At 37.7% G+C, this 72,089-nt stretch overlaps 4 protein-coding genes across 6 annotated transcripts; all 4 read right to left on the reverse strand.

Annotated features, from left to right (window-relative positions):
- Positions 1–319: 319 nt before the first annotated feature.
- Positions 320–15,996, reverse strand: LOC126366455 (uncharacterized). Its single transcript, XM_050009563.1, has 4 exons — positions 15,975–15,996; positions 15,180–15,257; positions 9,557–9,616; positions 320–492 (listed from the first exon to the last, which is right to left on the reverse strand). Exons 1-4 carry the CDS (start codon positions 15,994–15,996, stop codon positions 329–331), a joined length of 324 nt encoding a protein of 107 aa, XP_049865520.1. The 3' UTR covers positions 320–328.
- Positions 15,997–22,716: 6,720 nt separating this feature from the next.
- LOC126366075 (NADH-cytochrome b5 reductase 2) lies at positions 22,717–31,238 on the reverse strand. Of its 3 annotated transcripts, none has more exons than XM_050008995.1 (6): positions 30,971–31,238; positions 29,571–29,784; positions 28,091–28,209; positions 27,099–27,303; positions 26,385–26,579; positions 22,717–25,558 (listed from the first exon to the last, which is right to left on the reverse strand). In XM_050008995.1, the coding sequence occupies exons 1-6, from the start codon at positions 30,995–30,997 to the stop codon at positions 25,386–25,388; spliced, it is 933 nt and encodes a 310-aa protein (XP_049864952.1). In that variant the 5' UTR covers positions 30,998–31,238; the 3' UTR covers positions 22,717–25,385. The 3 variants fall into 3 exon arrangements, with proteins under 3 accessions (XP_049864952.1, XP_049864953.1, XP_049864951.1); XM_050008996.1 differs by lacking the exon at positions 30,971–31,238 and adding an exon at positions 30,743–30,786; XM_050008994.1 differs by lacking the exon at positions 30,971–31,238 and adding an exon at positions 30,418–30,661.
- A 798-nt stretch (positions 31,239–32,036) lies between these two features.
- LOC126366058 (proton-coupled amino acid transporter-like protein pathetic) lies at positions 32,037–55,376 on the reverse strand. Its single transcript, XM_050008961.1, has 9 exons — positions 55,110–55,376; positions 44,873–45,007; positions 43,965–44,115; positions 42,323–42,444; positions 38,986–39,070; positions 37,512–37,756; positions 34,755–34,967; positions 33,533–33,702; positions 32,037–32,512 (listed from the first exon to the last, which is right to left on the reverse strand). The coding sequence occupies exons 1-9, from the start codon at positions 55,145–55,147 to the stop codon at positions 32,277–32,279; spliced, it is 1,395 nt and encodes a 464-aa protein (XP_049864918.1). The 5' UTR covers positions 55,148–55,376; the 3' UTR covers positions 32,037–32,276.
- An 8,883-nt stretch (positions 55,377–64,259) lies between these two features.
- LOC126366065 (proton-coupled amino acid transporter-like protein pathetic) lies at positions 64,260–71,914 on the reverse strand. Its single transcript, XM_050008978.1, has 9 exons — positions 71,554–71,914; positions 70,290–70,440; positions 69,357–69,478; positions 68,959–69,043; positions 68,379–68,470; positions 67,273–67,425; positions 66,203–66,415; positions 65,790–65,959; positions 64,260–64,535 (listed from the first exon to the last, which is right to left on the reverse strand). Exons 1-9 carry the CDS (start codon positions 71,640–71,642, stop codon positions 64,285–64,287), a joined length of 1,326 nt encoding a protein of 441 aa, XP_049864935.1. The 5' UTR covers positions 71,643–71,914; the 3' UTR covers positions 64,260–64,284.
- Positions 71,915–72,089: the final 175 nt, after the last annotated feature.

Below are 72,089 nucleotides of genomic sequence, written 5' to 3' on the forward strand. Positions count from 1 at the left end.
TATCAAGCAACAGTTATTTTATATAGGTATTTCTCTGACATTACTTTATATTTTTGAATAATTATGAGCAATAAGAAAATAGGTAATTGACTACTTGTCAATTTTTGGAAAAGAACCTAGCTATTTTAAATATTACAAACACAGGACCAATTCACTATCTTAGGACTATTTCAAGTTAATTATAAGCTAGAAGTGTGATGGCCTTACACTCGGGTTTTGACCGTCTGTTAATTATCTCATAGGAAATTTTTGATTTATTCTACAATTATCAGTACAAATCCACAAAAAACGTATTCCACGCTACTTTCTAGTTCCTACATCTAAACATTTAGAGTAAAGCAAACTGTAACAGAGTGACGAACACTGTAGACACCACGTTTAGGAATTGCATCATAAAAAGTCCGTCTACATGCCACATCCCGTACACTGAGAAGCGCGGAGGGGCAAAATCTATTCTGTTTAACATCCTCTTTGCCTTGTTCCTCAGGGGCCCTGAAAATAAAGGAAGGAATAGTCATTGTGACAGTCTTCTACACACATACCTAATAAAAAAAAAACATTTAGTTCGGGTACGGCCTCCGTGGTCCAGTGGCTGAGCGTTGGGCTCACGATCCGGAGGTCCTGGGTTCGATTCCCGGTGGAGACACATTACAAAAATTACTTTGTGGTCCCTAGTTTGGTTAGGACATTACAGGCTGATCATCTGGTGTTCGAAAGTAAGACGATCCGTGCTTCGGAAGGCACGTTAAGCCGTTGGTCCCGGTTACTACTTACTGATGTAAGTACGTAGTCGTTACATGAGTCATGTCAGGGGCCTTTGGCGGCTCAATAGTAACCCTGACACCACGGTTGATGAGGTTGGTAATTCACCTCACAACCCACACGATAGAAGAAGAAGATTTCGGGTGGGTACCCGTATTGCAAGATACAATTATGTCACTTTAAAATTAAAAGTTATGATAATGAAAAATTTTAAAATAATAATGAAATAAAGTTAAAAATTATTAAAATCAAAAAATCAAAATTATTATTAATTATTATCTAATTGTACTTAAAATTAAAATCATATTTATTAAAATGAAACTTATTAAAATGAAAAATTAAACAATATTGAGTTAAAAATAAATGTAAAATAATAAAATCCATTTAGAACCCCCTTTCCGGCACTGGCACAGAGAGGTGTCTCTCACAGCAATGAAAATGGCAGTCCAGTCTGGATGCAATCATCATCAGGACGCTGTTGTAGCTGGCCCGCATCCTGTGCTCCAGGGTCGTGGCGCGCGCGCGCGCTTCGCCGCGTCAAAACAAGCAGTTCTTCTAATATCACGTCTATTTCCCGTTGGGGTAGGCAGAGATCGATACGATTCTGAGACACCAATTTCGCTTCCACACTGATCAAAGACATGCGTGCTCGCCGGTTTATAGTACTCTTCACCTGACCTGTCTTCGAAATATCTTGGATCTGATCGCGGTATGTACGCCCATGCCTTTCTCTTCTAACCCAACCACTTACACCGGTATCATAAATCTTCATGACATTCTTTTATTACTTCTAAATGTACTAAATTCATAATTATCACAGGGCTCAGCAAGGATTGCACTATAGCGTGGTGCGATAAATACATGCCACCGATTTCGACAAATAAACGCAGTGAATACTGTCTTATAAATACGTTTGTTAATAAAATAATAGAATCGAAACAGCATCAAAGTTCAGGTGGAGAAAACTACCGCTTTCAAAATTCTGCCACCGCTAATAGTGACTAGATTATATGACAGCGCGAACACTCTATATAAAATTCTCGTTCTTACCGGGTGCCGCCTTACCCCGTGCGTGCGAGAGAGACAGATAGCCCGCGCGCGCTCCCTTACAACAGGTAAAATGGGTCTAAGGGAGCGCGCGGGGGGTGAGGTAAATCAGGATCGCTCCAAGCTGGTATTGGTGCGGGGCGGAGTGTCCCCTTCTAAAACTTGTTTATTCTACAACTATGTATTGACTGTATTCATAGTATTAAATTACCGTCAAGTGTAATAGACAAGACCGTGACAGTGTTACGTTTAATTTCTTTGATTTCTCTGTAGTATTTTTCAAAACGGATGCAGAAGAATAATGTTAGGCCACCAGTAGCTAGAAGGAATGTGGGGACTATTATACCTTCATGCGTAGACAGAATCTGAAACAGAAGTACATAGCATATGAATAGTAAATAACAATGGCCCCGATTCCTGCAGACACATCCTAATTTTATTTTAAGTTATACCTGTCATTTTCGTATCCGTAGAAAAGGAAAGGGATGGAAGATTGATAACTTTTAATTTTAAATTGAATGTATAACCCGGGCGAATAAAATAGGCATCTCGCTCATATGCAACCCGTTTGACGTGAGCTGTTAACTTAATTCTGCCGGGTTATTCCTCAATATAAAATTTTGGAAGGGTTTTTAAAATTCTGCCTAAAATTGAAGTGTGTTTCATAAATTTTATGCCTGTCGATTATCCGTCCCTTTCTTTTTCAGCAGATAAGAAAATGACAGGTATAACTTAAAATAAAATTAGATGGTGTGTACGTGAATCAACACGAATATATCTACGAAGGTAGTAATAATGGAAAATAGACCTTACATTGACTTTCATTCCATTGATTATATGTTGCATGCCGGACACTATAAACGTGAAATAATTCACGAAAAAGACAGCAATCTGAAAATTGTTTTTCGAAATGTAAAACCTGCTTAATTTAGATAGGTGTTAAAAATTAATAATGCCTATAATATATTATAGTCATAACATATCTTTGGTGATCCTTCCGCTACACTTTGTGTATTTTCTCGTTTTTCCTTTCTACACTCTCCTGAAGCTCATCCAACTTCCTACTGTTCTCCAGGAGAAACCTAGTCTGCTCTTGTGGTTAGAGCGTTAGTCTCACGATCTGGAGGTCCAGGTTTGATTTTCGATAGGGACATTGTCGAAATCACTTTGCGAGACTTGGTTAGGTTAAGGATATTGCAGACTTAAATCACCTGATTGTCCGAAGAAGTAAGATGATTTGGTGCTTCGGAAGGCAAATTAAACCGTTGATCCCGGCTATTAGTCATAAAAAACACCTCCACCATCCCGCAGTGGAGCAGCGTGGTTGAATATGCTCCATACCCCTTCCGGTTGATTGAGATGTTGGGACGTATTTAGGTTATTTAAGTGTTTTTATAGTCATAATCGGTAATGGGCTAAGAAGGAAATTATGACGTGACATAAGAACCTTGTTAGGGCAAATAGTTGCTAATATTAGGGCTCTGACCCACCCCACCTACCAAACAAAAACCAGCTGCAAGTGCTATAAAACCACAAAACAAAACAACTTACCGGATAATTGAAGTAGTCTTGATACTTTTGAAAACAATCGAATAACTCTATTAAGTACAGGTCTATGTCATCCGTTTCGAAATTATGCGATTGGGCCACCATGTATCTGTACGTTTCCTTAATCGACCTGTTCGCATCAAGCTTATTCGTAGGTTTTCCTTCGATGAAGTTGATCAGAATAGAATCAATAAAACGGGCTCTTATCAGGAAGTAAATCACTAAGTTGGAACAATAGCTAAACTCAAAGATCGATACACTAATGCACCAAACCAAACCTACATAGGCAAACATAAGTAACAGTCCTCCGATGCACGCACACAGAAACATAATTACGACAATTCCAATTGACAACCAAATTGTGACTGTGTTTATGACATACATCTTACGGTTTATGTATTTATTATTTGCTATTCGCATGAGTCTATCGATTTTTTGCATTTTCACATAGAGCCCTACGTTGACCTTGGATTTGATGAAGCGGGCATCTATAACGTGAGAAGAATAGGCAAATGCATTGAAAATTGCTAATGTAAAGACGAGACGGTATGATTTAGGATCTGAATAATTCTCAATCATGTAACAATAAACACTAATAAAGCAGGTGCATATGGAAATGATCAAATGTACGATGGTGTATATCTTTTGACAGACGTTGGGAGGACTAACGAAGCGATCTCGTGCCTCGACACGACTTGCTCCTAACACACTCTGAACAGTGAAGATACCAGACCACACGTTTACAAAGTCTTCTTCTAATATGTCTTGTGAGAGATATTCTGACGTATTTTCTCTTGTTGTCACCTTCTTTTTGAATTTCATTTTGTAAAATATCTCGCACCGCTGTTCCCCGTCGTTTCAATTCGGTGTCTCAAAACTATCAGACTCAATAGCCCAAAACGTTTTTGAGCATTTCACTATTAACAGTGTGAGATTCACTTTTGAACATGTTGATATGATAGCATTGTTGAGAGTTGTCGATTTCATACACGGCAATAACTTTATTTTATTCCTGATTAACTTTCTGAACACACTTTGTTCGTTTAAGAGTCTTGGTGATAGCAGATCCAGAAGGTTTGAGGTTACTTATTATATGATACGGTCTAACGATTAATATAATAAAGCTAGCTGAAAGAGTACGATAGTGTAGGAGGCGACGATACTCAACATCTTCAGTGGTAGACTAGAGTCTATTGTAAAAATGTCGTAGATATTCATATCACGTTTGACATCTAGAAGAAGAATTATCCGCTTCGCATTTCTTCTTGATTTTCCTGAAACGAAAACAAGTTTTATTGATTTTCTTTGCTACGCTTATACGCCTTAACCGATCATCATGAAATTTTGCATACGTTCACATTGGCAGGGGTACAGAAAAGAATACGCGGCGGTTGCCGAAGTCCACGAGGCCGAAGCCGTAGCCAACAAGTAGGTAATACAGTCATGAGCGATATCATGTACCTACCTACTTTAGAACCCTGTCGCACTAACATAATATTCGACACATCTAGTGACGAGGTTTTCATATAAGGCGATGGTATTGGAAACCAACCTTTAAGGTCCGTGCCCACTAAACCACAGGCAATAGAATATTCTTAATATGAATTTATACGGCGTAACGCCCCCCTCGACCGTTTCGTCACCGTCCGTAGCATGCCATGCACGGATCGGCCATGATTCCCGTAAAAACGGGTATAGAACGGGGTTGTTTCGTTGCAGTAGGCATAGTAGCGTCCTTGCGCGGTCCTAGCATGATACAGTGTAGTAGGCACAGGTCTTAAACGAATATATACCTACGTTATGATCTATCTCTGTAGACAAGTTCTTTGGTGCACCGTTAGTCAATCGAGAAAAGAACTTAAGCTTCAACAAATTAACCCTTTACAGGAAAGCAATTATTTCAACATTTAAACTATAAGTATTGTAATATTATTAAAGCTATTAAGTCATTACAATGATAAAATAAATTGTTATGTCATTATTATATTGTTTACGATTACATAAAATAATGTAAAGTTATTAAAAATCGATTTATATTTCTTTGTACAATCAGTTTTTGTGCTTCTAATGGGTACTACAAGGTAATTCCTTGTTCACTTAAGTAAAGGCTCCATTACGGCTCCCAACCCTAGCAAATCATAGCTGAGATAACATCGGTCATCGAGCTTATAATCCACGCTATAGAACACAATATCAACAATTAAGACGCATAACAACAACACAGCATTGCCACTTAATTACCTACTTACACAACGCAACGGACAAAACATAGAAAAAGGTAGAAGAAAATAGGATAAATTGTCATTTAAAGAAGGCCTTTATTCTCTACTACTTGCAAAGGAATAGTTGGTGTGATGCTCTGTCGCGGGGCCACCACCTCCAATTCAGTTGAAATCGATATAGATTACTGTACGTACCATGTACATAGTGTACGTGAAAAGATTTTATGTGTACGTGCTATAATTAGAAAGAAAACAACAAATTAAAGTGGCTTCGCTGGAGAGCATACTCCCCAGCGGAGCCACTCAGTTTGCATACTTCAAGACGTTTTCTTCCTGTAAATTGAAGTATAGATTGATGTACGTACTACGTACATAGTGTACGTGAAAAGATTTTATACGTACGTGCTATAATTAGAAAGAAAACAACTATTTAAAGTGGCTTCGCTGGAGAGTATACTCCCCAGCGAAGCCACTCAGTTTGCATACTTCGAGATGTTTTCTTCCTGTAAATTGAAGTATAGATCGATGTACGTACTACGTACATAGTGTACGTGAAAAGACTTTATGTGTACGTGCTATAATAAGAAAGAAAACAACAAATTAAAGTGGCTTCGCTGCAGAGCATACTCCCCAGCGAAGCCACTCAGTATGCGTACTTCAAGACCTTTTCTTCCTGTAAATTGAAGTATAGATTGATGTACGTACTACGTACATAGTGTACGTGAAAAGACTTTATGTGTACGTGCTATAATAAGAAAGAAAACAACAAATTAAAGTGGCTTCGCTGGAGAGTATACTCCCCAGCGAAGCCACTCAGTTTGCATACTTCGAGATGTTTTCTTCCTGTAAATTGAAGTATAGATCGATGTACGTACTACGTACATAGTGTACGTGAAAAGACTTTATGTGTACGTGCTATAATAAGAAAGAAAACAACAAATTAAAGTGGCTTCGCTCCAGAGCATACTCCCCAGCGAAGCCACTCAGTATGCGTACTTCTACGTTATGTCTTTCCCTAATTTTAAATACAAATTGATGTACGGACACTGCTTTGAGTGTACGTTAAGAAAGAATAGTAATAAGCTCATTAATTTTGTTGTAATCTCGTCATTAAATAATTCATATGTATATGACGGCATGAACAAAACGTGAAGCGCTGAAGATTTTAAGAAACAATCTCCTTGCGAGAACTTTTTGTTTATGGCAGATTTGACATAAATTGTCAGTGCCGTACCGATCCGTCACAGTAACCACAGTTAGTGATGGGCAAATATGAATTATAAATCATTCAAATAACCGGATATTCAAATTTGATTGTAGGGAAAAGCTAATCATATAATATTTTTTTGCACTGGATTTACAAATAACTTTGTCAGACATTCCGGTTGAATTGTTGCTATCAGACAAGTTTTTTTTTTCGGCCAAGTAGTTAATGCCATTTGAGACATTTTTTTTTGTATCAGCAGCAGTAGTAGAGTTTGTTGGGAACAAATTAGAAGGATTAGGTCATTATGTAACTCACTGCCGCTGCCGTAATGCAAAGTGGGATATGATGACATGACCTTCAGGGTTTCTTGCGTCAAGCAAGACATTGTCATTCCGTCCCATTATTAATATATGTTCACTCGTTATTTTTTTATAATAAGTAATTGTAAATTTTAATAATAAACATATAATCATGTTTTTATTAGCTTGAGTAACAATGATTTTATTACTTACTGATGTCAATATTTATGTTACAGTCTCTCATAACCGATCACAGATGCCCTTATTCAAAACCAGTGTTAAATATTTTTTGCAGTCAAAAGTGAAAAGTAACATAATACATGCTTACCCCGGAAATGCCTATATACTCTAGTTTGATTTAAGATTGTAATGATTCCTATAAATATCCTTCTTTTATTAATATAATTCTGTACATATGCGACGACACCCAAATAGCATACTGAATATTCAATTTTGGTACCGGATATCAAATACCAACCGAATATTCGGCGCATCTCTATTTAAACAAGAATATAGGATCCAAGGTTATAACGAAGATTATAACGAAATCATGAGGCTATTTACTATTATTTCTAAACGTACACCCAAAGCAGCGTCCGTACATCAATTTGTATTTAAAATTAGGGAAAGAAATCACCTAGAAGTACGCATACTGAGTGGCTTCGCTGGGGAGTATGCTCTGCAGCGAAGCCACTTTAATTTATTGTTTTCTTTCTTATTATAGCACGTAAACATAAAGTCTTTTCACGTACACTATGTACGTAGTACGTACATCGATCTATACTTCAATTTATAGGAAGAAAACATCTCGAAGCATGCAAACTGAGTGGCTCCGCTGGGGAGTATGCTCTCCAGCGAAGCCACTTTAATTTGTTGTAATCTTTCTAATTATAGCACGTACACATAAAATCTTTTCACGTACACTATGTACATGGTACGTACAGTAATATATATCGATTTCAACTGAATTGGAGGTGGTGGCCCCGCGACAGAGCATCACACAATAGTTGAGTAGAGTAAATATAGGTAAAAGAATAGTGGGGTCGAGTTAAGTAGATAAAGGAATAGTGGGATAGAGTAAAGATAGATAAAGCCATTTAAGTACCAATATGTATTCTGCGCCTTTATTTAAGCAATCACTAAGTTTATATTTGACATAACATAGGCTTGCGACTATAAAGTTATACTATTAGGGTATCCAGAAGTACATAAGGTACATTACAAGATAAGTAGGTACCCACATATAACCGAGCTTTCTGTTAGACCGACGTGGTAGGAGGTGAGGCGTATTGCCGTCTATAATGGTCGAACCAACTGTGTTAGTGAAAATTGCAACTCATTCGTGAAGTCCGGTACAGGGCTCGAACCTTAGCTCTCCGTTTGAGAGGCAAGCCGGTGTACCACGGGACGATAGTGACTATTGTTAATTTGCAAGTTTCTTTTTAGTTGACGACGTGAAAACTTTCGACTAGGCGTCAGCTCTGCGTGTCGGTTGGAGGAATTTGCATTCGTTTGTTTTGTAAATAATGACTAATTTAGATGAGAAGTTACACATATCTAGCTAGACAGATTGAAAATTTGAAACCTAGAATATATACATACATACAAACATAAACTCACGCCTATTTCCCATCGGGGTAAGCAGAGACTATAGAATTCCATTTGCTTCGATCCTGACACACTTCTCTTGCTTCCTCCACATTCATCAATCGCTTCATACACGCACGCCGGTTCAGAGTAGATCGTATTGAACCATTTCTAAGGACATCTCCAATTTGATCATCGTAAGTCCTTCTCGGTCTTCCTCTGCAAGCCCTACCATCCACTTTCGCTTTATATACCGCTTTTGCAATTCTATTATCCTTCATCCGCTCAACGTGTCCAAACCAACCTAACATTCCCTTCTCAATCCTAGTCACTATATCGTCTTTTACACCACATCTCTGTCTTATCACACTGTTTCTCACTATATCACAAACCATATTTCTGTCTCTATATAGAATATATCTAGTATTATATAAAGCTACAATTATATTATATATAGCTGCAAACCCACTGACTGACTCACTCACTGACAGAGTTGTTCTCCCAGAAGGAGCGTCGGGGGGTGAAAATGATGTAAGGGGGGTTGTGATCGGAACTATTCGAATTCGAATACACGTGGTACTTTTCAGGGCCGGATTTACTCCAAGTTAACCAAATCAACGCCGACGATGTCGCGGGCAACATCTAGTAATAAAATAAGTGCTAATTATTATCATGTATCAGACATTTTTGGCGAATCTGATGTGCACCTTTTGCTAACGTCAATAAGACACAAATTATTTTAGCAAAAATTGCAGATACGTCAGTTTGCAAAGTCAGCCACGATGTGACCTACCGCTGCTTGAGATATTAATTATGCTGTTGCATAATTTCCTGGTCGTATGCAACTTCCCTGTTACAGCGTTAGTCATGTAGCATAAAATTACCATGAACAGCATGAAAAACAGAACTGGCGAAAAATACAGGGTGGCTCGGAAGTCCTTTGACTGCAAAAACAAAATTAATAATTTTATGAGCTTTCCTGTGAAAGTTCTTTCTCAGTCCTTTAACTTAGGATATCGGAATAAAAGCTGTCTGTAAGTAGATACCTATCTATGCCTCTTTACGTTTTATGTAAGTTTGCACTTGGGTACTTATTCGTTGCTTTTTAGTATCTATTTACATACAATATTGATGCTCATTTCTGTAGACACCATCTAATTTTATTTTAAGTTATACTTGTCATTTTCTTACACGCCGAAAAAGAAAGGTACCTACGGGTAATAGACAGGCATAAAATTTATGGAACACGACAATTTTAGGCAGGAATTATAAAAACCGTCGCATTTTTTTATATTGGCCAATAATCCGACAGAATTAAGTTGATAGCACACGTTAAACTGGTTTCATACCAGCGAGATTCCTATTTTATTCGCCTGGGTTATTCATTCATTTTAAAATCAACAGTTGTCAATCATCCGTCCTTTTCCACTTCGGCGTATAATAAATTGACGGGTATACCATAAAATAAAATTAGGAGTTACCTACAGGAACATTGGCACTATATTTTGACTTGATTATAGGCATCTAATATTAGTTTTTGCTTAGGCTTTTCAACACGGTATGGCATAATAGAACATAGGCCATAATGAAGATCCCTCAAATTACAAATTATATCCTCCGCCGTTATTCGAAGCCTTGTAGACATATTTTGAGATAGCATTCCTGTTTCACGACTGTGGCAACACCTTGATACGCGTAGTTTCCGCCCCTACCCGCCGTTTACCCCCACCATGTTCACCAGGCAGTTAAGGGTTTAGCTATGATGTGTCTTCATTGGCGTTTTTGAATTCGCGCTGTGCACACCTGTCTTAAAGGAAACGCTGCTAGTGTTCGGTTGTTATATATAATATTACGTAGTTTCATTACATATATTCTTATTTAAATTTTTTAGTATTATATTTTGTTCTAAATGGCGGATAGTGATAGTTCGTCAAGTTATTCCGGCACTTCTGAGTAATCGGAAGAGCCGGAATCCCGTCCACGTGTCTCGGAAAGGAAGAGGAAGCGAGCCTCCAAGGATGCAGGCTCTAAGCGGCGGAAAACCGAAGAAGGTAAGGCAATTGAACGCCTTACCCAACAAGTAAGTGAATTGCAAAATTTTATTTACTATTCTCATATGTATCAAGCTGATAATGAAGTGGACCCATCTGTGCCTGTCGGACAGGTGTCTTCGAGGGAGAAAGATAATGTTTTCGGCCTAGAGCTCGTTACTAATCTGAAAGATCCGAAGGTCCCTGGTACATCCTCAGAACATTTGAGTTTGCTTCAGTCCTTGCAACATTTTCAATCTAGTGATTGGAAAAATGTTAGGTACTATGATACTTTGAAATCTTACAACTCTCAGCCTGGCTTTGTTGAATTGGAGGTTAACGACGAAATTAAATCATTCGACCGCCCGGGTAGTCTTAATTCGGCGGAAAGATTTATGGCTGCATTGACACGTGGTCTAATTATGCAAAATGAGGCAATGCAACAGGGCTTTTCTCAACTATTAGAGTGGTTTTCTGGCACCGACCTAGTCGATGCAAGTTCCTTATTAGAGAAAATTCAAGAAATATTTTCAGGCAACTATCAAAAAATTTCTCATGATTGTTTACAAATGGTTTGTGGGCGCCGTGCCGATTTAATAGAACAAAGACGCTATTTATTGTTGACAAATGTAAAGGACAAGTTTCACATGAACATCTTTTTGACAAAGAAGCTTTTACCAATTCTATTAAAAATTCTGGAGGTATTAGTAAAGTTTTTATTGCTCAAAAACCAAATTTTACTGATAAAAGAATACTGCCGGGAGCTCAGGCTACGCAAGTACCTAGCTCCAGCGGCCAACAAATGACGGCTCGCTCCTGGGCACCGTCTATGAATTATAGATTTGCGCCCCATCAGGGCATAATTAGACAGTTTTTCCCTGCTTATACTACTAACATGAGTGAGCAGTCCTTTCGTCCCGCGTTCCGGCCACGTTGGACAGGGACTCAACAGGCACAGCCCAGTCAAAAACAACAAGGTCCGCGCTTCTCTAGAACCGGACAAACATCTAACTTGCGCCCCTCCACCAAAGGAAATTCTGACTTCCACACGGGGTTTCGGGGGGGATGTTTAGAGGATTGTGTTCCAATTTGGCGTGCTATGGGAGCTTCGGAAACTCTGTTAAATATAATATCAGGTTACCGAATCCCCTTTCAAAGCAAACCACCTCTGGTGTCGGTGGCAGACTTAATCAACCGATTTCAGACTCCTCCGTCGCCGGAGATGGATTGTATAATACACAGCCTTTTGGAACAACGGGTTCTCGAGATAGCCCCCGGGACCCCAAGTTTTATATCCAATATGTTTTTAATCCCCAAACACGACGGGTCTTTTCGGCCGATTTTCAATTTAAAAAGATTAAACGAGTACCTGAAGGTGAGCAAATTTCGACTGATCTCTGTCAATCGAATTCCAGATTTTTTGCAACCAAAAGACTGGATGATAAAACTAGATTTGACGCAGGCATATTACCACGTCCCGATAGCGGAATCACATCGCTGCTTTCTACGTCTGTTATACAAAGGTCAGCTACTACAGATGACCTGTTTACCTTTCGGGCTAGCCACAGCACCAAAGGTATTTGCGTCGCTGACAAATTGGACAGCCGAGATTTTTCGAGAAAAGGGTATTCGAGTAGTGGTATTTCTAGACGACTACCTCATAGTCTCGCAGAGCAAATCTCTTCTTCTAGACCAGAGAGATTTGGTAACTCGAACGTTGCAGAGTTTAATTTGGGAAGTCAACTTCGACAAATCGATTCTTACTCCTCAGAGATCAATAGAATATTTGGGCTTGCAATGGGATCCTTGGCAGAATCGAAAGTTTCTTCCAGAGGCGAAAATTCAAAAGATAAGGGACGTTGCTACCAAACTCTTACTGCACAAGGCGGCGACTCTGAAGGAGCTCCAAAGGATTGTAGGTCTTTTGAACTTTGCTCGGCTAGTTGTACCGCTAGGTCGTCTCAATTTTCGTCACTTGCTTCGCCACGTCAATGTCCTTCTTCGCCTTCCAGAAGGTATCAGTTACCCTTTACTTCCTCAAACTCTAACAGAGTTGAAGTGGTGGACGTTACATTGCACGGAAACGACAGACCTTCATCCTCCTCAGAAGATGAATTTTCTTACAACAGACGCTTCGATGACGGGCTGGGGGGCAGAACTCAACGGTCAGCTTCTATGCGGAGATTGGACAGCAGAAGAAGGGCGTCTTCACTCGAACCACAAAGAAATGTTGACTATACTGAAATGTTTGTCAGGTTACGGTCATTCTCTGAGTCATTCATCTCTTCTGTTACAGCCGGACAACAAAGCAGTAGTGGCTCACCTGAAAAACGAAGGAGGGAACAAATCGAAACGGTTAATGGACCTGACTTATCATATTTTTCAGATTCTTTACAAACATCACATTCATGTTCTACCGTATCACATCCCCGGGAAGTACAACACGATTGCCGATCGGCTGTCTCGTCAGTCAACAATTTCCGAATGGCACCTGCTACCAGAAGTAACGCAAGTAGTAGTCGCAAAATGGGGCACTCCGGAAGTGGATCTGTTTGCTTCGAAGACAGCTCACATTGTTCCAAGGTACGTAACGTTGGATCAGCGGGACTCGTCAGCTTGGGCACACAATGCCTTTTCCCTCGAGTGGTCGTTCAACATAGCATGGGTCTTTCCTCCCCCGAATTTGATCCCCCGAGTGCTGATGCATTTAAATCGAGCTGTAGGGATTTATCTAATCGTTGCCCCAAGGTGGCCTCAGTCATTCTGGAGAGCGGACCTCAAGGCGCGGGCAATAGCACCACCTTTTACAATTCACAGACTGGAGAAGGTACTGGTGGATACCTCGACCGGCCGTCCTCCACCCAAGATCCAGGATCTAGCGCTGGAGGTATGGAAATGTGGGGGTGGTCGGAAGCTGTAACTTCGTGGTCTGATGCGCAAAAACTGCTTTTATCAAGAGGGTGGAGAGCTTCCACGATAAATACGTATCGACCTGCATGGCGAAGGTGGGTTCAATGGTGCGCTGTATCAGATGTTTGTGTTACCAACCCATCGGGGAGTGATTTAGCTAAATTCTTAGCGGATTTGCATCTAAAAGAAAAGTTGTCCCATAAAAGTATATTGTTGCATAAATCGGTTGTTTCTCAATTATGTAACGCGATTAGCGAGACACGTCTTAGTTCAAATATTCTTGTAAAGCCAAAACCTAAACAAAATTCAAAAAATGTATGGGACTCTCAAGTGTTAGAAAACTATGACAATCTCTTTGAAGTGTCTCGCAGATGTGCAATCTTGTTACTACTTTGTTCGGGTCGTAGAATCCATGATTTAACGTTATTGAGTGTAGCCTCGGATGCCTGTATTATATCCAGAGATAGCGTGGTGTTCTGGCCGAAGTTCGGGTCGAAAACTGATTCTGAATCATATATTCAATCAGGTTGGAAGCTTTTAAGCAATCAGCAATATCCTAATCTTGATCCAGTCGCTTGGGTAACTAGACTGATTGAGTTAGGAAAACAGAGACGTCTGGCATGTTCGACTGAAAGCTTATTTGTTACTGCTTGTGGAATAGAAAGGCCGGCCAGTAGAACTATTATAGCAGGTTGGGTAAAGTCTATTCTTAAAGAAGCTGGTATAGACGCGACGCCAGGTAGTGTTCGATCTGCTGTAGCCTCCCGCAGTTGGTTGGATAATGAATCTTTGGACGTCATCATGTCCAGAACAAATTGGAGGTCTGGAAACACTTTTAAAAGATTTTACAGAAAAGAGATTCAAGGTGGGACACGTGGACGGGCAGTACATCATTCCATTAGTTCATTATTTGAAGCTATTTGAAGTTTTTGTTTGAGTATTCTTTACTATATATAATTTTCTTATACGTAAACCTACAATTCTATATTGTAGTTTTGTATTCATACTTTATTATGTATATTTATTACTTATTAATATAAAAAACATTAATATAATATAATCAAAAATAATATTATTATGTCACATTGGCGTTTAGTTCACCAGGCGATAACAAACAGTGTCTCAAAATATGTCTACAAGGCTTCGAATAACGGCGGAGGATATAATAAGGGCGTTTTACCTACCATTAAAACGCAGATTATATCCGGAGCCTTATTCGAAGCCTTGCTTCAAGACCTGCCTGGTGGAAGAAAAATTTATCTTATAAAATTTAATTAAAATTATATTTTGAGCCCGCAATGAAGACACATCATAGCTAAACCCTTAACTGCCTGGTGAACATGGTGGGGGTAAACGGCGGGTAGGGGCGGAAACTACGTGTATCAAGGTGTTGCCACAGTCGTGAAACAGGAATGCTATCTCAAAATATGTCTACAAGGCTTCGAATAAGGCTCCGGATATAATCTGCGTTTTAATGGTAGGTAAAACGCCCTTACTTTTTATTTGTTACCCTAATATAGGCCTTTAAATTTAGGTAAGCCTTAATTATATCAAAAATGTTACTTACCTGTTCTTTTAAAGTTGTGACGAAGTTTTGCATCATCATAAGGATGGATCCCAACACCACAAGCATAAAAGTGAACAGCTGAAAGAAATAATACATCGAATGTTATTGTTAAAAGTGCTGGTATGTTTATACAATATCACCTAGTCTCATGTTGTTCAAATGCGAAATTATTATTCAGTAGCGGCCCTAGCAATATATTTAGGTGGTGCAAGAGCTCACAGTGCCCCTCAAAATACATTTTTTTTTAGATTACTTTACGGCCACCGAAGTATACCTATTTCAATACCACCCATTACACCACACTGCACCCACAGGGCAGGTGTGCCCACTTAAAAGTCCAGTTACTACCCTGTAGATCCGGGGTCGCCAGCCAGGGAGGTCTCATCTTGGCTGATTTTGCTCTTCGACTCCCCCCCCCCCAAAAAAAAAGAAAAACGACGTCAGCTCCCAGCTAGATAATAATATGCTCGCCCCCTATTACATGGGACTTAAACATAGCTTGCGAGGAGTGGGTGTGTACTTATACACTTCTCACCTCTTCGGAAATACAGTCGTGATTATGGAATGCAATCCCGATCTCGTGTAATGTTTCGGGATCAATCCCGATGCATAAAATGACGAGATCCCGTTCGAGATTGACGGGATTGGACGAATCTCTTTGAGTTATACTTTTTGTTTTAATTATGCTGATTTCCAAAGAAAAAATAATTATTTAAGTAGTTTGTAATATTCAAGAATAAAGGTTTTTGCTTTCTTTCAAAAATATTTTGTTTATTTAACCTCACTATCACAAACAGTTGTCATCATTTTCAGCCATTATAACTTTACATATTTTTTAGGAACTAAACGACATCCCGTAATTTTCGGGATTTCGCTTCTTTCGATTTTTCGGATTGATATTTCCAATCCCGCGGGATTTCGAATTTGCGATCTCGAGTCGGGATTGCATTCGCTAGGCGTAATGCTATGTTATGTTAGACTACTTACTGAGAACTCGAATAGGTGAATTAAATCGGCCAGGACATCCAGTATGCAATGAATTCCAAAGAGCAGGTGATCGGTGTCTCCATCGTTTGTATGTTTTATCTTCCCCACACCCACGAACCAAAACCTTTCAAACAATCTATTCGTACGTTTAACTTGATTCGCTTCTCTCTCCAACATGTTGTTTACAAATTCAATTCTAATACCGATATAATAAATTATAATTCCAAACAAAATGTTATCTGTGAAGATACTGCAGTCGGAAAACAAGGAAATCATTAATGAAGGGTAGAAATATTTTAATGTTAAAGTGCCAAACGAAAGCACTCCTATTGCAGTAGTAACTGTTATTACAGATATTATAAAGGAAATTGTTTTAGTAAACTGTTTATTCCACTGGGGAGAGTTGGTCACAAGTAGTTCCCGATCGATTTTTTGTAATTTCACATAAAGCTGGCTATTACGTTGTCCTTCGTAAAATACGTCTCGCCAAGTAATGAAGATGTTTAGCAACTGACACAGGAAGAAGCTGAGCCTGAGAAGCAAGTCAGTATTGCTTTTGGAGTCGTGTATACTTTCACAGGTAATCAAACAGTGAATCGTCAGCAAGAAAAATATTAGCCGCAGAATACAGCAGTAGATTTGGTAATATGCCGTAGGGGCCGTTACGAATTTGTATTTTATCTTCACTCTAAGCACACCTAATAAGCATTGAATGAAATGAATGAGTTGGAAAACCTTTACGAAATCCTCGTCCAGGATATCCTTGGAAAGGTTGTCTATATTTGTAAACTTCATCATTATACAAACAAAATGTCGAAAAATCTGAAAGAATTATTGAATTTGGAACTGGTTTTATAGTCATGTTTATCGGTTGATCACCATAATAGCCCCATGTGATTTGATTATTTTCCAATAACTTAAATATTTTTTTATTACTATTAATCTTTATTTAATAAGTAGCACCAATATGAGCTGTGGTAGCTCAGTCGGAAAAACACTTGACCCTCACAGTGCGATCACAGGTTCGAATCCAGGCCAACGATTTTCGAAATTGTTTTCAAATTCATGTTGGAACCATACGCATTTCTTTTTTTGTCTTATATTTACTTAAGAGCTTTATGACTATAGCGTACCTACTCAGCGCTGAAGGAACACATCGTGAGGAAACCCACATACTTATCCGAGGAATGCTTTTCGGAGGTATGTGACCTAACCAGTGTTAGGCTGCTTTTCTCTTCGCAGATGTAAAAAAGCGTACTGGTCATATCATCAAGTTCGGACTCCGTGAAATTGTGATAATACTAGGTAGATGACTAATTATTTAGCTACCAATATGTAGGGAGGTTTATTATCATTTGTTATCATCTCTCTAGTATTATCCCGTTTTTCACTGGGTCCGCTTACCTAACCTGAAGATTTGACAGGCGCAGATTTTTACAGAAGCGACTGCCTGTCTGACCTTCCAACCCGTAAAGGGAAAACCAGCCCAATACAGGTTAGGTCACATATCTCCGAAAATGCGAATATATATATGTTTCTCGGGAATGTGGGTTTCCTCACGATGTTTTCCGTCACCGCTGAGCACGTGATAATAATTTATGATCCAAACATGAATTCGATGGTTTAGGCCTGTGCTGGATTCGAACCTGCGACATCAAAGTGAGAGGCAAGCGTTCTACCAACTGGACTACCACGGCTCCATTTGCTATATTGTAGCAATAGTAATAACAGATAATTTTATATAAGTACTTAATACCTATCATGTTTAATGTTATTAAAGTCAGTAAGTTCGAAACTTATTAAAGCTTATTATTTTAGGTAAATTATGGTCGAGGGGCTCTATCAAAAATGTTCAGTAGTCATTCGGTCGACAAAGTGAACAGTAGGTAAACCAAAAAGAAAACAGTTTTTTTTATAATGAGCAGCACAGAGTATCTTTCTGAGGATATACTAGACCGAAGATTTGTAAGATGCTTTGCACCGATCCATATTCCGCAATATTTGTTGGGTTCCATACACGCGGATATACGCTCTGGGTTTATAACGCCTCTGACTATGTGCCAGAAGCTGTACACCATCTCCTGGATGTTCATGACGACTCTATGCTTCATCTACTTGGACTACTATTACATCATCACCTACTACCACAAAAATACTATACTATGCTTCTGCTTAGTTGTCGGCGGGATCATGCAATATGCATCATACATTTCCAACATCATCCACGCCAGGTTTACTGAAGGCAGTCGGAGCATACAGATATATCTGATGTTACAAAAAATTGACAGGATTTTAAGATTTAACCACTTCACGTTTTTAAATAAAAGACACTTTTACTTAAATTGTATTTTAGCTTGCGTTGTTACAGTGATTTTTATGACGGGTTTTTTAGTACACGTATTTAACTGCATAGATTACCCAGGCTTCGTAGTTATTTCAGGAATGGGTCTTATCGTAATATATATGGAGGTGCTTTTGAATGGAAGTTTGATTTACTACATTGGCTTGCGCTTAAGGTTCTTGAACCAAATTATTCGGTTGAATATAATAATGAACAAAGAGAACAATATACCTGGGGTAGACCACAGGTGGACTTTGAAGGAGGATTACAGGATTATTCCAGTCAGCGGTGAAGTGCGGAATAAAAACTCGCTTCGTCTGAGCGAGTTAATGACCGCCCTCAAAATGATTTTGAGAGCGTATCATAAGATCGTACATCGGTTTAGTTTTACAGTTAAGTACCCTCCCCCTAAATCTATACCCCACCCCTATATCTTTTAGAGAAGGTGAACGTCGTATCTTATAAGGAATTGAAAGAAATTGGCGTTTGATGGACAAGAATGGAACGAGATTGGAAGAATGCTACACCGACAAGAGCGGGGCTCTTAAATCAATCATGATGACCTTTTATCTATCTCGTTAAGTAGATATTAACCTACCTTATGTCTACTAATTTAATAAAATAAATGATTTCAGGTGTTAACCATTGTATTGACAGTATTCTTTTGGACTTTAGTTTTAATTGAAGCCTTAGTTATCGGATTAGAAACTCAAGTAAGTACCGACCTATATTGTTGATAATTTTACTGTAAGTGCTTCGCCCTCCGTGGTCCAGTGGTTGAGCGTTGCGGGTCGTGGGTTCGAACTCCGGTGAGCACATATTACAAATGTCACTCTATAGTCCTCAGTTTGGTTAGGGCGTTACAGATTGATCACCCGATTGTCATTAAGTAGTTCGGAAGGCATGTTAAACCGTTGGTCCCGGCGACTACTTACCTACTGATGTAAGTACGTATGAACTGAGTATGGGTACCTCTCCACGTTTCACTGAGCTTTCTGTTAGACCAATGTCATACGAGTAAGTGAGCCGTATCGCCGTTTATTATGGCAACTGTGTTAGTGAAAATTGCATTTTAGATATATGACTCATTGGTGCAAGTCTCCGTGGTCTAGTGGTTAGAGCGTTAGGCTCACGATCTGGAAGTCCGGGTTCGATTCCCGATGGGGACATTGTCGAAATCACTTTGTGAGACTGTCCTTTGTTTGGTAAGGACTTTTCAGGCTTGAATCACCTGATTGTCCGAAAAAGTAAGATGATTCCGTGCTTCGAAGGGCACGTTAAGCCGTTGGTCCCGGCTATTAGCCGTAAAAACACCTCCACCAATCCGCATTGTAGCAGCGTGGTGGAGTATGCTCCATACCCCCTCTGGTTGATTGAGGGGAGGCCTGTGCCCAGCAGTGGGACGTATATAGGCTGTTTATGTATGGTGCAAGTCCGGTACCGGGGTTTGAACCGGCGCTCCCGGTTTGAGAAGCAAGCCGCTGACACACAGATCTACTTATGGTGATCACCCGTATTATGTTTAAGTATATTTACCTATTTGTTGATTTATGATATAAGTATTGCCATCTTCTCTAGCAATGCAATACAGTGTATTTTGATCCTATTTTTTTTTCAGCTATATCCTCAGATTGGTCTGGTTACGTTAATCATTTGGCTCGTCTACATTTTGTGGTTGCTGATAAGTCTAGCTATTACTTCAGACTGGTTCATCAAACATGCGAACGGGACAAAATCATTGTGCGTTTACGCGCTTTCTATTTACCAAGAGGGTAGGTAATATACAGTACTTAATCAAATTATTATAATTAGCAACAGTACAAATGAACGGCCTTATTGCTTATTAGAAATATATTTAGGTAACTAGTAGGTAACACACATACATTAACTCTCTCTCATAAACGCCTATTTCCCAGCGGGGTAAGCAAAGACTATGGAGTTCTGTTTGCTTCGATCCTTACACACTTCACACACACACACACGCACACGCACCCACACACACACACACACACACACACACACACACACAAACACACACACACACACACACACGTACACACATACTTTACATTAACTAGTAAATCGCCAAAAACGAACTATTTGCTGATGTTTTATACAGTGAATGTGTGCCAGTTGAAAATTCACTTAATAGGCGCGTTCGCACGAGATTAGTGGCGGACTCGTCCAGGTAGGCTCGAGGTCGCTTCGACTCCGTGGAGTCTAGCATCCTATCCATATTAGTACGAAACACGAGACGTCCAAACTAAATGGCTTTTCAAAGAAGTTGTCATTACGACTAGCGCGTCTGCTCACCCTTTTAGGAATTTCAGGCGAAACTATATGAAATTGCGTTAATATAAGTTTTTTCCTTACTCTTCAGGTCCATTCTTCAAGGCAGCAAAAGGTTTGCTTCAGTTGATAGACCTGGAAAAGCCGGTGTTTTCTGTCTACGGAGTTTTCGTACTGAATGCAGCTTTGCCGTTGAAATTGATGGGTATCGTCACCAACAATGTCATGGTTTTACTGCAATTTACTTTATAAAAATCCTTTATAACATTATCATCAGTCCGCTAAAAGCTAAGTAACTCTTCTCTTCTTGTCATTCCTATCAATCCGGTAACCCGTATTAATTGACACGCCCAGTTTAATTAAAACGGTGTCGATTCCAGGAAAAGGCCACATAGAAGCAATTCATCTAAAAATGCAATATTGCTATACATTGGCCCCGATTCCTGCAGACACCGCCTAATTTTATTTTAGGTTATATCCGACATTTTCGTATCCGTCGAAAAGGAAAGGGACGGATGATTCACAGCTCTTAATTTTAGGAAGAATGAGTAAATTAATGTGTCGGGTTATTGACTGACGTAAAATTTTTAGACGGTTGGTTTAGATTTGTGCTTAAAATTGACGTGTGTTCCATAAATTTTATGCTTGTCGATTACCCGTCCCATTCCTTTTCGGCGGATAAGAAAAGGACAGATATAACTTAAAATAAAATTAGATGGTATTTACAGGAATTAGCACCATTGTTTTAAGTTCGCGCGGTTATTATCATAATTAAAACACATAATAACGGGTTCACTTGCAACAGTGTCGAAATACCGGGAGTCTCATATCCCTGCTTTAAACGCGGCAAGAACCCGTTATTGTGTTTTAATTATTGCAATATTGTTTTTGTAAATGAATTGCTTCGATGTGGCCCTTTAAACACTGGGTATGTAATATTTTTCGCTACAAGATAGCGAGCTGATGTTTTTTTAGTGGATACATAAACTTACGCCTATTTCCCACCGGGGTAAGCAGAGACTATAGAGATCCATTTGCTTTGATCTTGACACACTTCTCTTGCTTCATCCACATTCATCAATCGCTTCATACACGCACGCCAGTTCAGAGTAGATCGTACCTACTAAACCTTGTCTAAGGACATCCCAATTTGGTCAATGTAAGTCCTTCTAGGTCTTCTTCTATATATCTATATTTTAGTATTCATCATCCTCTCCCTATCGTTATTCCGTCTCAATAAATGGATGTGCCACTCCCAGTTATAAAAACTCTTTAATAGTAACGACACTGGCTGCTTTACTTATTTTTTTTCTTTCTTGTACTCTAGTTTTATCTCCCTAAAGTATAGGTAAGCTGTTTTTACATAAGTTTTACGTCTTTTTACGCGAACAGCACATCACTAGTCTCAAACTCGTCGTCAAACTTGTGGCGTCACACAATTAGCTATAAGTAATTATATTGAACGCATTTATATTTTCCTGCGGTTGGCGGCTTGCACATATTCTGCGCGTGCGGTGATTGGTTGTCGCTGTGCAAGCCGCCCACACGCGCCGACAACATAGCGGAGCGAAACGACGCACCAATCGGAATTCCTTCCGGCCGGCGGACATATTACATTCGGCTTCCTTACCCAGTCGTGCTCACAGGTCGTATCGCTCTCGCGCCTATATCCACTCACGGTGGCCAACTACTCGTGTATTAATGAAGTGCTATTTGTAATATTAAACATTAAATAGTGTCGTGATTGACTCCGTGTATCATTTCTGCACCGGGTACCAACGGACACTAAAAACTTATCAAATGTGTTATCATCATCTCCATATCGTTATCCTGCTTTCACAGGGTCGGTTTACCTAACACGATTATAAAACTGATTATTTGAAGATTAAGAGTGTGATATGTGTAATAAATAAACACAAAATTAAACCATTGTTTTATTTTCTAAACAGCAAATATCCCTTCATTTCTACACAGACATTTAGGGATACTACTAAAACTACGCAGAACATCAACAACAAACAATGTAAAATATAACTATTATTGCTTACAACTTAGGGTGCCCGCCCATGTCAGACTTCTTGTAGGACAGATAAGCAGACCGATTTTTCCTCCGATTCTTATGCCCGATTTTGTAATCGACTCCACGCAAGAACGTTCCATTTTCACCGATAATCGGATCGGTCTAGACGCACCGATTTTATTTCTGACCGACTTTTTGTAGGACGTGGGCATTACACTATTGCGAGCAGTACGGTCATGAGCATTAATTATGTATACACTTTGATACCATGTCACATTAACTTTTTTTAACAAATTGAACTGTAAGTCTCATCACCAGCCCATTAACGTCCCCACTGCTGGGGCACGGGCCTTCCCTATGGATGGATAGGGAGATCGGACCTTAAACCACCACGCGGGCCCAGTGCGGATTGATGGTTATTAACGACTACTAATGCAGCCGGGACCAACGGCTTAACGTACCTTCCGAAGCACGGAGGAGCTCGAGATGAACTTATTTTTTTTTGTGGTCACCCATCCTATGACCGGCCTTTGCGAAAGTTGCTTAACTTCAACAATCGCAGACCGAGCGCGTTTACCGCTGCGCCACCGAGCTCTGTAAGTCTCACTAAATGTCAAATATGTTAGTGCGACAGTCCTAAAGTGGGTACATTATATTGCTCATGACTGTACGTTCTATTTTTCTCAAAAAGTCGGTCGCCGATTGTCTGACGTGGGTGGGCAGCCTCATAAAGTACCTAAGTTATCACTTGACAGTCTGTGTATTCATTCATACTTAGGATGATTTTAGAGGTACATGTTTGGTTGTTCGTTGATTCCTGTGGCACTTTTCTTCGATTTCAATGACATCAAATAAAAGCTTTCACATGGTAGTGCAATGTCTTTCTATGTATTTAATTAATAATTAAATAAGATACAAGCCCGAGGAATCAAGGAACAATTTATTTATCTTGATCGTTGAAGATCTACTGATAGGGACTTTAATTGGCGTAGTAGATTATGGTTTTATATCAAAATCTTTGTAAAAAATATAGTGTATACACTTTTATATGTTTGTAGCGTGACATATGTATATTGTACTTATCTTGTAAGTTCATAACTAGTTTGCTTAGTTTACCAGGCTATTGGCCCCGATTCCTGCAGACACCTCCTAATTTTAAGTTATACCTGTCATTTTTTATCCGCCGAAAAGGAAAGGATTGACAACTGTTGAATTTCAAATAAATTTGTCGTGTGCAGTCAACTTAATTTTGTCGAGTTATTGGCCAATTTAAAATTTAGGAAGGGTTCTTTAAATTTCTGCCTAAAATTGACGTGTAAGTAATAAAAATAAATTATTACACGTTAAAAATAAATTTTATGTCTGTCGATTAACCGTCCCGATAATTTTCAGCGGATAACAAAATGACAGGTATAACTTAAAATAAAATTAGGTGGTTTGTAATTTGCATACTTAGCACAGGTAATATAATTAGTGCATATTAACATTTACGCGTTATTAGAAAGCGACGACTAAATATAATACCAGAATACTAAGTTTAAAATATAGTCCGCTACACGAAAGAAGTCGACGGATTTTAATTGAACTTATTGATAACTCACAATAATTCTATGCAGAATCTGCGACAGTAGCGCCGCGGCCGCGGGACTTCTCTCGTAGCGCGGACTAATGTTTTACACCTGGTATTATCTGTTTTTATTTTTTCTTCATTTTATAATAACGCGGTTGTTTATCACAAAAGTTCAAAGGGAGTTTTCAACAGATAAGTACTACGTAATACGGTAGTTTCCAACTAGTCAAATCAGTTACTTTTTACTTAACGTTAAAACACGAAATTACTGTTTGTATGTTTTTGTCACCTTTATATCTATCTTTATTTAGTAATCAAAAGAATTTCATAGTTATCTTTGACTTAGGAAACTGCCCAATTATTTTCTATAAACGTATGACAAATATAAGAATTTTCACAACAAAAATGCTTAAACTTAAAATAAAATTAGGCATAACATTTAGCTATTTCATATGCCAGACTGTATAACAACTGATAACAATCTGTCTCACTACTGATATTTTTTTCATAACATTTTTTATACTTTTATATGCACAAATGTTATATTTCAATATAGATGTTTAGATGAATAGCTTTATCGTGGCCGTTTTAGACCCCTGCTATCAGACACTTATCTGGCGGCTAGGCTATCAGACAGTTAATCACTTTTAGGGCCTGTGTTTATACTAGTTGTAATAGAAGTTGTAGGCGAAGTACAGGGGGTTAAAACAATTCATCTAAACAAGCAATATATACCTTTATATGCGCAAATGGCACATTGCAATATTACTTTTTTAAAATGAACTGCTTCAATGTGCCCTTTCTAACCACCCAGTTCCTCCTTGAAGCAGAGTTTCTCTTAGCCTAACCTAACAGAAAGCTCGATGAACCGTGGGTACTTAGTTCATCTTGCGATAGATGTACCTCTGACTATCCTAATTGGGAATAGTCGTGAGCTTATGTGAATTCTTAGCACGTGGGAGTTGTGAGGTCATTGACAGACTTCTCTGGTACATGAAGTTAGTAAGCGAAGCGCAGTTCCTCCTTGAAGCCGAGTTTCTCGAGCGCGGGCGTGCAAGCGAAGTTGATCATGGGCGGGGGCCCGCACATGAGCACCATGGTGTCGTCGCTCTTTTGAAACATGTGCTCGGATATCATCGTGTCGTTTATGAAGCCCGTGCTGTACTTCCAGCCTGAAATATATATTTTTTTTTTATTACAAACACTAGTCAGTCTAAAATACCGCCCCCTCTCGTACCTGGTTCAAAGGTGCCCATTATATATAAAATTAAATATAAAATGTAAGTAGGTTATTCTTCTTCTATCGTATAGGTTGTGAGGTTACCAACCTCATCAACCCCTCAGGGCTATTATTGAGCCGCCAAAGGCCCCTGACATGGCTCATGTAACGACTATTTACTTATATCAATAAGTAGTAACCGGGACCAACAGCTTAACGTGCCTTCCGAAGCACGGATCATCTTACTTTTTGGACAATCAGGTGATCAGCCTGTCATGTCCTAACCAAACTAGGGATCACAAAGTGATTTTTGTGATATGTCCCCACCGGGATTCGAACCCGGGACCTCCGGATCGTGAGCCCAACGCTCAACCACTGGACCACGGAGGCCGTTGTGCAGTAGGTTATGTACCTCGTTTTAGACACTACACATTGAGGCCACGTGGTGCGAAGCGATAACAGCTGTACGCTTGAGTGTTTAGGACCATTTTAGCATGCAAATTAAATAGCCGAGACGGAGTAGGTTATTGTCGTGGTACGTAAAGGAAATTTTGTACCGAGTGATTTGTCTGTTATGTAGTAACATAATCTGTGGTAATATCTGGGTAGTTAAAAAGGCCACATCAAAGCAATTCATCTAAAAAGCATTATTGCTATTTCAGATTATTTGTTTGCATTGCGCACTTACTTTTTTATGCGCAAATGTCAAGTTGCAATATTGCTTTTTTGATGAATTATTTGGATCTGGCCTTTTTAACCCCCCTGGTAACAATACAAACCTTCATTAGGCCTGTCCAAAGTGTACCATAACTTGAATTGCGAGGGATAGTTTCTCTCGTACTCTTCCAGTTCTTTTCTTAGTAGAATATCCTCTTCTGTCTGGTTGGCGAACAAAAGGGCCAGCTGTGTGTGGTCGTTGGCATCTTGACATATGTGCCTAACCAGTTGGAGCATTGGCGTGATGCCAGTTCCACCTGTAAATCGTTACAATAGAGATAAATATCGCCATTTGTCATACTTATTGGGTTAGTCATAGATTGCGTCGCGGCATTATCATTGTGTTATGTATTGTCTTGTTAGAGGTGATAAATGAGAAATGCAGTTCAATACACACTGAGTTTCGGTCGAGTTTGAATTCAACCGTTCACATAGACAACGGCGCGTCATACACTGGACACTCCGTACCAAAATCTCATTCTCACCGTATGGGAGACAGACAGACTGTTAGCGCGCTCCCTTTTACTCGTTCGCGGCTTATGGCAACTTAGACTCAAGCAAGACCCAGAGGGGGTGATACGAATTGGCTACTCAGTTTTCTGATAAGTATTTTAAAAATTAAAACCGCTTATTTTTTATCTCTTAAAATATTTCATTTTCCTCATGGATAGCATTCGCCACGTCTATTGGGCAAAACCCTCGATATAATTAGCGTCACGCGCTGCGCGGAAGCTTTGCCGCCCGTGCAGGTATGTGTGTACATATAAATATCTTACCTGCAATCATATTAACTTTCTTGACATTGATTTTGGTGGGAGGATCTTTCCTCATCTTCTTAATGAGGAAAGAGCCCTTGTCAGCGTACTGTAGTCTGCCGGAGGGCCCTCGGACGTCGATGGTGTCTCCCAATTTCATATTTTCCAGATGTTGGGACATCTTTCCGCCTTCAGGGAACTTGGGATGGACATTCTTGAAGTAGACCTGCAATCGAAATGGCACTTATAACGTAGGAAAAAGTACGAATTAAAGACTTTATTCCCATTTCAGCAGTTACCGTTCCTCGCACTGCCAGAAGGCCCTGATCACTCTATTTGTCGACGGGTTATATTCAGCTGCATATGACCTAAAAAATTAGCGCTACTTGCTTTATCAAGTGTAGAAATCGATCATCTAAAAACTTCACTTAATAGAAAGTATCGCCAAAGCAAATAGCAGCGCTTCGTGTATTTATTTTTTATTCTTTATAAGTAAATTCAATGTAAATGATAATGGATTGTCACAGCCTCATTATTCAGTCAATCCATTACGACATTTAAAACAATCGACTGGGATACGTCGTAAAAGCAATATTAATTAGGTGAGGTATTCGAAAATTTACAAATTGTGCTATTTAAAAATTCACTACTTAATCAAATCTTTTACTTAGTACAACTTTAGTACAAAGATTAATGTTTGTAATAAGGACATCATGTAACTGTGTATTATACAATCGAATTCTTGTACATTATATCTAGACACTTTACAGACAAATAATATGGTATTTGCGCTCTGAATATTGTATCGCTGAATTCCTTTTATGATGTTTAATAGTCAAATAGAGTAGAAATAGCATGGTGGAGTATACTCCGTACTGTCTCTGGTTTATTGAGGGAGGGCTTGTGCTTAACAGTAGGATGTAAGTTCGCATGGTATGGCACTTGTTGATCAATGTAAATAGAAATGAAAAAATAGAATTCTTATTAAATAAATGTTAATATTATTATATTACCTTGATAACCAAATCGACGTATCCCTTGTCGTCGTCAGACGAGACAGGAGTGTAAGCCCGGATAACAAGGTCGTCATTTATCTTAGCCGACAAGTGGATGTGTTGGCCGATGGGCAACCCTGTAATGAAACAACTTTCATAAATATTATGTTGCATAAGAAATTCGAGAAAGGAAGGTGAGAAATTAATATACATTTTACCAGTGGGGGTTTTGGTGCAAAAAATTAATCAATGATCTTACTAAGAGGTGGTGGTCAGTTTCAGTGGTAGTTTAACTAAAATAGTATAAATTAATCTATGAATCCTGAAAAATGGAACTATTTAACTCTTGAGTAAAGAAGATACCTACCTACATTGATTTAAAAGGTATGTTGCTGTTGCAGTTTCTTGACATTTTTTCTCCACAGCCATAACACCTTGCGAAATGATGTAGATTCAAAAATGTTAAATTGACTTTCAAGAAGTTTATCTATGATAATTATGTTGAATAAATGATTCTGACAGTTTCATATTTCAGATAGCAAAAGTGCTATCTTTATCTGTGTACGTCATTTATTTGTATAAGTAAGTTTTTTAGTTGTCAATATGTGTAGGTGTAAGTTTTCAAATGCAAAGTAATTTTATTAATTACTAAGAACATATCTCTTCTTCTCCTTCTTATAATCCTTTTACCCCTGTTGGGATGTAGGGCATGCATAACAGATCTCCACCCCTCATGGTCTTTTGCAACTTCTTTTTTTTTTTTCTTGGTTTAAACTACAATCAGTCCTCTAGACTATAAGCAGTTTCGTTAAGTGGATAGATGACGTGTCAGGAGCCACAACCAGTGTCACAGCCTCCCACTTTATACGACATGGCTTCTCTTCAGTCGTTTCACCACATTTACGAGGTCTATAAGCTCTGATGCGAGGGGATTCGGATGATCGGCTAGTCGCTCTAGATGTTTCTTTTGGTAATTTTTGATCTCTTCAGCGACGGTTGGAATGTTAAGGTATTCGTGTATTTCTTCACTCTTGCTGAACCATGGTGCGTTCGCAATTGAAATCCTTTTACCCTTGTTGGGATGTAGGGCATGCATAACAGATCTCCACCCCTCATGGTCTTTTGCAACTTCTGTAGCTTGCACATGACATGCCGAGAGTTTTTAACAGGAACATATTATGTAGGAAAGTGAGAATACTATGGAAGGATAATGAATGGGAATTTGATTGTTTGTGGTATGAAAGGAGGATGGTTAACCTCTCATATGCCAAGATACCAGACACAATAGATTTTACATTGTGTCTGGTCGAGATCCGCGTTCCGGCGTTCGAAAGATTAATGAATAGGACGTAAGGCAGTTTTAAAAAGTAAGAAAGGCGAGTCTTCGGTGCTATGTCGGTCGGGTGAGAGGATTTTGTTAAAATATAAGGTGTAATAATAAGGGCTAAAGATATTTAAAATATCCCGTTTATATAGAAACTCAATGAGTAGAACTCACCCAGAACATGTTCTGAAGAGGGCAGTCCAAATCGGAATCTCCTTGTGTCATGGCTGATCTCTTCACGCTCTATGAGTGGCAGAGCATACTTGGTGTTCGGGTCTGCAAGGGTGATATTCTTCTTGCTTTTTTTATTCTTCTTACCCCATAGGCAGTTGGATAGTACTGTTGTTAGTACTACCACTGATCCTACAGCAATCACTATCGGTAGTACCTACAAAAGAAAACATTATTAAAAAGTTGGTCAAAGACTCTTATTATTTTTAGTCTATGATTTATAGGTATATAAATATTTTGTTATATTTACTGAAAAAAATTGTAATTTGTGAACTTGAACATCTTATAAGGCCTACCTACTTCGATAGAGCTCATGTCTACATTAATCTTATCTATCAATTATTTTAAATAATTTAGAATTTAAGAGATCACTACAATCATAAAAAGTTTTTGCTATTACAATCAGATGTGATTGTATTTCTTACATAAATGAGGAAAAGTATTTATTTGTAAAAGACGAACTAGTACACGAAATACATTATTAAATGACTACATTATTCATCTACTTATTAACATATATTATGTAAAGGTTAAACTGATAATAAGTTAGGTAGGTATACTTCAATTGTAATTTGATGGCAAAAAGTGATAAGATAAATGTAGTAACTACATATTTTCCCAAAAATGATAAAATTCCTAAATGATTCTTGTATACATTATAAAGGATGATGACTCAAATTCTTAGAAGGCAAAGTCTACATTTCACAAAAACTGCTTTGTATATACCTAACTAAAAAGATAACATATAACAAACAGTTAATACACTTTAAAAGTACATTAGTATACATACTGGCTGGTTTTCAAAGAACTCAATCACAGCTACTTGTAGGTTACTCATGATGGTCCACTTTCCAACTACTTTACCACAACAAAAGGCTAGTATTTTGTTATATTCACTTTTTTAACACGAGTTTGGCGACTTCTCACTTGCACATACATTTGACAACTGTGTGATTGGATGTCAAATTCGTTAAGTAGGACCTTGAACCCGCTTATCTCAAACACAATTCACTAGCGGCACGTCGCGTCACTGCGAAAATTATACTCCTTATGTTGACGTATAACCAGCAATTACTTAACCTCCACATATTACAAAACCAGACCTAAAAACTTACCATTTTGCTCAGTCACTCGATTAAAGTCTATCATTGCGATTGCGACGGCTTTAATAGTATTTTATTGATATAGTTATCAGCCAATATGATATAGATAAGAAAAACAATAGTTTTGCAAGTAAAAAGGCCGATAGTATAGCACCAGTATAGTACCGTCTCATAATCGTGCTTAAAGATAACCTCAGCAATGAAGTAATATTTCAAAGTAAATAGTAAAACAATACTTACGATTTTATAATTAACAGTGATAGTCATTTTTCCTTAAGTTTTACCGTATAAAGTGAACAGTAAACATTAGCGTTGACACTGTTCTAACAGGAAACCTGGTTAAAAATGTACTTCACTTGAGCTTGCGACAGGCTCATAAAAAACACTGTTCGTTCCCCTACTGGCACGTGCGATGGAATGTATAACATCAATCTGGCGCGAGACAAGAGGAATTATTTTAGTTTCTTGCGGAACTTCTTATGTCATTTACCTTTCACTGTTTCTGTTTTGGTGGATGACAAACGTCTCTCTGTAACGAACGTCCGCTAATATTAGAACTGTAGCTATTTTTATATTCTGTAACTTTTCGAGTGACCAACTTTTTCTTCACTTTCTAAACCGAATTTTTGCGAGATTACTAGTTATCAAAATCATTATTTGTTTGCCGGTCTCGTTATAAAAACGCATGACTGTAAAGTTATTTCAAAATTTGGTGGCACATGGCACTATAATGTGACAACCCGTTTGAGTATTTTAATTGGTTGGCACTAATGTCATAACGATGTCGTGACCAATAGGACACGTGGTAAATGCTGTCATCTAGTGGTTATTGTAGAAAAAGTGGTTTGTATTGCGTTTTGTTACTGCATTTTGTACACGCAAGTTTTTTGGAACGGTCGGGATTGGAATCATTTATTTTATCGTATACATGAGGGACTTTCCTTGGACTTTCCAGACTACGTTCCCCAAAAACAATATAGATGGCGTTGTACAGATTTAACGGCTTCTAGTATTTATTATCATGCTATTTTTAGTACAATAAAATAAAATGCAACGACTCGTACGCATCGTTTTATTGACTATATAACAATATTTATTATTATTATTATTATTTTCAGGACGAACTTTATCTTCCGGCTTAGAATAAACAAATAATAATACTATTTTCTTCCGGTCTATAAGCGAAATGCTGTTCAATTTCGTGTGAATAATGGCAGGATAACAAAAAGAACCTAACTTCCTGTGGTGGGAATTAGACCGGAAATTAAGTAACAAAAGGGTTACAGTAATTAAATACAAACCGAAAAACAAATTAAATATAATTTATTTGTAGTCTTAAATAAAATACTCTAAAATTCTTATCAACGTAACAATTATACATAAATACAGTATTCTGAACTGAATAGACGGTATGTTAAATTACAACCAGTACAGTAACCATAAGTACTTTCATGGTGGTTATAAAAGTCTAGTTTGGTTTTTAAAGATTTTTGTACTATACCTAACTATTCTATACATAACACTAGATCACTGGTAGTTCTTTTTGTTATAAGGACATAATCTCTCGAATACTTTGCGTCACTCCTGTTACCAGGACAAAAGTTCCGAATATCGCGAGGGCACTGTCTTTAAACAGTATCCAGTTGTATTTTCCAAGTCCTCTTTCCCAGCTGAATATGAGATGGATGATGGATGGAGCTATTAGACCCAGGAAAGAGTAGAAGAAAGCTCCTTCGAGGCCTATGACTTGCTCCAGCCGAGGCAAAGTCGCTGCCGCCGCCACTGAAAATTAAAAAATAAGGTGATTTTATTTTTCTAACAACCACTCAACCATTCAGGTATGTAGGAAATAATAATAATTGGGTTGGGTTGGGTAGATTAAGGTAAACTAATGCAACTACTAATAAAATCAAGATAGGTACTTAAATTGATGCAGAGTGCTGGTTGAGTTTTGCACTAGAGTTACCTATAAATTGTATTCAAATTCAAATAATTAAGAATAAAAGAAAAATATAGTTCATTGGTAGTTTAGTGAAAAATGATTAGCTTTTTATATTTAATTTTTTTTATTTAAGTAATGTAAGCAATCCGTATTTTTGAAAATAGAATGAGTGCCTACTAGAAGCCGAATATTTAAATTTTTGTGTTTACTTTTCTTCCTTTTCGTCATAATTTTGGACGATTATCGGGTTTTTTAAATGACATCCTCGACGCAAAATGTTTATTTGTTTCATAAAAGATAACTTATCAAAACATCATTTTTTTATAGATTGAGATAGGTAGGTATTTTAATTTCAATTCCTCGTCTATAAAGGTACGACGGTTTTGTTGAATAAGAAATTTAAATAACAGATGCGTAAATCAAAATGCATACCTTTCTATATAAACACACGCCTGTGATCCCTAAAGATGTGGGTTGAACCACAAGTAACTACTTCAGAAGACTATTTGAAGCTACTATTATACTAAGTCTTTTGATGCATTAGCAATAAGGAATAATACTATGTATAGAATGGCACCTCTCTGCTCCCCATCAGCGGCTGAGCTAGGTTTACCTCATTCCCCTTGCCTATTTTACTCTTCAATCGTACTTATACGCGTTAGACGTCACACACACAGATGCACGTGTACGATAATGTCAATGTGTACTGTCTGTGTAAAACTATGTGTTTTGTATGGAGTGTCTGGGGTGCGGCATTAGGTTAAAATGAGGTATTTTTTGGAAAAATGTTACATATTTTTTAGAGCGTAATTTTTTCGTACTCTGGTTTTTTTAAAAGGTAAGTAATTTAATGTTTTTACCAGTAAGTGTAGCAAAGACAGCTCTCATGACTGCTTGCGCTATGTTGTGGTGTTTCTGTGCCACATACTGCTTGGTGTTCCGCCAGACGATCTCCATGGGTACGTAGAACTGCAGGGTGTATGTAAAGAAGATAGCCAGAACGATGAACACCTTCGCCATCATAGCTGGTCTGAAAGAAAAAAGGAGATATTCACAAAAGAGTTTTTATATTGACATACCTACCTATATAAATCCTATCCTGTGATTGGTTGAAACTGACAACTCTTGTAAAATTATTGATATTTTAGCCAATCTTAAGATGGGATTCTGTCTGTCAAGATAGAAAGAGTTACAAGAATGCAGTCGCACCCGAAATCTGGTTTTGAAATTGAATGATGACTTTTTTATCTTTACTACATTAACATTATGAGCTGATATACAATAGTCAGGATAATTCGGCATTATCTGATTGGAGCAGAACCCCGATACCGACCCCGCCGGCGAGGTCGACGATTCCCTTCATTCAGCGCCTATCGCTATCGACCAACTAGGGTCGATTAATTCTTTCAAATATTCTTTCTCTCGACGACCTGAGCCGAGGTTCGCGCCCACCTGGGCATCCTCAGGCCTGTTGTCTTAAATTTTGTACCGGGTGAGAGCCCTCAGCGCTCCCCATTTGTCCGGCCAAGTAGTTAATGCCATCTGCGGCAAATCTACTATAAGTCACGTCAAAAAAGGCATTATCTGATATTTTTGAGCTTTATTGGTAAAGTTCTAAAAATAAGGGGCATAAATTGTTAATGCACACAGAGCCAGGAAAGCGGGCGTGACGTCTCCTGCTCACTTATCCAGCTTCCCGAAGGTTATAAGGACCACGTCGCGCCAGTCTTCCCCGCAATGACATAACAATAACTTCACGGCTATATCCCAATTGGGGTAGTCAGAGGTACATCTATAACAAGATGAACTAAGTACCCACATCGAGCTTTCTGTTAGACCAACGCGAACGTGATAGGTGGTAAGCCGTATCACCGTCTATAATGGTCGAGCCAACTGTGTTAGTGGAAGATACACTTAATATAAATTAATAAGGCATTGATGCAAGTCCGGTGTCGGGGTTCGAACTGGCGCTCCCCGTCTGAGAAGCAAGCCAGTTTTTTTCACGTTTTGACTTGTTGTAGATTTGCCGCTGAACCACAGGGCTGCGGTGACTTAATGGCCACTATGGCATGATTAACTTACATTTCTGAGGTGGGTAAATTGAGGGTGATGCTGCCCATAGCCTCGTCTCCGTAGCGCACGTAGCCAAGGAAGCCCATGATCATATAGAGGAGGACCACCACAGTCATGGTGATGTTGAGCACTCCAGGGCACCCCAGGAAGTGCTCCGGCTTATCCATAGTGTTCTCCACGGGTAGAACCACGCCGATGCCTTCCATCGCGAAGATCACTGTACTGGAATAGATATATTTGGGTTAATTTTTGAAAGGGTCTCTGAACCTAATTTCGTTGGCGCGGTTTTTGCATGTTTTCTATTTTATAAGTAGGCCACAAATAAGGGTCAAATTTAAAAAAAAAGAATAAGTACTTGAGCGTTTTCAAAATTAAGTGTACTACGTCTGAATTTTAGCTATAATTAAAAATATGACATTGTTGGAGATATTTTGATTTAGATATTATTAAGATACGCGATAGTTTATGAAATTATGTGAAGTTGTTAACAGATTAATCTATTTTACGAAAAATTATTAAATTATAGGGCGACGGGCGAAAAAAATGTCAGTTTTGCGACTATCTTAAAAAATAATTGGTCTGTAACTATAAGAAAGATATAAATATGATTTTAGTTGTGTTATGAAGATTACCAAAGATATTTTATGAAAAATATATATACATAGTCATAAAAATCTATAAAACACGAAATATGCTAGTTTTTCGTTCGGTTTTGTCACAGCTGATACCAAGGCAACCATTATATTTACGATTTAATTTCGAATATTAGTTTAATAAACAAAGTAATTATTGTGATACCGAATATTAAAATCATTTTAATAAATAATAGAAATTATTAGCAACTCTCCATATTGAAAATTAGAAAAATCTAAGAATTTCTTCGTCGCAAAATGAGGGACTGTCGCAAAACTGACATACGAATTTTTCTAAGGGTGGGCTCACACAGGAGAAAACCGAACCCAAAAATGTAAGTGAATAAAATAAAAGATATACTTACACAAATTTTAAGTTTTTAACCAAATAATTATCAATTCTTAATGGGAACAGTCTTTTTGAAAATCAAGATTACTTAGTTTAACAAATAACAAACTTGTCTTCTTTTTTCAGCTTCTTCTTCATTCATTTCAGATATTTTTTTCTTCTTCGATTTTATTCTTTGTAAATTTTTTAACCTTTGGGCGTTTAATTTCTCGGGATTTTCTTTTTTAAATTTTTCTCCGAGACCGTTCTGCACTAGTTAGTGGCATTGTTAAGCCTAAAAAATTTAAACCTTTTCAGTATGTAGTCTCAGCTTTATAGTGTCGGTTTTGCGACTTTACTAGTCAGCCTGTAGGTCACAGGGAAAAATGTCGCAAAACTGACGTGACGCTCTGTTCCCATTTTGTATTTAAACCGATATTTAAAAGGAAAAAAAATACCTAGTCTTGTCACCAAATGTAAATAATTTTGCATTATAATATAGTTCATCTTCTGAATAAATTAATAAAATAAAACTCACCTGAATCTGATTTTATATCGTCTCAAACCCGACAGATAAAATTTTGACGGCCGTGGAATACCAGAAAACACGTCTCGCGTCACGAAATATATTTTGTCACTAGTCTTTTTTTAAATGGCGACCGGTAAATTAAGGATAATTTTGCCATTTTAAAACGAAAATAGCTACCGTAAATAATTTCAATAGGCAGTTTTAGTCGTGACAAACCCGACATGTCCGGTCGGTACACTTTTTAAGACTTTTGAAAAAATTTAACTATATTTAAATAAGCACAAGATTTAAATTATAAACTACTGGAAATGAGAGAACCTTTAGAAAACTTCAACCAATACCAAACATCAAATGATACCCTAGTACAAAAAGTTTTAAGAATCTCTTCAAACATTTATCAGTTTGAGTGGGGGACACGGCAAAATCTAGTACTTAGTGATAAAAATTTACATTTTATTTAAATAATTCCTCATAACCATGAAAATTTTGTTAGAATTTAATTAGTTTAGAATATATTTAATGTATCTCAATAATTAAAATAATTAGCTAGAAGTAAATTTTACTAGTTATTAGACTTCAAACACAAGGGACAACGTGAAAATGGGAGGTACACTTATTTTTGAAAATGCTCACTTATTTGGCGCTTTCTTTTACACAAAAAAAACAAAATACGCTGTTATAATATCATTTTATAGAAACATGTAGATAACTCCTACGTAGATCTTGAGGAGTCTGATGACCATTTAAATTGAGTTAGCGAATTAAGTAAAAAACTCAATTATTCTTAACGCAAAGGCGGAGCTTATGCAATACAGTACCGAAACATTGGTGCTAATTCATGTACACAACATCTAATTTTATTTTAAGTTATATCTGTCATTTAATTATTTTCTTATCTGCTGAAAAAGAAAGGGACGCATATTCGACAAGCATAAAATTTATGGAACACGCGTCAATTTTACGTAGTCAGGAATTTAAAAAAGTCTTCCATGACAGAATTAAGTTGACAGCAAACGTCAAACGGGTTGCATATGAGCGAGATGCCTATTTTATTCGCCCGGGTTATTCATTCCTTTTAAAATTAAAAGTTGTCAACAACGACCAAGTATTTAAAAATAATACTTGATCTTTGGTTGTCAATAATCCGTCAATAATAAAATTACAGGTAAATATAACTTAAAATTAAATTAGGATGTGTCTGCAGGAATCGGGGTCATTGTACTTGGAAATAAACATAATACAAATAAAAGAAGATATCTAATAAAAATCCGACTTACCCGATGAATAAGGGTAGTCTTCCGATATCAACGCTCATGGGTCGGATATCCAGGTCAGGGAAGTCCAAACATATATAGTAGAGGCATATTAGGAAGGTCAGGACCAGAAGGACGTTGGCAAATCCAGAGAATGGAGCCAAGTATTTCAAGTTCTTGATTTGGGTAAATGCCAGGATCGGAAACAGGAACATTAGGCAGTACATAGTCGTAGTCATGCCGTTATCGTGGAAGAAGTGGTCGACTATCTGAAAGTAAAAGGAAAATCATTTATACAGGGTGTTAGTAACATCGTAACGAAAATTTTGAGGAATGATTGAGCCCATGATTCTGAGTTGATATCAAGTGGAATTTGTAGCAAAAATATTGAACTGAAAATAACTAAGAAAGAACACAATTTACGTGAATTTTCCGAGAGGTAATTCCTCTTGATATCAACTCAGAGTTATGGCCTGATTCATCCCCCTCAGTATTCGTCAACATATCTAATCACTAACACCCTGTATATATTGAATACTAGAGCTACAACAATGACAACTTGCAGCCACTGTCGGTACAAAGTCGGGAGATGGATAATGATGACAAGGTATGCCCGGTAAGAAAGGACACGATTCCTCTGTCGGATTTTACGATATGCCCGGAAAGACAGGGTTCAATATTATTGTAATATAGGGTTCGAATCCCGGTGGGGACATATTACAAATATCATTTTGTAATCCCTAGTTTAGTTAGGATAATTACAGGCTGATCACCCGATATTCCGAAAGTTAGATGATCCACATGACGTTAAGCCGTTGGTCCTGGTTACTACTTGCTGATGTAAGTACGTAGTCATTACTTGAGCCACAAGATGTCTCAGGCCTTTGATGGCTCAATAATAACCCTCAATCAATAATAATAATAACCACATCATCGAAGAAGGTAGGACTTTGAATCAAGAGTGGCTGAAAGATGTTTTCATATTAGTACTTAGTGACTCTACCCATCTCTTTACCGTCATGGTAGATGTATTCTTGTATTATTTACGGCCCCGATTCCTGCAGACACCTCCTAATTTTATTTTAAGTTATACCCGTCATTTTTTTAACCGCCGAAAAGGAAAGGGACGGTTGATTGTCAACTGTTAATTTTAAAACGAATGAATAACCCGGGCGAATAAAATTGCACCTCGCTGATAAGCGATAGTACACGTCAAACGTATGCTATCAACTTACTTAATTCTTTAAAAAATATTTATAAAGCTTTTTGAAGGATTTTTTAAAATTTCTGCCTAAAATATGTATATGTGTATGTATGTTCCATAAATTTTATGCCTATCGATTGCCCACCCCTTTTCTTTTCGGCGGATAAGAAAATGACTGGTATAACTTAAAATAAAATTAGATGGTGTGTATTGGAGAGTGTGAATGTACTTTTTATTTTAAGTTGGCTTAATTTGTAACTAATGTGTCATGCAACAAACTGCATCCAAAATTACCTGCCTCACCGAGTCCACCAGTAAAATGACGTAGACTGCGCAGGCGCCAAGAATGGTAAAAGCCATTGCCCAATCTATAAATATCCTGGAACATTAACATGTGTTAACATTAATATTTCGCCAATTGGAGCCAATTATTTTTATTCATTGAAGAAGTATACTTTGTATTGAGAAAGATTTCAAACACGTGTGCAAATGGATGACAATATTGACACCCCGGTCACTCTCGGCATATTAAGCTATAGCTTGCTCCCATAATGTGCCTCTGTAGAGTATGTAAAAGATCGCAGGGAGTGGAGATCTGCGGTGTTAAAGAACCAATATTGCAATTTGATATTTGCGCATATAAATGTAAGTGCGAAAGGCACACAAATCGTGGCTGACTTTGCAAACTGACGTATCAGCAATTTTTTGCTAAAATAATTTGTATCTTATTGACAATAGCAAAAGGTGCATCTCACATTCGCTACAAATTTCAGATACGTCAGTTAGCGACGTCAGCAACCAAATGTCAAATAGCAATATTGCTTATTTGGATGAATTGCTTCGATGTCGCCTTTTAACCCACTGCTCTTCGAACGCTACGTCCCAATAGGGGATAATAGGATTAGAAGAAGAAATTAATGACACTCTATACAAAAATCTCCAGTGTGCCGCCTAATGCGTAAGTGCGAGCGAGATGTAGTCTGCGCGCTCTCTCTCTTATTCTTTAACGACTTAGGGCCATTAAAGACTAAAGTAAGAGGGGTGAGGTCCGCGCCCGGTACGAATTGGTGCGGGGCGGAGAGTTACCGTTCTATACATTACGTAGGATTATTCTACATTATAATGACAGTAGATAATGTATATATCTCTAATCGTACATAGAGTCACTCTATAGTAGAGCGATAACATTAAGAAGACAACTGGAAGTGAAAGATATAAGACCTATTCTATTTAAAAAATTTATTAATCATTTTGCATTCGAGCACAATTCTACCTAATGGTAATTATCGTCTACAGTAATACAATACAACCTTATTCATCTTTTATAATAAGCCTGGAGCATGTAAATCCGAACACAAACATTGCGAGGCATGTGCATGTGCCCGGCATATGAAATACGTGCCTGGCACATGCCACGCCACGAATGTGAAGGTACTGCGAAGCGTGCGGCGCATGGCGTGCCGGGCACATGCTTCGCAATGTTTGTATTCGGATTTACACACATTGCGAAGCGTGCGGCGCATGGCGTGCCGAGCACGTGCCTCGCAATGTTTGTATTCGGATTTACTGATATCTTATTCTAAGGCTCGCTATCACAAGATTCACAAAGGTTAGGTTAGGTCCAAGATTATTATCACCCACTTACGGACCTAATCATAAAAAAATATTGTATTCATTAAAATCGTAGTCACGTTGCAACGTCGTGATATTTCAGACCAATAAAGCTATACAACTCTCGATCAATGATTTTATCATTTCAAGGAGAGACTACTATATTTTGATACAGCCAATTTATTATCTAAACTTCTTATAGATTATTAATTTTAATTCATTCATGTCCATTGATCTGCAGTTTTAATGGGGTTAAATTTTTATTTGACCTTGATATGAAGCATTTCGTGTACAGGGTGAATTATCTGAGAGGTACGAAAATAATTTATTTAGGATCAAATTAAACTTCTACGATGGTGGATGAATGGTGAACCGCTATGAATTTTGTTCAATAGTGAGAGGGAAGAATTTCTGGTCCATGAAGGAACCAATGATTGTTAGCAAGCTATGGAGCCTAGAATGTTAGGTGTCTCAGTTTACTAAGAGATCGCGTTGGTGAAAAATCCGCTAAGTTGAAGTGGGAATTGGCGGGACATGTCTGTCGTACGCATCCGGAAAAGTGGGTCAAAGTGGCTTCAGACTGGACCCGCAAGGTCGTTGACATTGAGGCAGACCACGACGACGATAGAGGGATGAGGTAGACACCTTCGGCAAGGATGGTTGGAAAGAGAAGGTGAACGGAGCATTTGCTTTTTTTTACGTAATTTATTGTTGATTTGCCACCATAGGCATTGCCAAGTAGGTATTGGTAAGTAGGTAGTAAGGTATTAGTCGGTCAAATAGGGAGCGCTGAGGGCTCTTATCGGAGGTTTGCTCAGCAGTGGGACATAAATTAGAAAAAAAGTGAGAAGGGAAACGTATAAAAAAGTACGGAGTAAGCTGGTCGAACGGTAAAAAAATAAAAATCTCCAGACTCATCCTGTTCATTTTATAATTGGCTGTCATGTCGCTGTGGCTGAGACGACTATATGTCTCATTTATATTGACAGACTCACGTGAAATAAATCAAGAAGATTATATTTCAATGTATTTCAATCTGCACATTATTGTCAATGCTTCGTAGTAAGATACCTATTATTATTACTAGAAATAGTTATCATCGTTTCGCTAGCTATAATGCTCTAGGTTTAGCAAAATTAGAAATGCTAACGAGGAACTGTGGAGCTACTGGTTACAAGAATGTTTATTTCAATGTAGGTACCTAATATTACACATAACGTCTAGTTCAGTAACAATTAGTGTTTATAATTAGTTCAATCTAGATTTACAATAGCGTTGTACGAATTAGATCTGTCCAAGTACTGAAGCCAGTGTTGTGACGTTTAGTGATGTATCAGTTAGGGAATGCAATCCCGACTCAAGATCGTAAATTCGAGATCCCGTGGCATTGGAAACATCAATCCCGAAATTTTCGAAATGTCGTCTAGTTTATAAAAAATGTAAAGTTAGGATGGCTGAAAACAATGAAAACTGCTTGTTTGTGATAGTGAGGATAATTAAAATAAAATATTTTTTGAAAGCAAAACAAAATCCTTTATGTTTCAATATTACTAACTAAAGAATTAAATTTTCTTACAAAAAGTATAACTAAAGGAGATTCGCCAATATCATGCTTCAATATTATGCTTCGGGATTGATCCCGAAAAACTAGACAATCGGGATGCCGTGAGATCTTGCATTCCCACTAGGGAATGCTATGATAATAATTAGGAATATTTATTATTATTTGATTAGGCCGATTGCTTCTGTTCTATTTTACACTGGGTACAATAAGAAAGAAAATTAATATTTAGTTTTATTCTTCAACCCTATCACACATTACAGCACTGAATGTGCAGATTGTCATGGCTGAGGAGAGCGTGCAAGGTAAATTCCAATTCCATCCCACATCTTAACCTTTGGCGGAAAGCCGAGAGTGCAATGACTAGAAATATACCTACTTTACATCCTGTTATTCAAAGGGGTAAGTAATAGTAATAACATTATGCGTGAATTGTAAATTATATACTTTATACTTTACCTCACCATTCTTGACATTTTCCTCAAAGGTCTTGGTCCGGTTACAAACACAGCTTCAACGGTCTCAGCATATCCTAGTGACGGCACTTTACTCACTCGCGATACTTCTTGTGAGGTTTTTACCTAGAAAGAACAAATCGATAATTATACCAATGGAAATATATATAGTGCTGAAGAAAAAAATAAAACCTTATTCAGACTCACTCTACATTTTATATCTTTCCCCTTTTTGTTAGGAGTAGGTAGTTAAAATTTTAATTTGATTGTCTAACAATATTGTATTGCCTTGTATATTCATATTCTACTGTAGGCATACTCACCATTTTACAAGGTAACTACAATTAATGGCATAATAATGTACAGTGATTTAGACCTGTACCATAGAATAAGGAATAGAACGGCAACTCTCCGCTCTCCATCAGTGTCTGAGCTAGGTTTACCTCACCCCCAAAGCAGATATAGTTTACTTAGAATTCAATCATATGGCGTCAGACGTCACACATAGAGACGCGTCTGTAATATGACATTAATGTGTGGCGTCTGTGTAAAACGAGGTTGTTTATACGAAGTGTCTGGGATGTGCCTACACTTATATTTGGCGTGATGCGTGAGGTCAATGAACAAAAAGTTTTATTTGTGAAATAAATCAGATTTTATAACGCGCGTAACTAAGTGGAACTCTGAAACCCCATCTCAAAATAGGCCTCATATTGTAAGTACTTGTGTCTTATTTTACAATTTAAGTCTATCTGCACTTTAACAGCTCTCAAACACAGCATTTAAACCGAAGGCTACTAGGAAATAAAGTATAGTTTGCACAGGCATGAATGTAGAGACAGAAAGAAGGCATACACCCAGTGAGGATGGATATATTTATAGGCTCTATTAAAATAGATTATAATCACGATCCGGAGGACCGGGTTCGATTCCCGATGGGGACACTCGAAAATCAAATTGTTCTCGAATTCTAAATTGTTTTTGTGCAAACAGAAAGTGCTGGGGGGCGGACACCAAAATCTTTGTATCAGAATTGGGTCTCAGGCTCAGGGAGAAAACAGGTGACTCCCGCTCCGGCTCGTTCCTGGTCCAAAGGCTGGCCATTGCCATTCAGCGCGGTAATGCTGCTAGTGTTGTGGCGGGTTATTTAATGACTAGATTTTATGTTTGTATTTGTGACGTATAGTTATTTTTCAAGAATTAAGTAATTATTAAATTAATTGATTATTCATCCAAAAATATAAAATATCCAAGTACCTAGCTGTTGAAAACAGAAAGTTAAATAATAATTTGGCTATTTATAATCGACTTGCTTGTCAACTGCGCTACAGCTGAGTGTAAACCGAACCTGACAAATCTTCAGGTTAGGTAAGCGGGCCCTGTGAAAACGGAATAAAGCCAGGGGCCCTACCGGCTAAGACGAAGCCGATTCAGATTGGAGCAAATCGAACGTCGATTTGATTCTGTCGTACCGCGTAAGCAGCCAAGATGGCGATCCCCGATTCGTGACGTCACATGAAGTTCGGCAAGCCGATTGAACGAATGATTTCAGTACTTTTGACACTAAATCGGTACCGGCTCAGGAAGATACCTAATGATGGTGGCTGTAGGTAACTGTTGCTTTTTTGTAAACGACATTTCCTTACCAGTAAATATACGCAATGTGTACAGATGTATCCTAGTATGATGGTGCCGAATATCCCTGCGATCGTTCCGGCATTCTTGAAGGCTGCTGGCATGGCGAGGATACCGGATCCCAGGGAGGATTTCAGGAGATTCGCGAACGACCGCATGTCTCTGAAGATACAATACAAAACTATTCAATGCACAACGATAAACACAACTAATCATTGGTGGCCGACCTCCGTGGTCCAGTGGTTGAGCGCTGGGTTCACGATCCGGAGGTCCCTGGTTCGATTCCTGGTGGGGACATATCACAAAAATTACTTTGTGGTCCCTAGTTTGGTTAGGACATTACAGGCTGATCAGCTGATTGTCCGAAAGTAGGATGATCTTGCTTCGGAAGGCACGTTAAGCCGTTGGTCCTGGTTGCTAGTTACTGATGTAAGTAAGTAGTCGTTATATGAGCCATGTCAGGGGCCTTTGTAACCCTGACACCAGGGTTGATGAGCTTGGTATTCTCCATCTCAGAACCCACACGATAGAAGAAGATTGGTGGCCTCAATTTTAAATAGGAGTGAGGGAATCTTGGATTTCCGGTCTACTAAGTACTTTAATACAGTATAATTCAGTTTAATACTATGCCTCTACTTCATACTCAAGCCTACTTCCCACCGGGGTAAGCAGAGTCTATGGAATTCCATTTGCTTCGATCCTGACACACTTCTGCTTCCTCCACCGCATAGTTTCATATGCCTCTATTATTTGAATACATAAACAAGAGTGTAGGAGTACTGCAACAAGTACCTACTTGGCAATCAAACAAAATGGTCGGTCCCGCCATCTTGACGTCAACGAGAAAAGAAAACAGGCTTTTAATATGTACTGTAGATTTCATGATGTAAAATCAAATGAGATAAAACGAAGTACTTACGAATTAGGGTGTTCCAATTTTCTATTCTTGAAGGGATCATAGTCGCTTTTTTCCACGTCGTTCTCCTTGATTTTGTTTCCCATAGTGTTGATTGATATATTCGACGGGTAGACGCCATTTTCCGTTATAACGGCCCTGAGGACAAAGTATAACAAATCGTTATGTCAAAAATAGTTATGTCATTACGTGTTTAGCAGGGCTAACATACGTAACGCGATAAAACTATCGACAGATTTAATAATTTTTTTTCGAAATCTATATGTTTTTTCCCGTAACATGCGTGCTACGTCATTTTGTTCGTATTTTGATAGAATGACACGACATATTAGCACCAATCGACAAAATGTCATAATTAATTATATCGTCAGTTTCGATAAAATGGTCGTGACAAAATTTTATCACGTTGCGCATGTTAGACCTACAGGTCATAAATTCGGTAATAAGTAGCTAAATAACCTAAATTTGATGGTAGTTCATAATAAGGGCGATTTACAAATTGGGACCCAAGATGTCACTTAGAAATAAATTTAAAGAAATTAATATTTTAACTTTTGGCATCACAATATATCTTTGAAAACTTAATATATGTAAAAAACATATAGGATTATTTGCAAAAAATAGCGATCGGCACATTGTTAATACCCGGAATAAAAATAAACTTGCTTTACAAGTCAGTCGATTACATAAGATTACTAAATCTTTTAAGGGGCAATGTATACGTTTTTACAATAAGATTCCCATTGACATTCAGAATTTGCCTTTCAACTGCTTTAAGACAGTAGTTAAACAAAAACTTTACAAAAAAGGTTATTATAAAGTTAGTGATTATTTAGAAGATATGAATGCATGGGATTAACTGTCTGAGAACTGATATTAGGCAGCTAAATTACTCAATTGTATATCAATATTTTATGTTTATTTTTATTTTTTTTAAAGAACGTCTAGGGCCCTGTGCCGAGGTTTTTCTTGCAGCTTCTTTTCCCCGGCTATACAGGTTGTGAGAAGCTGCAGTAGTTTTAGGCGGATGAGACGTTCGTTATGTAAAAATTGACGATTCAAAGTGTAACTATGTTACCTACTGAATAAAGATATTTTTGAATTTGAATTTGAATATAGAGTTGAAAATACCCTTCATCTATTACCTGACTTTTAAAAACAGTATCGTTCTTTTCTAACTAAAACGTGCCTCCAACAAAAATTTTCTATTTCTTACTTGTTAAGTGGGCAAGATTGAATTGGTGTTATGTCAAACAATCGGAACAGCTGTGTTAAATAAGTATTTTTTTGTTCCGATAATGAATAAACTTACCTATTGCTATTTTAAATGGTCCAGGTACGGTAATATCAACTCTATATTATGGAGTAACATCAAGTTTAGGTCAATATGTTACCGAATATCCGACCAATAGCATGTACCTAAATAAGTTCAAAGTACTTATTTTAATATTTATATCGAAAGTAGCTGTATGTGTTGTCTTCTAATATTAATTTGTGGCTCTACACGCCTACTACGGGCGTGAGATTACTTAAATAGGTATATTTAATTATAGTCTACTAAATAAATATTTTTACCTCGCTAACCACATAAGCCTTACTGAAATGTTTTCTTTTATCCATAATATACTATCAATTGTAACTAAACAATCCTAATTCAGGCACTTGTACCGTGTATATACAGGGTGTTAGTAACGTCATACCGAATACTGAGGGGGATAATTCAGCTCATGAATCTGAGTTATTATCAAGTGGAATTTTACACCGCAAACGTATGGAACTAAAATAATTTAAGAAAACACACACTTAATATTAATTCAGAATCATGAGCTGAATAATTTCAGTATTCGGTCATCATCACTAACACCCTGTATTATCATTTGCAACTAAACAATCTTAAAGCATACCTATGCCGTGAATATATATACCTATAAGATTCATGCAGTTTTAATAGATATTTAACGGTCAAGTTATGCTTGTAAATACATAATAATATTGTATATTATTATTTGTGTACAAGGCATGAAGGCTATATAAGCCAGTTTTATTTTATCAGGTATTCCCTGGCATAACTACCTAACTATCTTGCCAATATTACCTAAACAGGTATTCAATAATTACTTGTATAAGGAAAATACCAATATCCTTATTAAATATTCCTGCAATTCCTTACTGATAGATCAATGCTAAAGACATGAAATTAAAGAATAAATAAATAAATAAATTGTTACGTGAACAAGGGTTATATTTGTGCAAACACTTATTTTAGTAGGAAATTATAAATAGTCAATCGAAATTATACATATACTAATTGAGTTTCATACAAAGAATAGTTTTGTACACTCCTAATTGGCCGTGGGCCGTGAGTCGTCATAAATAGATAATAATATTATAGTGATCCTATCTCCTACTATACACGTAATTAAAGTAACAATCACGAGATGGCGTTAAGAAAACATTAAAGTCAATTTTGATGTTTTCTTAACGCCATAGTTATAAGGTTTAATCTTTACTTGGCTTTCTTTTACTATGAGTCTGACGGCTGTCAAAATGGAATTCATGTTACACGTTACGAAGTCCCTTGTTTATTAATTATTTGTATAAGTGGTTATATCCTCGATAATATATACCGTAATTTAAGTAGGTATAGGCCCCGATTCCTGCAGATACCACCTAATTTTATTTTAAGTTATTCCCGTCATCTTCTTATTCACCGAAAAGGAAAAGGACTGACAATTATTGTTAATTTTATTATGAATAAATACCCGGGCGAATAAAATCAGGCAACTCGCCGATATAACCCGTTTGACGAGTGCTGCGTGCGTAACTTAATTCTGTCGGGTTGTTAGCAAACATAACATTTTTGGGAGGGTTTTTTAAATTTGTGCCTAAAATTGACGTGTGTTCCATAAATTTCATGCTTGTCGATTACCCTTCCCTTTCCTTTTCAGCGGATAAGAAAGTGACAGGTATAACTTAAAACAAAATTAGATGGTGTGTACTGGAATCAGCACTATTAGTTTTGGCACGCTATTAATTTTGGCATCCTTGCTGCAGAATTGTCGATACACCCACTCTTCGGCCAGCCGCCTTAAGTAGAAAATCAGGTTGGTAGTTGAGTCTACAATGGCCCCGATCCCTGCAGGCACCTCCTTATTATACTTTGTTATACCTGTCATTTTCTTATCCGCCAAAAAGGAAAGGGACGGATGATTGACAGCTCTTAATTTTAGGAAGAATGAGTAAATGAATGAATAATCCGGGCGAATTAAAAAGGTATCTTGCTGGTATGCAAACCGTTTGACGTGTGCTGTCAACATAATTCTGTCGGGTTATTGGCCAATGTAAAATTTTTAGACGGTTGTTTTAGATTTGTGCTTAAAATTGACGTGTGTTCCATAAATTGTATGCTTGTCGATTACCCATCCCTTTCCTTTTCGGCGGATAAGAAAATGACAGATATAACTTAAAATAAAATTAAGTGGTGTTACAGGAATAAGCACCAATATCCAAACTAAATTAGGGACAGTTTCACAAAGCGGTTTTGACTAGTTTTTCGACATCGAAAATCGAAAGTCTGTAGTTTAAGGACCGTAATCTCCGACCGTTACCATTACACCACCGAGGATGTGCGGTGACGCAAAAAGAACTAAGAGGTACTTAAACTTATAAAACTGTACGTACCTACCTACGTAGTTTTATAAATCACTTGTGTTTACATGAGATCAGCATGACAGCACCTGATATGCACACGTTTTTATGACGGTAATTAGAGAGTAGGCATTACTAAGCCCTTTATGTGATGACTCCGCGTTGTCAGACGATTAATTTGATTTTATAAAATGTATAGGTAGGTAAACAGAACTCAGACGGACACATACATACTCTTCCCCATTTATAGGTAATAAATAATATTCTGTTTCGAGATCTCTTCTGTGTTCTGAATCAAGAAATGGGAACGGTGTTACCCTCAATTGAACGCCTGCGAACCCGCGGGAAAAGCTAATAAGTAGTAGTATAATTTTGTATCTAAAGTGTTTCGAATACAAAAAAATCTGACTAAAATTTGTACTAAAGTATTATTTGCATAATAAGGATATCAGATATAAATGTATACAGAGAGCAAGTAACCTACTCTTCTTGTTATAATAGATACGTGTACGTTTGCATACGGTTTACGTCTTGGGCATATCGTATAAACCAACGGAGATTATACTGTTCTTGTCCGAGATACATCATTATACTTGTATTATATATGTGGTTTATTATGAGTAGACTTCTGATTACTACGAACTTTTCTGCAGGCGTGAGTTTATGTATTGTATGTACTTATGTGTAAAAGATTTGAAGATGTACTGTGCGTTGTAGTCTCTTGAGTGCAGTGACACACTACGTGCTCTATTATCACTAGTAGTAGTAGTAGTTTCTCTCAACCAAGAATAAGCAAATATAAAAAAAAGCAAATGCAAAGTCTTTACCTAAAGATACGAATATATTCAGCCAGTGAGACAATAGGTACGTGACAATTTTCCTTTTCAAACTTTTATATTACAGATACTAGCTTTTGCCCGCGACTTCGTCCGCGTGGCGTGTTATATAAGAGAGAGATCTTTGTGTGTGTGTGGGAGTGCATATCAAATTTCAAGCAACTAACTTATGCAGTTTAGATTTTTTCATACAATTTTTTTCCCAATAACTCCCATTTTTCAAAATACAGCCAAAAATAAACTTTATATTTACTAAGGTATGCATGCATGCTAGATTGAATCAATTGATTGAATTGATTTTTTTTTAGTTGATTGTTCATTGAGTTTTAATTTTAATACACACTTCCTCTCTTCCCTTCAACGTTGCTGTGCCCTACAGGGTCCATGTTTTAGTTCCTATGCCTATGTAACACCCCATTGTACTACATGGAATGCAATAAATTAATTGAATTGAATTGAAAACATCTATCTTACGCGGTTTCGATTTTTTCATACAAATGTTTTTTTCCCGCTAACTCCCGTTTCCGTGGGAATTTTGCAATATCCTGTTGCAACTAAGCTTTAAGTTAACTAAGGTACCTGCATGCCAAATTTCAAGCGTCTAACTTAAGCGGTTTAGATTTTTCATACAAAAGGATTTTCCCGCTAATTTCCGTTCCTGTGGGAATTCCGGGAATTCCTTTCTTAGTGCACCTCTACGGTACCTAAGCTATGTCCCTTCCAAATTTCAAATGCCTACATTTAGCCGTTCAGGCTATGCGTTGATATGTCAGTCACTGAGTCAGTCAGTTTCTCCTTTTATTTAGATTTGATTTTTTCATACAAATGTTTTTTCCCGCTAACTACCGTTCCCGTGGGAATTTTGTAATATCCTGTTGCAACTAAGCTTTAAGTTTACTAAAGTACCTGCATGCCAAATTTCAAACGTCTAACTTGAGTGGTTTAGATTTTTCATACAAAAGGATTTTCCCGCTAATTCCCGTTCCCGTGGGAATTTCGGGAATTTTTTTCTTAGTACACCTCTACGGTATCTAAGGTACCTGCGTGCCAAATTTCAAACATCTAACTTGAATGGTTTAGATTTTTCATACAAAAGGATTTTTCCGCTAATTCCCGTTCCCGTAGGAGTTTCGGGAATTCCTTTCTTAGTGCACCTCTACGGTATCTAAGGTACCTGCATGCCAAATTTCAAACGTCTAACTTGAGTGGTTTAGATTTTTCATACAAAAGGATTTTCCCGCTAATTCCCGTTCCCGTAGGAATTTCGGGAATTCCTTTCTTAGTGCACCTCTACGGTATCTAAGGTACCTGCATGCCAAATTTCAAACGTCTAACTTGAGTGGTTTAGATTTTTCATACAAAAAGATTTCCCTTCACTACTCTGCTCCTATTGATTGTAGCGTGATGAAAAGTATACTATAACCTGTCCAGGAGTGTGAAGAATAATTGTACCAAGTTTCATTAAAATCCGTCCAGTAGTTTTTGTTTCTATAAGGAACATACAGACAGACAGACAGACAGACAGACAGACAGACAGACAAAAATTTTACTGATTGCACTTTTGGCATCAGTATCGATCACTTATCACCCCCTGATAGTTATTTTGAAAAAATATTTAATGTACAGAATTGACCTCTCTACAGATTTATTATAAGTATAGATTACATTGGTATCTTGAATTGTTAAGAACATAATAATTTCAAACTTTCTCACGTTGATCGGATACGGTATGATAATCTATGAGCTATGTCACATTATTTTGAAATGTCGTAATACCTCGGAAATGGTTTTAAGTATAGCAAACGCGACGTTCGCACGGAAATTAAATGCTGAAAGAAGACGTTATGCATATTTACAAAATAACGCGAGTTGTATTTGAAAAACAATAATGGATAGTTTTATGAGGTTAGGTGAGGGTCCATCATCATCAATTTAAGAGCCACGCTCTTTTCGGTGCAGCATTCTCCATGCTACTTTTTTAGGGAAAAATAGGACAGTGGTTTCCCTCTTGCCTTCCGCCCCGCGCGCACATTCTTGTTTTGTCGGTGAGGGTAGGTAGTTAGGTACAGTTTTTTTATTTCTTTCTGAACTGAAAATAAAGAAATACTTTACTAAGGGCGCTTACAGTCCAGTCACACGTAGTTAATGCCATCTGCGGCAAATCTATAATAAGTCACATCAACAAAAAAGTCCAGCGACTCTGGATCGACGACAAGCGGCGGCGGAGTTGTCGCCTTGCTGACGACGTCGTCAGAACTGGGCGACGTCGCCACTCCACTCCGCCGTAATGAGCAATGTCGCTAAGGCTCCTTCGCTGCCGCCGATTAGTATCGTTGGTCGACTATTAAAATACACATATAAACTCATTCACACTAGCAATAAAGATGGGATGAGCCACAAAGTAACTTGCTTCTACTTTAGGGACAAAATCCGAATATTTCCCCCTTTTTCTCTCTATCGAATCGTTCCCAGCATAATACAGGGTGTTAGTGACATCGTAACGAAAACTTTGTGGGATGATTCAAGCCATGATTCTTAGTTGATATCATTTTCATGAATTTTCCGACAAGAAATTACACTTGGTATCAACTCTGAATCATGGTCTGAATCATCCCCCTCAGTATTCGTTACGGTGTCACTAACACCCTGTATATTTAGATAAGATAAGATATTTAGATTTTTACAGTTTTTAAATACGTTTTTAAGTAAGTAACGCGCATTAACGTAGGTGGCGACGAATATTCTCATTGTGTACAACGTTACCGTGTTTTTGAATCGTTCGTTTTCAATTCGCATGCGAAAGTGTATATCCATTTCAAATAGCACGTCAGAACTTGTCATTTGCAAGATGAGACAGGTATATATTTTTGCACGTTAGTTGGGAGCGAACGATTAAAGAATACGAGCCTCAGTTAGTCAATGTTTACGCCATTCGTTGTGGCGCATGGCGCTGTTCTGAAAGTATGTCTATTGAAGGAAATTCCCAATAGTTCAACTGGTAAGACTACTCGGTATAACTAATGGGAATAGGGGATTTATACCCCGGTTGATTGGGGGAAACCTGTGTTTAGCAGTGGGACGTATACCTATAGTCTGTATATACATTTCATGAATGTTATGTTGTTTATTCAGCTAATTTTCATGTCTGTCCTCACTTTTAACGTTCTGTGACAGACGAAAAGTATCTTAGGAATTTGCAATGTGGGTTTTGCGTGATGTGCAACGTAAAAACAAAGTACACTTAATTCTTTAAATAAACTGTGTACAAATAACGAAAACGTGGAAAACATTTTATTTCACATACTTCAACATACGTACTTACATAAACTCACGTCTATTTGCCACCTACTATGGAATTTTATTTGCTTCATAATCTACTTGAAGTGTTTGAAGAAAACATAAGTCGGGAATTTATTGCGCAAAATAAGATGCGCCTAAGGTGCTAATAATAACTTGTAATCAGTGTAAATAAGGTATAAGTACTGTTACGTCCTTTTTTAATTTATTTATTTAATATTAATTTTAAATAATAATAACAACTCGCTAAAAAGGTAGTGAAGGAGTGTTCACAGCTAAGCAAAAACACGACGAACAGTATGCTCCATACTCTCTTGATTGGGGAGCCAAAACACTACATCTAGTGAGCATTTACTGCGAATATGCATACATCTAGTGAGAATATGGAGGAATATGCGATGGCACATACTACCTACATCAAAATCGTACAGCAACTTACTCTAGCTATAGAGGCGGCCAACCAGCTCGCGATACCAAACACTTCAGAACCCCGATACCGAACCCGCCGGCATGGTCGAAGATTTCCCTCATTCATCGCTTATCGCTATCGACCCATTAGGGATGATTAATTCTTTTAAATACTCTTCGTCTCAGACGACGCTCTGAGCCGAGGTTCGCGCCCAACTGGGCACCCTCAGGGCTGTTATCTTAAATTTTATATCGGGTGAGAGCCCTCAGCGCTCTCCATTTGTCCGGCTAAGTAGTTAATGCCATCTGCGGCAAATCTACAATAAGTCACGTCAAAAAAAAACAGCAACATTGTATTATCAAATTTGATTGAGTAACAAAAGAGTAGCGATTCTTCGCACCCCAAACTAGGAAACCCTGTATCTTTAGGGATCAGCTCTTCCGGCAAGATCATTGAAATAATATCCAATCCAATATTAAGTTTCAAACTACTAAGGTGGTACTTATGGTAGACAGATTATCCAAATTGGCCGTGCCGAGGTTTTTCTTGTAGCTTCTTTTCCCCGGCTATACAGGTTGTGAGAAACGTTCGTTGTGTAAACAATGACGATTCAAAAAATCGTTCGTTGTGTAAAAAAAGTGTTGTATGTAACCAACTAAATAAAGATAGTTTTGAATTTGGTACGATTACCTGCTAAGTAGCAAAATACAGGTAAAACCTGTTTTCTAAGGAGTGCATAAACCGAATACTAATTATCAATTTGTGTAGATAATCATTACATATACCTATCGTTTTTTCTGTCTTCAGTTTTTCTATGATATGAAAGAGATATCGAAGAAATGTTTTGTAATGGAATTTAGATATAATTTACAAAGTAATTAAAACTATCTTAATGCTTGAAGATACTCCAGCGCTGAATTAAGACGCAGTACGTATCTGCTAGTAATAAAATTATAATGTTGCGTTTGAGCGGCGCAAGCGCAACTAGTTGGAGTTTGGAGTATATAATGTGGGAGGTGTCTATTTGTAGATGACAAAAATTCCTAGCACACGTGCTCGGGTGTTTTTCGACCCTATGGTCCTTTGACCACGTGATGAATATTAAACACGACCATCTAAGTACATCTATGCCCTGAATCTGCTTAAACGATCAAAATAGCCTTAGTTTGGCTTTTGCAGTGTTGCAAAAGTTACTCTAGTGAAAAGTTATAGGAGTAACACGCTACATAGTATAAAAGAAAGTCGATTTTTCTGTCCCTATATCCCTATGTACGCTTAAATCTTTAAAACTACGCAACGGATTTTGATGCAGTTTTTTTTTAATAGATAGTGATCAAGAGAAAGGTTTATATGTATAATAACATTCATTAAATACTGGAGAAATACTGTTATTTGTGAGGTTTTTAATGTGATGTCGTAAATAATTTAATTTTTTCCTCAGCATTGCACCCGAGCAAAGCCGGGGCGGGTCGCTAGTTTAAAATAAGCAGGATGAAGGTTTTATGAATAAATATAAAAATAGGTAAGTAGGTATCTAGGCAACAAATGGTGATTGATATGGACTTTCAGACTGCGAAGAAAATTACGCAAACTTGGCACCACTTCAGCGCATAAATTAACTGTGTGATGTTAACGCTACCGAGGATTGCGAATACTATTGTCAGGTACTTTTTAGGACTTGGTAAAATTAGAAATATTACCATTTAATGAAGACAATTTTAGTGGCAACATTTTTTACAAGTATTAAGTATGTAGAGATCAAAACTCTAACTGTTGCCAGCTATCAAAACCGGATTGGATATTCTTTCCCGCCAATTTTTTTTATCTACATGAACATTCATCAAAGTTAACTTAAAATGAGTGTTCGCGATAGTTACGCTTAGGTTTCTAGAATCAATCATTCGTTGATACTTCACATTCTTATGATATAATCAACGAATGAAGTTGAATTAAATCTTACCCCCTTCAATTTTATGCGTACTTACATTATGTCACTTAGTATATATATTATGTTTCAGATATAAAGAGCAATGTTTTAGGTTATACTTACGTCGAACTAAATTCCTTCATGTTATAGCTGTTAGACATGATGGCGTCCAAAAACGTTACTTTTCACATTCACTGACAATTTCATGAATTAAATTAAGAAGAAAAAATGCGTGAGATTTTAACACTAGCGTTCTAAAACATATTTATATTTTTTAATTTAAAGGTTATTATTTTCGCGCGCGCTACATGTTTCGTGTGCGCCGACGCATACAGTGATCGCGAGTCTAGCGTGCACTGATGTGTTTATAAATAATACGTTTGACTGTCTCGGCCGTTTTGGCAACGACTGTGTGAACTGCGTCTGAAAGGGCCGATGGGACCTGCAGAATTCCAGTCTCAAGGTCTCCGAAAATAAACATAGTAAACATAAACATGCAGGTAGGTAGGTATATAACCAAACTGACTCCTATAAGTAAGTACTATCTGTGTTGCATTATCTTTATTGTATCAAGCAAGGAATTAAGTACAAAAAAGTGAACTTATCTCTACAGTCAACGGCAAATAAGTATTCTATTCTCTGTGTACTGAGATCCAAAACTGTCAGCTAGAAGAAATATTCACAATGAAGGAGTTTCTAGGCTACGTTCCCTCAAAAATAATATAGATGGCGTAGTCGAAATTTAACGTGATAATTAGGTACCTATTTCCGCATTACGCCGGTACAGAATTATTCAAAAATACAATGTAATGGCAGAATGATGTATATAATGAGCGACTTTGCAGGCTACGTTCCCCAAACACACAATAGATGGCGTTGATCACTTTTAAAGTGATAACTTCCTTGTGATAGGCTAAAGGCCCTATTACACTACATAATAATATCGGACACGAACAGGGCTTCCCTGTTTATTATTAAGTACACCAACCACGCTGTTTCCCGTCCTGGGGCCTGTTTTATAAAATTTACAATTGTAAATTACAATGACAATTTGGTGTTCATTACGTAGCTAATATGAAACTGCAAAATATTCGTGATCACACACTCCGCAATGTACATCAAATTGACATTGTAAGTTTTATTAAACAGGCCCCTGATAGATCGAGTTCAGCGATGTGTTGCTCCGGGGAATGTTCATAAAGTGTAAATTTTCCTGTTGTAAAAACTCTTTAATAGTAAGGACACTGGCTACAGTGATTACTTCTATTACAAATTGTTTTCTCTTGTTTGTACTCTGGTTTTATCTGTCTAAAGGTTAGGTAATAAAGCTCTTTCTACATAATGTTTTGCGCTTTTTTCTGCCGGAAAAGTTCCCAAAGTGGGAGGTTGAATGGGCCAGATGAGCGCGAAACGCGCGGCATACAAGTATGACCAAATATGTAGTTCATATTTCAACTTTGCACTCCACTCGTCCGCAAACTTTAAGACGAATGGAGCTCTGCGGTAGTATTATAAAAGTTGGTCTTGTGTAGTGCAAAAAAACGAATATCAACGGAGATACGTCCTTATCACACGGAAGCTAAAATCCAGAGTACGATGATATGAGGTGAAAAATACTTATATATGCACTTATAGGAAAGGTTATGACAAAATTGCAGCCTATCACATAAAATATACATTTCCGGTAAAGTGGCTAAGGAATTTTAGAAGCAGTAGAGCTATCATAGTTATCTGTTTGCAGGAATTGAACCGGCAACTGCGGTTCTCATACAAAATGCGTGTTAGGGCCTTTCCAACCTCGTTACTCTTTTCCGTGAAACATAACTAATAATATGTCGGATTTTTCTTCACGAATAATGGTAGTCATTCCGTAAATAGACTCCTGTTTATATTCATATTTATCTGCACTCTTCGAGCTTTATATTTGTCTTGTTTATTATAACTCATTCTTGAACAAGTAACAAACCAATTTGGAAGCACGTGCGAACTGCGTTAAAAGCGAAAACTGTAATGATTGAATGCTGATACTATCGCTAGATTATTAGCACTTTATTATCCAATTATAGAGTTCATTTTTTGCCGTCAATCAAGTTCTAAATTGTAACAGATGAAATCTTCGTCATTGAAACATGATTCAAGCGGCGCTAAAACAGTAATTTATCTGCTTTTTGGCACAACATTGGAAACTTTATATTTAGATTAACACGTGACTAGACAGAGAATACACTCACTACGACGACAGTTGTTAGGTATAAATTAGTTTTATTATAAAAATCGTATCGTTAAGATAATTCGGTCATTGACACATGAAAAAGAAGTTAGCGTTACTGAAACAGACAATAAATGAATTTAACTGTGACGTGAGTACTTACAATAACTTTATACGTATCTGCTTGTAAGTAGGCAACTTGAGTTTTTTATTTCAATTACAAAGTTATTATTTATTAAAAAAGACAATACACATAATTTACACATTACACAAATTATTGAACAGATTTTTGATTTATAAAAATGATTGATATAATTGTTGTGTGCAATAAAGTATATTTGATTTGATTGATTTGATTCTGTAAAACGTTTTAGGGATTATGGGCGAGAAAATAGGTTCTATGTCTATTCTGGACATAATAAAAACATAAAACGCGTTCAGAGGGTCTAAAACGCCACATTCACGCGATTGATCTTAAAAACTAATGTTGCTATTTGCCCAGTTATTTCTATATGCGCACATGTCAAATTGTAATATTACTTTTTAAGATGAATTCCTTCATTGGGGCCTTTTAGACCCCCTGAACGCGTTTTATCTTTCAAATCACATCCAAATGTGATTTTTGTTAACAAAACCTATAGCAAGCTACTTAATTTCAAAACAGTTAAAAATATGGTCTTAACTTTAACGCGAACTGAGATTAACGGAAATAAATCGAGATTTTGTTCTTCTTCTATCGTGTGGATTGTGAGGTGGATTACTCATCAGAATTACTATTGAACCGCCAAAGGCCCCTGACATGACTCATGTAACGACTACGTACTTACATCAGTAAGTAGTAACCCGGTCCAACGGCTTAACGTGCCTTCCGAAGCACGGATCGTCTTACTTTCGGACAATCAGGGGCCTGTTTAATAAAACTTACAATTGTAAATTACAACGACAATTTGATGTTCATTACGTAGCTAATATGAAACTGCAAAATATTCGTGATCACACATTCCGCAATGTACCTACATCAAATTGTCATTGTAATTTACAATTGTAAGTTTTATTAAACAGGCCCCATGTGGTCAGCCTGTAATGTCCTAACCTAACTAGGGATCACAAAGTGATTTTTGTGATATGTCCCCATTGGGATTCGATGGCTTTAATACGACGTTATAATAATGTAAGTATCAGGGTACGCATAGGTAGTCAATAACAGCGTGTAGGCGACATTGGCTGCATTCAACGAAATACGAATTGCGGAAAAGAACCGACTTGGCTTCTCATTTATCTACGTACCGAAATAAACACGATATAATCACATGTTTATACCAATCAGCTGTCAATAGTGTCATTAAAATTGCCAGTAGCTGTGTGTGAATCAGAGTTCTAATAACCGATACATAAACAATGGAATATCACTCTTACAACTCTAGCCATAGAGGCGGCCGATCAGCTCGCGATAACAAACACTTCAGGACCCCGATATTGACCCAGCCGGTGTGTTCGACGATTTCACTCATTTGACGCTTACCGCTATCGACTCCTCAGACGACGCCCTTAGCCAAGGTTCGCGCCCAACAGGGTGAAGCCCTCAGCACCCCATTTGTCCGGCCAAGTGTACAAAATAAAATACCCGCACAAAAGGTTTGCGGGCGACTGGGAATCCCGGATGATTACCAAACTTTTTCTGCGTCTGCGTGGAAGAGATTTTCGTTTAGCTATAACTTTTTACCTACTTAGAAGTCACTGTGGTCCTGTGGTACACCAGGTTGCTTCTCAACTAGGAGCACCAATTCGAATCCCAGCACCGGACTTGCACCAATGATATACATAAACAGCCTATATACGTCCCGATGCTGTGCACAGGCCTCTCCCTCAATCAACGGGAGGGGAACCAATGAGATATTAATTTATCTTAAGTGCTGTTATCATGAGGAGCTCGGTGGCGCAGCGGTAAACGCGCTCGGTCTGCGATTGTTGAAGTTAAGCAACTTTCGCAAAGGCCGGTCATAGGATGGGTGACCACAAAAAAAAAAATGTTTTCATCTCGAGCTCCTCCGTGCTTCGGAAGGCACGTTAATCCGCATTGGGCCCGCGTGGTGGTTTAAGACCCGATCTCCCTATCCATCCATAGGGAAGGCCCGTGCCCCAGCAGTGGGGACGTTAATGGGCTGGTGATGATGATGCTGTTTTCATAATAGACGGCGATACGGCTTCCCATCTATCACGTTGGTCTAACAGAAAGTTCGCTGAGGTGCCAGTACTTAGTTCATCTTGCAATGGATGTACCACTAATAAAAAAATAACAAAAGCTCACGACTATACCCAATTGGGTTATAGTCGTGAGCTTTTGTTATTACCCACTTACTTATTGTGTTCTCATTTTACAGGACAAATTTGTCCTGCTTACTTAATTTGCTACTTAGAGGTGTCTCTTTCTGGCAATTCTAAACTGGGCTTCAAGCAACAAAAAAGAACGCGAACGCGAACGAACGAATGCCTAACTGAATAGCTTTCTATCTTCCTGGGAATGTCGAAAGAACCGACAGAGGAATTGTCCTTACAATTTCATAAAAAAATATATTTTTAATTACTTTCATCGTTTCTAATCTGCTTAATACGAAGTAATTCGCGCAATTTCATACGAGGCGATATACGAGTAAGCTGCGCAATCGCACGCGATTTCGTTCATCGTGTCGCGTGATCGACATGATGTAGAAGAGTAGACATAGACATCATTTATTGGTAATACAAATTACACATCATTTAAGATATTTCAGTTTCATTATTCAGTTTCTTCATTTAAAGCGATCGAAGCAAGAAGAAGTAGTAAAGTGAAAGTAAAGATATAGTGGAAGTGAAAACGCTGCACTTAACACTATGCAGTGTTAAGTGTCACAACCAATACAACACAACACAACACCACACCACAATGTGTGTGTTGGTGCAGTTGTGTTGTGTTGGTGATGTGTTGTCTGTTGTGTGTATGTGTGTTGTTGTTAAATATTATAAGCCTATTTATTTCATATTTATTTAAGTACTTTAATGGTAACAAATGTGTAACGTGTAATAATTCTTACCAATAAATGATTATGAAGAGGCTTCATTTAAAAAACATTTATAAAACCTATTTAATTAATAACCAAAAATTTAAAACTAGGGATAAATTTACTAACATATAAGGTAGGTGTTATACATTACCTACAAATGGTGTAAGATAAGGTTTCTGTAATGTTTTATAGTGAAAACCGCATAAGCGCCTTCAACAAAAATACGTGTTAACAAAAATCTCATTTGGATGTGATTGGACAAAACCCCGCAATACACAAGTTAATTTCAATCCAGGTAAAAAATTGCGGTCGTAATTTTGAATAAAATTGAAGGTTTATTAAAGAAAATAACTTTTAAATGTTATTGTTCATAAATGCGCTTACTTATTTGGTTTTCACTATAAAGGCAACGATATACTCAATTTTAAACTTAACTTCAGAATTTACGCTGGCATGAGGAATACTGTTATGTTTAGGACTATATTTAACATAGGTATTTAAATAGGGTAGTTTCCAACTAGTACAATCAGTTACTTTTTACTAAACGTCAAAACACGAAATTACTATGGAATTTGTATGAAAGGCAGCCTGTGACGTTATAGAAAAACGCGAGAATATGTCACTTGTTATTACATTTTTCTTTATAAGTACATTCCATTCAACTACAATTGTAACAACACACAGATTATTAAAAACAATTTTGAAATAATAATAAAAATCTATAAATAAAGAATGTCCTCCAGCTCACCACATCGACGCAAAGTCCCCAGAATACTGGCCACGTTGCCTCTCTGCGCCGCTAAACTGACCCCTTGGGCAAAATAACTGCCAGCTCTAGGGTCGGAAGTTGCCGCTCGCTTCATCGCGAGCTGAAATCGTCTTTAAAAATCTGACGCGCTTCTGAACCCCGTGCTTGTGCTTCCTTCTTTATTAACATTCACAAATAAGTTAACGTTTATAAATACGGAAGGACGTAATATACGATGTCGACGACCCGATTACTCTAGCCATAGAGGCAGCCAATCAGCTCGCGACACCAAACACTTCAGGACCCCGATACCGACCCCGCCAGCATGGTCTACGATTTCCCTCATTCAGCGCTTATCGCTATCGACCCACTAGGGTCGAGTAATTCTTTCAAATATTTTTCCTCTCAGACGACGCCCTGAGCCGAGGTTCGCGCCCAACTGGGTATCCTCAGGCCTGTTGTCTTGAATGTTGTACCGGGTGAGAGCCTTCAGCGCTTCCCATTTGTCCGGCCAAGTAGTTAATGCCATCTGCGGCAAATCTACAATAAGTCACGTAAAAAAAAAACAAAAAAAACTGTACCCCGTGCTTGTGTTCCTTCTTTATTAACATTCACAAATAAGTTAACGTTTATAAATAAGAATTCGTTGCTTCTTTATTTAATCTGTCTTTATTTAGTACTTAATCAGAATTTCATAATTTATCTTCGACCTATGAAACTACCCAATTGTTGGTGATAAAATTGTGACAGGTAATTACATTGTATTTTTAGTGATACCTACGCATCTTTCATGTAAGATTGCGCCAAATGAGCATTTTTTTAGTTACTTAGTTATTTCTCGTCATCGTCTAATAATACTGGCAGGTGTAACGTAAATAAAGTTATCATATCCTCTGAAGCTTGGCAAATATAGTAAACTACATTCTCTCAAACAATGAAGGATTGAATGTAATGATAATGACGTTTTGTATGAGACCAGATTACCTAGATGATTTTCTTGTTTTGTAACATAAGTACTACAACTATATACGTCCCACTGCTGGGCACAGGCCTCCCCTCAATCAACCGGAGGGGGTATGGAGCATACTCCACCACGCTGCTCCACTGCGGGTTGGTGGAGGTGTTTTTACGGCTAATAGCCGGGACCAACGGCTTAACGTGCCTTCCGAAGCACGGAATCATCTTACTTTTTCGGACAATCAGGTGATTCAAGCCTGAAAAGCCCTTACCAAACAAAGGACAGTCTCACAAAGTGATTTCGACAATGTCCCCATCGGGAATCGAACCCGGACCTCCAGATCTTGAGCCTAACGCTCTAACCACTAGACCACGGAGGCTGTTACATTACATACATACATACATTGTTTTAAGTTTACGCGGTTATTATCAACAACAACAGTGTCGAAATATCGGGAGTCTCATATCCCCATTTAAACGCGGTAAGAACCCGTTATTATGTGCGTTGTTATACTACAACTACTTACATTATTATAATTTACTATTGTTACCTAGTAGCAAAAAAAAAAATAATTAGAACTGGAATGGTTTTCCAGTAACATTTTTTATTATTATATTTACTTTCTTAAAAGATTGAAATAGTATTATAAAAGCAACCTGATGTTTTAAAGGTTAATCCTATACCTATTTTTTCGTAGTTATTGCACTTATCTTAACGTGTTCACTTTCCCTCATTCATAGCTTATCGCTATCGACCCACTAGGGTCGATTAATTCTTTCAAATATTTTTCCTCTCAGACAACGCCCTGAGCCGAGGTTCGCGCCCAACTGGGCACCCTCAGGCCAATTGTCTTAAACGTTGTATCGGGTGAGAGCCTTCAGCGCTCCCTATTTGTCCGGCCAAGTAGTTAATGCCATCTGCGGCAAATCTACAATAAGACACGTCAAAAAAAAAAAACGTATTCAGTAGTGAAACTCTCACTTCACTCACTCATTCTTTCATTTTTGCTGTAGTATTAAACCAATGATTGTCGAATTTGCGAAAAACGGGATAATGCTAAGGAGATGATGATTATTGTAGATTTGTTGGAAACGGCATTAACTTCTTGGCCGACAAATGTATTTGGCCGGAAAAATCTACTTGGCCGGGCAAATATACCTACTTGGCCGGACAAATATACTTGGCCGGACAAATATTCTAGCAGCGCACCCTACTACAAGGCCATGGACGCCAAACTTGTGGACCATAATGATGAATTGTTTCCGTCAATTTTCATTGTCATCACTAATTTAAGAGCCACGCTCTTGTCGGTGTAGCATTCTTCTCCACGCTACTTTTAAGGTAAAAATAGGGCAGTGGTTCCCCTCTTGCCTTCTGCCTAATTCAATTCTTCTGCCGTCAATTTTGAATAGTTTATATTATTTCGTTGTTCATTTGATTGTGCATGTGCGTGGTGTGACGACTTGCAAGTAAACTAACTCTTAATTCTTCTGTTATTATTTGTATGTTGTCCGTTACAAAAATAAAATAACTTAGAACTCTTCGAAGGATTGACGGATTCAATGTTAAACAGTAGTTAAAAAAAATGTTTTAAATTCTCCGTCCTCTTCTGACACACAACACGTGTGCGCACTTGGCTCGTGCAGAATATGAAGATAATGAATGGAGCCACGCTTTAGCGAGTACAAATTGGGTGTGAACTATAAATATACTTGAAACTTCATTTAGCGTTTCATCATTTACAAACACTTTGTTACTCTTGGGATTACTTATAAACAATTTATTTTTGTAGTGGTTGCGATACTGAATGGTGGCCAAGGGATGGTATGCGATATCGAGGCAGACCACCAGCCCGATGGTCGGATGACATTGTGAGGAAAGCCGGAAAGCAATGGATGAGACTTGCACAGGACCGGACAGGATGGCGTGTAAATAAATAAATAAAGAGAGGAGGCCTATACCCAGCAGTGGTATAGCACACAGGCCGAGTAGATAGATAGTGGCTGCGATTGCTCATTCCTCTAATAAATAGATAACAACTGGGCACCCTCAGGCCTGTTGTCTTAAACGTTGTACCGGGTGAGAGCCTTCAGCGCTCCCCATTATATATATATATATAAATAAGATCTTAGGACGTCATATCAACAGTAGCTGCAAGATGTCTTTGATAAATTGTGGTTCTAGTCACCCCATGTAAGTAGGTATACGGGCGCGAATTAAGTATATATTATGTATTAAAAATAATTGCGAGCTTTTAACCCAACCGTATCACTGTCTGCAATGGTCTAGTATGTAATTAAAAAAGTAAACACAGCTACAACATTCAATAATTTTATTTATTATTATTCAGTTTTCCTATTCATAAGCTCTATAATATCTTGTATCGTGACCATGCAGCCAGATAGCAGACATCCGAGTCCAAAGAGGACAATCAGGACGTTCTTCCACAGTATCCAGTTGTATCTGCCGAGGTTCTCCCATCTGAAGACGGTCTCTATCACTCCAGGGATGATCAGGCCCAGGATAGAGTAGAACAAGGACCCCACTATGTTGATGATCTGTTCCAGCATCGGCAGCGCGACGGCAATTCCACCTGGTTGAAAAAATATTGTCATTGTTGTTGTTGATGTTATTGTTGTTGTTGTGTTGTTGTTATTTGTTGTTGTTGTGTTGTTGTTATTTGTTGTTGTTCTTATGTGGGATGTAGAAATAAAACGGGATATTTTAAATATCTTTACTCCAACTATTTTAATTAATTTTAACAAAACAATAAAAGCTTCTTCCCTTATCCTCTAACCCTAACTGACATCCCACTATAGACTCGCCTTTCTTATTTTTTAAAACTGCCTTACGTCCCATTCATTAACCATCCTCCCTTCATACCATAAACAATCAAATTCCCATTCACTTATCCTTCCATAGTAATCACACTTTCCTACATATATGTATAGTTTCTAATAAAAATATAACGTAAAACCGCTTAGTGATTCACGCAGTTTACATAATATAATAAATATTATGATAAGTGTATAATAACGAAAATAATAATATATATTAAGGGTGTTGGGACCCTCGCTCAGTAACAATAGATGCCTTAAGTGTAGCGGTGATCAAAATTATTATTATTATTTTTGTCATAGATAAACTAAACTAAATGAGTTCTACACCTTTTTGTCACTACTTGAAGATCTAGAGAACCTACAAACAATAAGAAATATTATAATTAATCCTTCCTATTTTCTTCAGGTTTACTCTGGGTCTGAAATTACGTCCGCTTTTTGTTAAGTACAAATAAACCTTTACAAAACATTTTTTATAATATGTACCAAGTTTCTAATAATAAGTAATAAAAATTACATTTAACTGGAAAGTTGACAATAACTTCGGACCCAGACATATTTTTGCATTTACTTGAAGGTCTCAAGAACCTACAAACAAGAAAAAATATTGAAAATTCTTCCTATTTTCTTCACGTTTACTCTGTGTCTAGACGTTGTAGGTGGCAAAAAGGTGTAGAGTTCATTTAGCTTAGTCTATCTATGACAAAAATAATAATTTCGATCACCGTATGGTATGGCTACACTTACGCCATCTATTGTCGCCGAGCTGGGGTCCCAACACTCTTAACATATCAAATATGAATATCCAAATACCCACGGCTCTACAAAGTACAAGAAACTAATAAAACCAAAATGACATGTTGGATGTTTCATGCCTGGAAGAAATTTTATAGCAAAACCTCATAACCACATTTCTGCCGACAATACCGTCAAGACAAGACCTAAACATTATCTCAGGCGTTATTAAATATGTATGTCCAATCAAAAGCGCCTAAATAAAAACTTACCGCAAAATATGACAATTGCCATTCTAGTTCCGATTTGGGTAAGGTTCTCGTATCTCTTGGGTATACGAGGCTCAAGGAACCGAGTCACTATGTCGATCACCACGAAGAAGTGAAGTGGATATGTGAAGAATATTGACAATGTTATGAAGCACTTTGCACAGATTGCGGGCCTGTAAAGAAACAAGTAATGTATTTAGTGGTTCCTTTGCCGAAAGTAAGTAAGCAGTAGTGTCGAAATATCGGGAGTCTCATATCCCTGCTTTGAACGCGGTAAGCACCCGTTATTATGTGTTTTAATTATGACATTGGACACTTATTTTTAAATGCGCAAATATCAAATTGCAATGTTGTTTCAATGTGGCCTTTTTAACAACCTGATCGCTATGCGGTAGTAAACAGTGTAACCGGCGTACCAGTCATCCATGGGTAGGTTCAAAGTAATGGAGCCTCGAAGCACGTCGCCGTATCTGAAGTACCCGAAGAGCCCGAGGATTGTGTAGAGGACGGTGATGAGGGTCATGGCGATGGCGAGCACACTGGGGCAGCCGAGGAAGTGCTGCGGCTTCTTCATCGCGTTCTCCACCGGCATCACCACGCCGATGCCCTCCATCGCGAAGATCACTGTGCTGGAATGCATGGAATTGTTGATACGGTAGGTTGCTTGGAAGAAATTGCTGCATGAGCTATAAGACCGCCCTATACCTTTTCTCCTTGTGTCCATTGTGCTCAATAAAGTAGTATCATCATCTTCCTAGCATTATCTCGTTTTTCACAGGGTCCGCTTACCTAACCTGAAGATTTGACAGGCCCGGAAGGGGAAAACCATCCACGAAGCCTTCCAATCCACAAAGGGAAAAACTAGTCCAATACAGGTTAGGTCACATAACTCCGAAAATGCATTTCTCGGGAATGTGGGTTTCCTCACGATGTTTTCCTTTACCGCTGAGCACGTGATAATCATTTATGATCCAAACATGAATTCGAAAACAAATTCGACTATCATTGGTTTAGGCCTGTGCTGGATTCGAAACTGCGACCTCAAAGTGAGAGGCAATCGTTGTACCAACTGGGCTACCACGGCTCCATGCGGCCTCTGTGGTCTAGTGGTTGAGCGTTGGACTCACTATCCGGAGGCCTAGTTTGTTTAGGACATTACAAGGTGATTACCTGATTATCCGAAAGTAAGATGATCCGTGCTTCGGAAGGCACGTTAAGCCGTTGGTCCCGGTTACTATTTACTGATGTAAGTAAGTAATCATTACATGAGCCATGTCAGGGGCCTTTGGCGGCTCAATCATAACCCTGACATCAGGGTTGATGAATCTGGTATTCCACCTCACAGCCCTCACGATAGAAGACTGAAAATGTTTGCAAAAGAGGCAAACCAAATACATAGAAGGTACATAATTGTGTCTATAGACTACTTTAGACAAATAGGTTAGATTAAAAACAATGAATTTATATTTTGAAAGCAAAAACTTACGATAAAAATGCAGGGAATCTAGCCGCGTCTCCAACGATTCTCTTATCGTCGTATCTGATCTCGTCTCCGAAGATGTAGTACAGGCATATCGCGAAGGTAGAAATAAGCAGCACGTTGGCAAGCAGGGAGAAGGGAGCCAGCCATTTCAGGTGCCTGAAACAATAAACGACAATAATCAAAAAAATCTGACTCGGACGGGATTATTCAACCTGCCATTACACAGCCGGGTTCTCACTCTGTTAATGCGAAGTCCTCGTTTCTTTTCTTAACGTTACTTATTGTAGATTAACTGCATTAACCACTTGGCCAGACAAATGCGGAGCGCTGAGGGTACTCACCCGGCTATATCATATTATTGTATTATTACATTGTAATATACTTCATTACACAAACAAAATAAATATACAAAAGTAAGAAGGCAATTAGCAGCCTTATCGCTTCCATTGCTTTCAGATTAGACGCGCTGCTGTCACATGGCTGCTGCGTTTTTTGATAAATTTGTATAACGTTGCCTTATAGTGAAAGCAACGTATGCGACTTTTTAAAAATCACATTCTGTTGCGATTTTCTTTAACAAAATCTGGATTTCTTTCATTTAATTTTAATCGGGGTAAAAATTTAGTCCACATTTTTTACCTGGATTGAAACTAACTTATCTATTGTCGTTTTGTTAACAAAAGTCACATCCGGATTATTCTAAATGTGATTTTTTAAAAAGGTAAGTACCTATTTGGAAAATATAGGTTCAAAAACTAAAACCCACATCACACTCTCAAAACTATGAAACAAGAAAGTAGGTACATATTGCTTTGAAATTCTTCCGAATAGTGATGTATTGTAAGAAAAAAAGAATACCTGCACTTGGGATATGGATACATAAAGTCCCGTTTTTTTTTTGGAACGAGCAGAGTCATAAGTAATCAAAGACAAATTGCTATCACTGTTGATACAAAGTAAGATGAATATAATGAGCCTTACGATGACAAGGGCCTACCGCTCATAACAATTGCCCATCATATTGGGAAGGGATCAATCACTATGTCCCCGAGTGGCTGGAAAGATGACTTATAATATTATACTAATTAATAACTATAATAAATAATTACCTGATCTGAGTGATGACGCACAAAGGCACGAGGAAGATCAAGCAGTAGTACTCAACTGGGAGGATTGCGTCAGGAATGTAGCGGTCTAACAGCTGGAATCATAATGTAATAGTATTGAATACAATATACTTTATTGTACTCGTAGGAAAACAAAGTTATAGTTGAGGAAATAAAGAGCTAAATAGCGGTTATTGATACAAATACTATAAGTAGTTAATATAATCTTGTCAGATGATAAAATCAATATAACAGAGGGGTTAAAAAGGCCATATTGAACCATTTCATCTAAAAAGCAATATTGATAATTGATATTTGTTAACATTGCGCACTTTTATAATTATGAGCAAATTGCAATATTGCTGTTTTAGATGAGTTACTTCAATGTGGCGTTTTAACTCCCCTGAACATATGCAAAATAGGACATATAATTTATATATTTTATTACCTAAATAGGTAATAAAACTGGATCTGTCAAATCTTCAGGTTAGGTAAGCGGACCCCGTTAGAAACGTGATAAGAGAACGCTACGGAGATGATGATGACGATTAAACACGTAAATACGTATAAAATCATACTTTACCTGTTTTAAGGAATCTGCTATAAGCACTGTGAAGATACAGCACACGCCAATGTAAGTGAACAGCAGGGAGAATATTGCAAATATCCTGAAAATATATTTTTATATATTAAGTGCTATGTAAACTCAGAAAAATACACTGAAATCAATACGTATAAAAAAAGGCTGTTCAAAGTTCAGTTATGACATGAGTAAATATTTAATTCACCCACTTTAGAATCCTGTAGCACTAACAAATTACATAATTTGACAAATAAGTGAGTGTGACATGGTACGAAAGTGTACTATATTGTATTGCTCATGACCGTACCTTCTACAAGAAATAATATAAGTAAGTGTCAATAACATTATAATTTTTTGGTTGGTTGGTATTTTTCAGAGGACTAACAGTATAGTCATACCTGGCAGCGTTGGCGAAAGGTCTAACTCTTTTTGGCCCATTGGCAAAGGCAGCTTGACAAGTATCAGCGTAGTTCAGTAAAGGTTTTCTTTCTAAGCGACAAACGTCTCGCGAAACGTCCACCTGAAAGATAAAACGACGAATACAAATATACACTTTATTGCACCAAAAAGACCGTTAACTTAAAAGACTTCTCTTGACGAATATTAACTGAAGGACCACAGAGGAGACATTTGCCAGATTTTAGGGTTGTTGAGATTTTGTTTTGAACTGAGGGCGAATCACACGGGCATTTTATGCGGGCGCCAAAATCTTCTACTGGGTTCTTACTTTGTGTGATTGATAATATTACTGGGTACTATTGAGAGACCGTTGTCCTCTCTATTGTCCTCTCGTTCTGTGCGATTGGTATTCTTCTCTGCACTGCTATTTTAAAGTTTAAATGCACACTAAAAGGCGTCATTTTCATTCATTACGTATTCGAACTTCAAGTGACTTCTTTCTCCGTATGTAGGACACCTTAGTGGAGTCAATGAATCTTTTTATTTCTTATATTTATTTTCGAGTTGTATTTGTTATATTATCTATAATCAGAAACGTTTTGGGTGGTGCACATAATCCAAAACCAAAATCGGACTTATCCACGAAACAAGAAGTTCGGCCTATTTTACCTTACTAAACTATCTGATTTTGGCGAGATTCAGTGATAAATAATAAGTAAGTAGTCAGTGTACAAAATTATCGCTTCTATTGTTTATTGTTGTTTTGTTATTGATTTGATTTGAAAACTTGTGTACTTGCGAATCTGGTGTGGCTTGCAGCAGCTTCGTTTCCAAAAACACAAGCTAAAGTTTTCAAGGCTACAGTGAACAGACATTTACTAGGTGAGTGTGTCTCATTAGATCAACAGGATTGTACAAGAAATGTGACTTACAAATATATGAACGCAGTGGGTACATATGAAGCCGATGACGATGGTACCGATGATTCCGACGCCCCATCCTGAGTTGGAGAAAGCCAGTGGGATGGCGAGGATGCCTGACCCTAAAGATGCTTTCACTAAGTTTGCTAAAGATCTGATGTCTCTGAAATTGAAAAATATATATTAAGTACTTAAAAGTATACAGAGCTAACTTCAGACATAATATCTATTTCATAAACAAAAACGTGGTTACACAAACAATGAGTAGATAAAGAAGAATATTGAATGGAAAACTTTAGAATTGTAAATTAATAACTTGAAGTAGGTGCATACTATTATCACTGAAACACATAATACGGGATTCTTATCGCGGTAACCCAGAAATAATGTATATGAATCTCATATTCCTGATTAAACGTGGTAAGAAACCGGTTTTAAGTTTTAGGTATATACCCTAAAGTTGAAACTGTTGAACATATACAAGTGGCACCCGTAGTCCTTAAAAGGGGGTAGAGTAACAACGGAACATCCAAACCCATCACCCAAATAAGATGAAAGTTAACCATTTTAGAAAGGATGTGGTTACACGTGGGTTGCAGTCCTATGATAAAAGACGCGGAGTAGAAGAAAGAGGTTGGAAGGGCTAAAGGACGCGCCAGGCAGGCCATACAAGTCTAAGCAAATAGTTCATACTTCAACTTTGCATTCCACTCGTCCGCAAACTAAACGATGCATGGACCTCCACGAAAATAAGTTAAATATGTCGTCTTATGCATTATAATCTGTAGGGCAAGAAGTTTAATGCCAACTATCATGCAAGCAGATCCCTCCTTATCACAGGACTGCTAGAAACCTTAGTATGATCGGCTATTTATTAAGAAAATACTTTTGTATGCAGTATTTCACTGCATTCAGTAGTCTTAAGAAAAGTAATGATGAAATTGTAGTCTTTCATAAATTGCCGGTAAAGAGGCTATGGAATTTGAGAAGCAGTAGAGCTAACATAGTTATCTGTTTGTAAGAGTAGTATTTAGTAAAAGAGAGTGGGGTCGAAACTTTTTTTTTGACGTGACTTATTGTACGTTTGCCGCAGATGGCATTAACTACTTGGCCGGACAAATGGGGAGCGCTGAAGGCTCTCACCCGAGGTCGAACCGGCGACAGACGTTCTCATACAAAATACGCGTTAGGATCTTTCCAATCCCTTTCTTCTATTTCATGATAAAAGTATTGAAGATGCATAAAAAGGGAAGGTATATTTTAAATTAGTACTTACGAATTAGGCTTTTTAATTTCCCGATGTTCAAATGGATCGTAATCAATGTGTTTGGTTTGCACATCCACTGGATTCTTCTCAACACTCATTTTTTAAACACTATGAAAAAACGTACTTGGATTCTAAAGAAATTTAATTACGTCTAACAAATCCAACTGTGGCAAATTGTAAATCCGTAAAAATGCAAGAATTTAATTTGATCGTTTTAAGATCTTTATTATGGCGTGAGATGAAGCGAGATAAGTGTAACACGTGTTTTATTACTATAATCTTTGCTATCAGTTAGTATTAAATTGTTTTCAACACGAGATAAAAGCCGGATACAAGCGGCTTCACATCTCTATCAAAAACACCCACTTGCATCCGTAACTTCAAGTATACTGAGTACTGTAAAAATATTTTACCTATATACATGACAAACAAAGACATAATTGTTGCAAATTAGTAATTTTCTTACACGGTCACGAGCAATTTTTGTTTGTCATCCATACTATTATTATAAAAGCCAAAGTTTCTCTGTCCGTCTGTTACACACG

Source organism: Pectinophora gossypiella, chromosome 4, assembly GCF_024362695.1.
Source record: "Pectinophora gossypiella chromosome 4, ilPecGoss1.1, whole genome shotgun sequence".
In the NCBI taxonomy this organism is placed as follows: domain Eukaryota; kingdom Metazoa; phylum Arthropoda; class Insecta; order Lepidoptera; family Gelechiidae; genus Pectinophora; species Pectinophora gossypiella.

Coding starts and splice junctions, on each gene's coding strand:
- LOC126366455 (XM_050009563.1), bottom strand. CDS start 15,996: ATGGCTGAAAATGATGACAACT. Junction 9,617..15,179: donor TCACAACTTTAAAAGAACAG/GTAAGTAACATT, acceptor TTGTTTTTGCAG/TCAAAGGACTTCCGAGCCAC. Junction 493..9,556: donor TGTTTTTCATGCTGTTCATG/GTAATTTTATGC, acceptor CTTTATTTTCAG/GGCCCCTGAGGAACAAGGCA.
- LOC126366075 (XM_050008994.1), bottom strand. CDS start 30,465: ATGAGTAACCTACAAGTAGCTGTGATTGAGTTCTTTGAAAACCAGCCA. Junction 28,210..29,570: donor CTCTTCAGAACATGTTCTGG/GTGAGTTCTACT, acceptor GTTTCATTACAG/GGTTGCCCATCGGCCAACAC. Junction 26,580..27,098: donor GAAAGTTAATATGATTGCAG/GTAAGATATTTA, acceptor AACGATTTACAG/GTGGAACTGGCATCACGCCA.
- LOC126366058 (XM_050008961.1), bottom strand. CDS start 55,147: ATGTCTAACAGCTATAACATGAAGGAATTTAGTTCGAC. Junction 45,008..55,109: donor ATGAAGGAATTTAGTTCGAC/GTAAGTATAACC, acceptor CTTTGTCCTCAG/GGCCGTTATAACGGAAAATG. Junction 33,703..34,754: donor AATTTACCCACCTCAGAAAT/GTAAGTTAATCA, acceptor TTTTTCTTTCAG/ACCAGCTATGATGGCGAAGG.
- LOC126366065 (XM_050008978.1), bottom strand. CDS start 71,642: ATGAGTGTTGAGAAGAATCCAGTGGATGTGCAAACCAAACACATTGAT. Junction 68,471..68,958: donor TAGCAGATTCCTTAAAACAG/GTAAAGTATGAT, acceptor TTATGATTCCAG/CTGTTAGACCGCTACATTCC. Junction 66,416..67,272: donor AGATTCCCTGCATTTTTATC/GTAAGTTTTTGC, acceptor CATGCATTCCAG/CACAGTGATCTTCGCGATGG.